At 42.1% G+C, this 72,089-nt stretch overlaps 1 protein-coding gene and 1 long non-coding RNA gene across 3 annotated transcripts; one reads left to right on the top strand and one right to left on the bottom strand.

The window, feature by feature from the left end:
* Positions 1 to 26,299: 26,299 nt before the first annotated feature.
* Positions 26,300 to 31,408, bottom strand: SP8 (Sp8 transcription factor). The gene is given in 3 exon segments (XM_038173606.2): positions 26,300 to 29,474; positions 30,467 to 30,553; positions 30,555 to 31,408. Coding segments are annotated over 3 exon segments (2,040 nt in total). The 5' UTR covers positions 31,002 to 31,408; the 3' UTR covers positions 26,300 to 27,968.
* Positions 31,409 to 39,933: 8,525 nt separating this feature from the next.
* On the top strand, positions 39,934 to 42,684 carry LOC140001598 (uncharacterized). 2 transcript variants are annotated; one of them, XR_011806979.1, is made up of 3 exons: positions 39,934 to 40,278; positions 42,022 to 42,143; positions 42,479 to 42,684. It is a non-coding gene; the product is annotated as an uncharacterized lncRNA (long non-coding RNA). The 2 variants fall into 2 exon arrangements; XR_011806978.1 differs by having other exon boundaries at positions 39,934 to 40,888.
* The last annotated feature ends 29,405 nt before the right edge of the window (positions 42,685 to 72,089 follow it).

Here is a 72,089-nt window from a genome sequence, read left to right as displayed (position 1 = left end):
TAATCATATATGCGAGTAATATCTGGGAAGATATTGGCAATGTAAGTGAGACAGATCTGAAGGGCAGATGATCAAAAATTTTAAATAGCTCCCCAAGTGGGGGAGTGCCTGGCAGAGAGTTTTGCCATATTAAAAATGTTTAAGTGCTAAATGTAGTTATTCCAGACAGAGATGTATGTAATATGACCACCCAGAGCCAGAGAAGAGAATTACATCCATGGACAGAGTACAAGAGATAGGCACAAAGCGAGAGAGAGAGGCCACTAGTGAAGAGGGATGCATTTTTAATAGCTGACTATTAAAATGAAAGCCTATGAAACTCACTTTTTGTCCTCATCTTCACTGGGAATAAGTCCACTGGTGCTGGCAATGGTGCATAACAGTAGAATTGGGATAAGAAGTAACTTTGTTCCTTCTTTTCTCCACTAAAGAATGAGGACAAAAAAAAAACTCACCAAGACCCAGGATGGTGTAAATGTAACAGTGCCTATGGATTAGTCACCAATAACATTTATTGCCCCCTTGCCACAGCCAGGAGGGCACCACTGAACCTCCCCTCCCATGGAAAGCAGCCACCCCTCAGCAGTCACCATGCTCCTCACAGTCACCTTGGACCCTCTTGGAAGCACTGTGCAGGGGGCTGTGCTGGTGGCCACCCACAGCACATGCCCCACAGCCATGCCCAAGGCCCCGGTGAGCTATATCCACTGCTCTGGAGGGGGGTTCAGAGACAAACACTGTGCCAAGGCTGGAGCCTGGATATAATAAATATTCAAAAATAATGAAAAATATTAATAATAAATAACATTAATAAAGAGTAATACAGAATTTGGTTAAATTATTCTAGCCCATGTTTTGTAGATTTCAAAGTTGTTGTCTTTTTATAAGCTAACAGTAATTCACCAGCCTATCTTAATAAACTCTTCCACTAATAATTAAAAGGTAGCAGAAGAAGCCACCACACTGCCACAGAAAGCATATCCAAAAGATAACTGTTGGCAATGGTAGTCCCAAGAATTGCAAGTTATTTTAGCTTCAAAGACAAGATAGTCAGCAGATGTACAAGAAGCTGGCCCAATTTTAGTTTCTCTCTATATGTTGACTTGTATTGGGCCGCATTATTTTCTAATGTAGATGTAACCAGCAGAGCTACGAGGTAACGTGATCTGGAGTGGCTGCTTCAAGAGAAATCTTCATGCTATAAGTGAAGTAGGTTTCAACTTGATTAACAGTAGTATATTATACCCAAAGCCTCCACACTATGTTCCAGGACAGTGTCACATAAAAATTCAAGCATGGGTTTCAATGGTGAGGCACACTGCAGTTACAAAAGCAGTAAGTGTGCCTATCTTGAGCTTCCAAAATCTGACACAGAATCTTCTTTTCCATGAGAGAAGACATTGTTTTCCACAGCATCAGTTAGATTAAACTTATTCCTGGAAAATGGAAAAAGATGCATTAAGAGTGTTCTAAAGTGTAAATCTGACCGCTGTATACTGACTTGTAAGTTAGACATTCAAATAGCATTACTTACAGTGTTTACAAACAGCACAGTACGCTGTGGTTGCTAGAAAGCTGGAGTTAAGGCAATAGGTTGATTTAGTACGTCTCCTGAATGAGCTTCACATAACTCAGGGCATACATGGAGAAGGACTAAATGGCATTGTTGCTTTACTCCGACTGCTATAGGAGGACTGCCACATATACAATATCCCCAATAACCTTAGTCTGTTTAAGCCTACACACTGCCGATTTCCATACTGGTTGGCAATGAGGCAAAATTAGCCATTTGTTTGATAGGTGAAGTCTTCCTAAATGATGTTTGAAAAGGCAAAATAATCCTTTTGCCTCCTACACCTTCAAAAACATAAGCAAGACAAAGAAAGAAAATATAAAAATATCTGCTTTCTGAATTCTCTTTGAAGACATGTTTTAGCAATATCCTTTCAGGCTTCCTTTTTAGACCTGTAGTAGTGTTTTTTGCTAAAATATGTTTTTCTGTCAAAAAGTGTTTTTCTGTCAAAAAGTTCCATTAAACTTTTATCAGAATATGAAAGGAATTGGTGACAATTTAACAGGAAAATAAGGAAACTGCTTAGATTGTAGAAGACATTTAATCCCTGCTTTGCTAGATTTGAAGATGGCAGAGAATAAAAATAAGCATTTTGTTTTGTTTTGTTTTGTTTTTATTTGTTTGTTTGTTTGTTTTCCCGTCCTATCTACTCAGCATTTTGGTGGAAAGGACTGATTTTGTGTTGAACACAGTCTAAAAATGAGATTTGTTCTGAAACTTCATTCCCTATCACAAAACACAGATGTTCTGCCAGCCCACTTTGGGTCCCAGTGTTTCAGAGACTAGACTTGATGTTTCATAAGAGGAGCAGGCCCTCACTGTTGTTCGTTACTGACAAGAGGCAGAATCTGCAGAGAAGCTGTCAGAGAAAAAATATTCGGCACATAGAAACCATGCAAGAGAGCTTCTGTTATGGCAGCCTGTGCAGTACCTTGCTTATTTCTCTCTTTCTCTCTCTCTTTTTTTTTTTTTTTTTTTTTTTTATTATTAAATTCCCCCAAAGTACTACACTTTTTACTGTGTTTGACTCCTCTTGTTGAAAACTTGTTTTTTGACATCAGTTCTTTGACTATAGAAAATCAGAGGAAGCAAGGACTAATCCAAGATCTACTATCAGGAAGAAAAAAAAAAATATATATATATATATTTAGGGATTCCATGAACTTTCCTATTATATTAAGAGTCTGGTGGTGAAAATAGTGGTTTTCAAGTTCAGTTTTTATCACGATGTAAAATGTTCTCTCTGTTGTTGAAATTATCAACTGACCAACCTACAGAGATCTAGAAACAGAGAGTACATCTTCATGGAACCATGCAAGGTACCCCTGCAGGACACTTGACTATGCTCTGTAGGTACAAGCCTGTATTTGTGGTACCCTCACCTCAGAGACTCCAAACTGAAGCTCTGCAGGTCTAGTTACATTTCTACTCCACCCAGGCACAATGTGGGGAAAGTAAAGAGCTCCTCCGATACCTTTTGTTTTACTCAAATGTGTATTACACCAGTCAAAATACAGGTAGGGCATCTGAATATGTTGTGTTAATTGCAGTCTTGAAAAAGAGTAAGGAATTTCACCAAAGTTCAATGCAATTCTTTAAACTCCTTCTTACATCTAAAGAACATAAACTTCTTGTTCTCTTATGATGAATGTTAGGAAAGGTGTCTTAGTTTAATTCTTAAACTTATGTTGCACATCACATCTTTTCAGGCACAAGGAGCAGTAGAAGCAGTATTTCTATTGAGATTAAGTAGAAATTAGAATACTTGGTATATTTTCTTACCTGGTAAGTTTTTACTACCAACAGCATCGTAGCACTTTCTATTGGCAATTTATATTGGGCATTTATAAAGGCCATTTATATTGGCCTTTGTGCCAAGGTATGGCAGAGCCAAATCTGCTACTTCTCTTTAATCTGTTTGAAACTGTACTGCGAGCTGGCAACAGCAAGAAGTTAACCAGTGATCACACCTCTGATTCTAAATAAAATGTGCATGTCCTTATTTCTATCTTTTACCTCCCTTTGATGAAGACTTCCCTTACAATGAAGGAAATGGAGGCCTGGAAGAGAGTTTTCCCCTATGTGGGTGTGGTAGTTCCGCTCGAGTGGGCAGCAGAGCTCCACCACAACCGCTCTTTCATTCCCCTCCTCAAAGAGGAATGAGGAGAAAATACAATGAAAAGGGTTCAAAGGTTGAGATAAGGACAAGGAGATCATGCAGTAATTATTGTAACAGGCAAAACAGACTTGGCATAGGGAGACAGTAAGATTTATTGCTTATTACTAACAAGCTAGAGAAGTGAGAAACAAAGTAAAGAAACCAAAAGCACCTTCCCCCCCCATCCACCCTCTTCCACCTCCTACCCCCGAGCAGCACAGGGGAATGGGGGAATGAGAGTTATGGTCAGTCTACAGCACTTCTCTGCCGCTCCTTCTTGGTCACTCTCGTCCCCAGTGCTGTGGGGTCCCTCCCACGGGATACAGTCCTTGATGAACTGATCCGGCGTGGGCTTCCCACAGGCAGCAGCTCTTCCAGAACTGCTCCAGATATGGGTCCATACTACAGGGTCCATCCCTCAGGAGAAAACAGCTCCAACCTGGGTCCCCTACGGGCAGCAGCTCCTGCTAGGTCATGTGTTCCTGTGTGGTCTCCTCTCCACGGGCTACAGGTCCGGCCCGGAATCTACTCCAGCAGGGGTCTTCCACAAGCCTCCATCGATGCAGGGCCACCTGCTCCACCGTGGTCTCCTCCACGGGCTGCAGCGTGGAACCCTGCTCCACCGTGGTACTCCATGGGCTGCAGGGGGACATCCTGCTTCACCATGGTCCTCACCACAGGCCACAGGAGACTTCTGCTCCAGCACCTGGAGCACCTCTCCCCCTCCTTCTTCACTGACCTTGGCGCCTGCAAGGCTGTTCCTCACTCCTCTCACTTTCCCAGCTGCTGTATTTTTGCTGTATTTTTCAGTGGTTTTTTTTTCTTTTTTGTTTGTTTGTTTGTTTGTTTTCCCTGTCTTAAATATGCTCTCACAGAGGTGCAAAACAACATCGCTTATTGGCTCGGCTCTGGTCAGCAGTGGGTCCCTTACCAAACATGGGGCAGCTTCTAGATCCTTCTCATAGAAACCACCCCTATGGCCCCCTGCTACCAAAACCTTGCCACATAAACCCACTACTGTGGGATATCGGGCCATTTGTCACTCAGTATAAGGCTGAAATTGCTTCCTTTACCGCTGAGCTCAAAGCATGCTGATACCTAATAACAGGAGCTGCACAAGTCATTCTATTAATGGGTGATTATAACCTCTTCGCAAACATGTGTAACAGTTCCTAATCCTGCACTTTTTATTTTTGTGTTCCAGTGCTGTGTTTCCCTTTCACCTACTCTGCTGTGTCCTCCCATTAGGCTCCAATTCATACATTTTTTTCCACAGAGGAGCCTCAGCCTAGTGGCCCTACCAGGCAAAGAACTACTTGTGCAGAACAAACTACAGAATTAGACCTCCAAGAGTGTGAACTTTTACAGCAAGGAAAATATTTTCACTATAGAACAGCCTAGCATAAAGAAAAAAAAAAAAAACATCTGTATCCCATTATGGCCTTTGATAACCATAAAACATGATCTTTTCACAGTAAGTTCATAACCTGTAAAAACAAAGTTCAGAACAAGCATGATTGAACTGAAGTGGAGGCTTTAATTATACACTAAACACCACCCTACCTCATACTGCAGTTTCACTGGTGACTACAAGATAATAAATCTTATAAAAAGATAACGGTGTCACCATGTCTTTGTATGATTTTCAACAGATTGTAGAGGATGGGCATTCAGACCACAAGTGAATCATGTGGTATTTAAATCTTAAGAGTTTCAGAGCCCAAAGGCTGATGTAATTGTATAATTGTGTTCTATCTGAGTGTTTTAAAATTGTTCGGTTCCAGAAGGACATCTCACGTTCCCTTGCATGGAGACATATGAAGTCAACTTTAGCCATCATTTTCCATGCAAACATTGAGCAAATTCTTTTCCTGGAAGTGTTAAGAATGTAGCTTCAGAACTAAAATTAAAGGCTGATTATAGTAGAATAAAACTGGAGAACAGCTAATAAGGGTTATTCAGAACAGTTAGTCACCATTACACCCACACCAGCATTTCAAGGACTTCAGGGCATCTGAGCATAACAGAACTATGCAGGTGTGCCGTAGATTCTTAATCTGACATAACGATTTTAAGGTTTAGACTCAATTTTAAGTCTAAATGGATGTGCTAGTTTTTAGAACCTATGCAGCATGTAAGCATTGTTGATCACATCACATCTGATGGGAGCTTACAGCTCTGTGACATTTCTTTTGTGTATCCATCTCACTCAAATGTCTCCATCATACAAGGCTTGTCCCTTAAAAGCAAAATTGGACAACGTAGCATTCGTCAACAGTTGTGGATAAGGAAAACACAATTCTCCTTAGTCACCCTGTGGAAGAGCAAGTGCTACAATGAGCTGCACTGGAGATTTCATTATGATTTACAGGGAAGTACTGTGAAGTCTTGATGGGTTTACAGTGATTCTGCCCCTACGTGCCAAATACAGATGGAGTTAATAAACACCAGAAAAGTTCCCTATCAACAATTTCATGTTACTTGCAGGAGTAATTCTCAAGGTGGCTCTGAAACACCACATGTAATTTTCACAATTCATTCATGGTGATTACTAGTAGTACTTATTACTAACCTACTGAAGCTGAATGCTGCTGATCTGTTGTGGTGGTTTTACTCAGGTGGGCAGCCAAACTTCACCACAACTGCTCTCTCACTCCCCCTCCTCATAGGGAAAGGGGGAGAATATACAATGAAAAGAGCTCAAGGGTTGAGATAAGGGCAAGGAGATCATTCAACAATTATCATCATGGGCAAAACAGACTCGTTCTAGGGAGCTTAGTATAATTTATTGCCTATTACTAACAAGTGAGAAACAAAGGAAAGAAACTAAAAACACCTTCCTCCACCTCCTGTCCCCAGATGGTGCAGAGGAATGGGAACTGGGGCTGCAGTCAGTCTTTGACGCTTCGTCTCCACCATTCCTTCACAGTCACTCTCTTGCCCCTGCTCCACATGGGGTCCCTCCCACAGGATGCCGTCCTTCCCAAACTGAGCCTGTGGGGGCTGCCCACAAGCAGCAGCATTTCAAGAACTGCTCCCACATAGCACCGTACCATGGGGTCCATCCCCCAGGAGAAAACTGCTCCAGCACGGGTCCCCCATGGGTGGGTGGCAGCTCCCCCCAGACCCTCTACTCCTGTGTGGGCTCCTCTCCACGGGCTGCAGATCCGGCCCAGGGCCTGCTCCCGTGGGGGCTCTCCATGGGCCACAGCCTCCTCCAGGCCACATCCACCTGCTCCACCGGGGGCTCCTCCATGGGCTGCAGGGTGGAGATGTGCTCCATGTGGGACCCATGGGCTGCAGGGGGACAGCCTGCTCCACCAGGGGCCTCTCCACAGGCTGCAGTGGAACTGCTGCTGTGTGCCTGGAGCACCTCCTGCCCTCCTGCTGCACTGACCTCAGGGGCTGCATGGCTGGTTCTCCTTCCTCTTTGCTCTGCCAGCTGCTTTGGGACAGCAATTTCTTTTCCCTTTCTTAAGTCTGCTCTCACAGAGCTGCCAATAACATCACTTATTGCCTCAGCTCTGGCCAGCACTGGGTCCCTTTGGAGCTGTCTCTGAAACTGGCTTTTATCTAACAAGAGATAGTTTTTGGATTCTTCTCACAGGGGCCACTCCTGCAACCCCCAGTTTCCAAAACCTTGCCATGTAAACCCACTACATCTGTAATAAAACAGGATGCAGTTTTCCTTGTTCAGCTTAGAAATGATCATGAACAAGTTGCAGACCAAGACCAGGAAAGCTGTTATTTTGCTTTTCTTCAGTGTGACTCCATTGAGACCCATAGACTTCTACCAGTTTACAGCAGATAAGACACATAAACTATCATCAGCTCGTGCCAGGGCAATTTTACTGACAAATAATTCCAGTTGATTTAAATAGAATGAAATGCTACTTTCAGCCTCTGTATCAAGGAGATGGAGACAGTAAAGGGTGGTTCAGCTTCAGCAACTGACCGAGCTTAGGGTTTTAGAAACCTTCTTTAACCCCGTGGTTTGGTCACATCCTTTTGGCCAGTGTCACATTCTGTCCTTGTCACTGTCACTGGTGAATGTACCAGGACTGTGATGGTGTTATCTATTGCTGCTACCCAGCAAGTTAAATCTATTATCACACTAGATCCATGTGGCAGCCACAGAGACAGCTGCTGTTCAATAGCCACCCTTCCCTGCTATCTCCAAGGAAAGGAGCACCTGTGATTTTTCCCTGCAAAGCCCTCAGAAAAGATAAAGCATGTACAAAAATTCAGAGTTCCTTAGAGATGTGCCAAGAAAAAGGGAGAAAGTAGGACCAAAAGGAATGATTTGATCCAGTGTGGATACTCCAAGTAGAACCACAAACTTATGTCCTTGCCCCAGCAAAAATGTAAAGTGGGTAAAAACTGGTCAAGTTTCTTATGTTACTCCATTATGCACAGCTAGATTGGGTTATTACTTTGACTGCTTGCAAAGAAACACATTAATCTAAGACTCTGCAAGGCAAATGTAGGAACATGGGGCAAATTCTGTGCTTATTTCAGTTTAAAAATAATCTCCTGAATTTATTTGTATTTTTCTTCCAGTTTTTAAATATTTAGGTTTCAAAATTCTGAACTTTATTGTAATCCTTGACTCCTTTATTTCTATTTTGTGTGGTTAACCTTGCTAAGTATCTGATTTGTCTAATACAGCTAGGAATTTTTTCCCAAACTGGTAATTCTTTACTGTCTTTTCACCCCCTACCAATTTCCTTAAATGAAGATAAATTGCAGCCATACTCATAAAACGTACCAAAGCCCAAGGTGTTGTAATGATCTGATGAAACTAAGTGCTCAGGAATTTTTTTAAGCCATTGTAGACCTTGTTGAAGCCTGCTGCCTGCCATTTTAATGCAAGGAGCTATTTTTCTACCCTCTTTTGCCGTAGCATTCTTTGAAGTATTAGAGTTTTTCAGGTTGCATCCACTATGCACTGGCATTGCAGTTGTTCAGATAAGTACTGTGTACAAATCAAATTGTACAAGCTTGTTTTCCAGAATGTGTGGCAGGGAAACTTGGAATTTTGGAGGCTTTGGAGGTATTTTGGCTTTATTTGTTTGAATGAAAATAGATATTAAAATCTTAAAAGCATAGTTAGACTGGTGCATGCCAAGAGCCTTTACAGTTCATCAAAAAAACAGTACATCTGACACAGGGGGATGAACAGTCATGACTTTTCTTAGTACCAGAGAAAATCTAGAAGGTGATTTCAGAACTTAACACCTTGACAGCCAGATAAAGCCTTCGATTGCTAGCATCTGGACAATGATTTATGATCTTCATAGAGCTGTTGAATTAGAGCAAGGTATGCATTAGTGTGTGACCCTAGTGTGATATTTGAAAGACTATTCCTGTGTGGACTGCACTGTTCTAGTCAAGATACTGAATACCTAAAATCACATTGAGTAGCATTTTATTCATAGTTTCAGATGACATATGGGACTATGTGTACTTTGTATACCTAGTTGTATTTTAAAAGAGAGTCTGATTTAAAAGTTCCTGTGGACTTCAATGAGTCAATAAATCACCCCTGAGAGTATGCTGAAACATAAGGGTGGTGTAGAAAGTAATTTTAATACATCTTCTACTGTTAGTCTAATGTTACTCTTTCAGTACTTATTTAGTGTAAAACAATACCAAACCAAACCAAACAAACAAACAAACAAAAATATTCCTTCAATGCTCATCTAAGCTACAAAAACATCAACATGGGATCACCACCACCAGACTCCAATCTTACTCCTTCAGAAGAGGAAAAATATCTCTCAATAGATAACTATTTATATTTTACCCTGCATTTTTGATAATGCTGCTGTAATTTTCCCAAGATAGACTTTGGTTTTCTGGGAGAAAAAGATCTGTAGCCATTCCTCTACTGGATTTTCAGCTCACAAAATCGGGCCCAGGGTCACGGACAGTCAAGCTGGGCTATGATTTACAGGATGAATGAGATTTGACAGAATATGGCAGGGAAAAAAATAAAATAAAATAAAAAGCACCCTTGTAACATAACTGAAGGTATCTGTGTTTTAAACTTGTTTGTTGTGTGTGTTGGTATGACCAAAAACTGAAGAAAGTATGTATATATACTGCTCCCTCAGGAGAAGTATTTAATTTAGCAGTGTTTCTTGAAATGTCTGGGCTTGTCTGAATAGGAAAATTTACCAGCTCAACTATACCACTGTAATTCCCCATGGGGATGGAAGGAGAAAGTGTGTCCAGAAAGACAGTTATAGTTTTGGCAGAAAATTTCCCCAGATAGACAAACCCTTCAGTTTTTGCCTGGAACGGGAAAATTCAGACCTGATATTCATAACACATAATTGATGAAGTTGCAGCACAGTAATGACAGAACTGCTTAACCTAAGGAAAAAGAGCGAGGGAATTTGTTCATTAATTTACGTTATATCCTAACATATGCAGGACTATAATCACCTATTTTGGTATTGTTTTGTGCCCTGTCAATGCTCTGTGTACTTCAGTTTTGTTTGCATTGCACTGATAGTTCAATCAGTCAAACTTACAGTTTGAACTAAACTTATAATTAGTTTATCTCATTAGAATCAACTTCAGAAAGAAGCCTGTGCCGGTGTGTCCTGTTGACAAAGTACTACCAAAAATTTATAAGGTGCAAGAGTCCATGTACTAAGATCCCCAATGGATGCAACTCATCTTGGTGAAGCAGACCTACAAAAGCACATTATCATCATCAGTCAATGGCAGAGGTATCACCTCTAGACACCTTGCAGACTTACAGAAATAGATCCTATCAACCTAATTTGCCAAAATTTGCATATATTGTGTTACCTTTTAAAGACTTTCAAAACCATTGATCTTCTTGGCTGAATGAGTAAACACATAACTTTTTTTTTTTTTAATTATTTTTCTTCAGGTGGTAGGACAAGCTCTTGTGTGTGCCTGCAATGGAAGGACCTATGCTACAATCACTTGCTGACCATTGCCAGCACAGTTATTCTTGTGTTTAGCAGTCGAAAAATAGTAGAAATTCACCAACAGAGAAGACAAAATAAGGAGCATATTTTAATTTAGTAAATTCATAAACACTGCCATAAAACATCAGTAGATTGAGGTCTTCTCTAGAAATAGCTGTCAGGAAGAAAAAGGTAAAAGAAGAAAAAAAAAAAAAAGAGCTGTTGGTATCAAAATGGTGATGTCTGACCTGGTGGTTTTACAGTTTTGTTTTTGTTGTTGTTGTTTTTCTATTACACATGTCCTACATAGGACTAGGAGTCTTTTAACCTGATCAGTATTCTTGCCTTTGGAGAATAAATACACACTTATATTGAGCTGAATGTGAATGTGGGCTGCAGATAATTTTTCAGCTTTTCACTCAAGTGCTTACCTCCTTTTCTCCTACTCCATAAAATATTCACTGAGCAGACTCCCTTGGAGCTAACAGTGACAGATATAATTAATTAGCTGTATAATCTTAAATTGTTGTTCTACTTTTTATGTTAATTTTTGTAAGAGGTAGTTTAAATCATTATACTGAGCTCTTGGTGATGGACCTGATCTGGAAGTTCAGATTAAACAAATTGAAATTTACAAAATATTTTGTTCTGGTTTCAGAATAAAATTTGCTCAGCTCAAATTTAATTTAATATTCAGTCTTTTAACCATTTCCAGTTCCAACTTAAACTACTATAGATCCCTTTTAAAGATTTGTATTGTATTCTTCTCCTGAATTGTCTGTCCTTGGACACCCTAAATATTTTCTTCCCATGCTTCTCTTTCCCATTGTGCAAATATGAATTACTGTTAGTTGCCTGTATCTGTAAAGTACCTTAGGTCCAACTGATAGAAAAGTGCTAATCCAGATAAAATATGATGAGAAATATTTGTCACAAGGCTTACACTTTGGAGAGAAACTTCAGCTTTATGACTAATTAAATGTATTTTTCCTTTCACATTTGTGTGTAACTGGCAATATTGTTGACACAGTTTGTGGTAACATGATTCCATGTAGCTGCACAACCTCAAGGCTAAACTAGGCTTCTTTAAAAGAGAATTGAAAAGGAAAAATGTGGGTTTTTAATCATTTTATCAGCCATTCCTTAAGGTGCAACAACATCAAAGTTTCATGTATTTAAAAAAGATGGTTTTTTGGTTTCTTTCTAGAAGAAATCTCGGTTCACTTCCAGTGAAGTACCCTGCACTGAACTGGAAATAGTAAAAGACTATTGACTCCCTCGGAGATGCATATTGTCCCACAGTGCCAGCTGAATACCAAGAAAACAAGAAATATTAATAAAGCATGTATTCCTGACAAACCGGATAAAGTGTCTGAAAAATAGATTGCATAAGTGCTTAGTTTTCAATCCCTTGTAATGCTGAATCCTTAAGTGCACTAAGAGATTCATCACCATTTCTATAAAGATCATGACTTTATTTATGATTGAGAAAATGGTAGGACTTTTGTTTTTCATTTATTGTCTGACCCTCAGTATTACTGAAGTTACATCTGAATATATATACATATATACATTAGTAAATGGCTTACTACTAATCAGGCTACTTATGACTATATCAGAGGTTTAGGAAATTAAAACTCATTTAAAATAAATAAATAAATTGGCAAAGCATTAAAAATCTTTGAAATTCTTATGGCTAAATAATCTGTGCATCTTGTTAAATAAAGAATAAACTTGACTGAAATACATGGGTAATGGTACGTGAGGTGCTTCTAAACAGCATATGTCAAACATGACCACTTGTGAGTTTAGGGTAGATAGATCTAAAAGCATTTACTGAAGCTTAACTAATTCATACTATGGTATGCAAAGATGAGAATAAACACAGTCCCATCTTATTCGAAAAAATTATTAAACCTGTAGGTGGACAGCCTAAAGCAGACCTTCAGCTTTGTCACATAGGGATAGATTTACAGTATATTAAAATATAATGCATACAATAGAATTAAGATCTCTTGATCCATATTGCTTTAAAATAGAAGAGTGAAGATATTCACATGATATTAAGATTTGAAAATAATAAAGAATACAGAAACTTTTCAAGATGATTTTCCGTATGCCAGAAATTGTTCAGGCAGCCTGAGCCAAACACATTATATCAAAATCTTATATATTTTTTCTTAGATACAAAGAAAAACTACTGAATAATATTTTCCTGAATTTAGCCTGAAGTACATAAGAATTTGAGACAGCCTCTGACAGTGTTTCTCAAGGCTAACATTTGTCTCAGTCATTGAAAATAATCTGAAAAGAGCTTGCTTTTTTCCATTACAGTCATGAAACTGCAGCACTGAGCAGGAACTTTATTTTCATCCAGTATACACTGTTTTATGCAGAGCTCTTCTCCATTAAGAGAATTCATTATGTTATTATTATATAATATTATTGTAATTTAAATATGCTCCGTAGTTATATATTATTTATAAATATGTTACGCAAATATATGTGTAGTGATAAATATAATTAATATTAAGCAATATTATAATATATTATAGATATTATAATATACAGAGATTTGCAAAGTTATTATATAAACATTTTATGTCCTTATTTTTTTACTGTAAAGTTACCCAAGATAATGGGAATGTAAACAAATAAGCTAATGCCATTTTGCACAAAGAGGATGTTCACTGCAATTTTAACTTTCATTTACTCTTCATATACTGTATGATACCAGATCAAAAGAAATCAACTCTTAAGCTCAAAACAGGGCATCTACTGCAGTCATGGACTGAGTGAAACCTGCAAATATGCATAAAGGTTGCAAATATTTGTAACTGTGACCAGTGGAGTTGCAGTGCTCTTTATATAATAATAATAATAATAACAATGATAATAATAATAAACTACAATAATTGTTGAGAAGTGTGAAGCCTTCAAGAAAGTGACAATAAAGCAAGCACTGAAGGCTGGGTAGTGTCAGGGCTCCCAGGCTGATAGTCACAATGGGGCTGAAGCAGCAGGCCACGCCTTACATCAGGGGAAGAACAGAGCAGGCAGATTTTATGCATAAAAATAAGTCCATGGATTCAGGTTGAGAACATTCTCATTATGCAGTGAGCTTGGACAAATCTAAAACCATTCACTAACTCAGAGTTGTAAGGTGACTTTTGACTTCTGCCACAGCCAGTCACAGTATTCCTGAACCAGAAGGCTGGAAGACACCCGAGGAGGTCACCCAAATTGCCTTCAGACCCAAGATGAGGTCAGCCACATCAGTACCATTCATGAAAGACATCAGTTCAAATAGTTCTTTAAGATTTCCAGTGCTGAAAATGCCTAACCGTCAGCAATCTGTTCTTCATTCTCCTTGAAGTTGAAAAGGTTGTGTTTTTTTTTCCTGATATCTAGCCTGAATCATCTTTCTGATCAGTCACCATTTTCTGCAGGGGTCTTTCCAGCTAGCACACATCCTTCAGGAAATCTGTTCTCCAAATCCAGGTAGCAGACTCTAGATAAGGCATTACCAGTGCTGAGTAGAGCAGAAGGGTTATTTGTCACGTCTTGTATCCTATACTCCTGCTTAGTGTATCTCAGGAGGGTGTTTTGCAACAGCATGGTATTGTTGACTTGTGTCAAGATTTCATTCAACTGTAAAATCATATTTTTCTTTCCATAAAAATGTCACCTAGTCAGTTATCAGTTATCAGTTATCTCCCAGCCTGTGCTTGTGCAACTGGTTATTCCCTGCTGAGTTTAGTTTCTACTGAATAAAGCCCTATGTTTTTAAGACAATTTATCCAGTTAGTCAAGATCATTTTGAACTAGAAACCTGTTCTCCAGCATCCAGCCTTTCTCAAAAATGAATCATATTGTCTGCAAATTTAATAGGCATATTTGTTTTTTCCCTCTAGGTCATTAATGAAAATGTCGAATGTTACCACAGCCAGGGTAAACTTGCAAAATTCCATGTATGTATCTGCTTGCAGGAAAGATTCATAGAGAAGCAATTAATAAAAGTTAGGAGGTAGATGCATTTAATTGTTACAATTACCTCTTATAAGTCAGCACACTTTCACATGAATGTAAACAATTCAGAATCAAGCTCTGGTTTTAAAAGTCCAAAGATGATTGCATCTGCTCTCATCTAACAGTCCATTTCACAAGGGACCCATTCCAAAGCCCGTTATAGTTAATGAATGGCTCCTATAAATTTCAGTGAGCCATGAATCAAGTTCAGAAAGAAGGCTAAATGTGATCCTTCACCAACAGTAAAACAAAGTCCTGCAGAAGTCAGCATTTTATTTAATTTTAAATATTTTCATTAATTAAATTAATTAATTAGCAAAACTGTCCCAAATGATTTTTTTCTTAAACCACAGTTTTTCACCTAATAATCAAGGAATAAGTTAAACAAATGTTGATTTTATTATGCAAACATGGAAGAGTAAATGAAAAACCCATTCAACCCTAAATATTCAACTAGTATCTCAGTCCTTTCTGACAGTGGAACTCATCAGAACAGAACCAAAAGTTCAGGATCAGCCTAGTCAATCTCTCACAGAATGTGAAACAGTGACTACAGAGTCTACAGCCTCCAGTAGTCACATAATTTTGCAGTTTTACGGCTAATCACTTGACAGCATATCTCCATATTTTCAGAGATAGTAAAGTCCTTGTAGAGGACTGTTGTGATTATCACTATAATATTTATCATGGAGTTCTGTAAACTATTTCCTGCCTGCACTATATTTTATTTCTTTTATGAAAAAAAAAATATTAAAGAATTACTATTAGAAAAAGTTTTACTGTAGCCACTGTAGCCTTTGATGATGATTACAATAATTGATTACTTTAATTCCAATGACCATTTCTCATCACAGTTAAAACTTTGCAACCTGGAGTCTAAAGAACCTTTCCTTTGTCATACAAATACTTCAGGTGTAACTACTTATTCTTGCCTTCCACAAATTAGAAATAAGTGTTCTTTCAGGCTTTTTTATGTTGTATCCAGTTTTCAATTCTTCCTGTGGATTTTCACTGCTTATTTTTTTTCTGCATCTTCCTTCAGTTACACCGTCACTAATAATATCGCTAAATAGCAAACTAAGAGGCACAATCTGTGTCTTTTGACAAGGCAGGGTTTTTTTTTGTTTGTTTGTTTGTTTGTTTTTAATATGATCATTTAAATTACCACTTGATATCTGCAACATTCATGACTGTCTTTACATACTGGAGGCAAACATCACCAAAATTTCTTGTTCTGACACATTTCTACTGTTTGGACCATCTTTACAGATTCTTCCAAGTTAGTTCCTCTTTATTTCTTGCTGCATTCCAACACCTAATTCTACATCCAACTTTCTGAGTTTAATAACAAGTACCTGTTACTTTCTTTTTGTGTGAACTCATTCACACTAGGATATGAACAAGAGAGCAGTCACTGCTGGGAGTAGTGCAGTAATGCTAGGCAGGAGACTGTGTCCTAAAAGCTTTAGGTGACAATACACACAAGTGCAAACATGACTGGTCTTTTAAGAGGGAAATGGGAGAGAGGATGGAAGGGAGGAATACAAAGACCATTGAGAGGCAGGCTGGAGTCCCATCTCTGAATTTTTGCATTTCTTAAAGATAAGCTTCTCTTTCACCTTTGTTTTTCTTACAGCTAAGCTTATAAATATTTTATTTTACTGTATTTTGTTTGACAGTAAGATTTTTCATTTTCTGAATTTCAGTTACCATGTTTGTCTCGTTTGGGATGCCTTACAAGTTAGGTCTTCTTTTCATCCATCACTTTGCTCTGGGAGGCATTCTTTCTCTCCAGGGTGCAAGATGAGACTGTCAGAAGAGTTTGGCTGCCTGATTGCATAGTGTTAAATACTTTTTCTTATGTATGACAGCTCAGTGTATTGGAGGTCTACCTGGAAATATCTGGTTTACATTATAAAATCTGGAAAAGAAATAAACAATCCAGACAGCTGTTGGGAACCTTTGGCTGGGACAGTGACTTACCCTGCAAGTAGATACTGCTGCTCGCTTGGGACCTCCACCCTCTTGTCCTACTCACTCGTTTCAACTTGTTTCAGATACTTCAGGAAACAAACTGTGAATATGCCTGTATGGAAGGCATTTGTTTTTTTACAGATCCTCAAGTAGACACTTGCTGTGATAGTGGTAGTTTCACCTGAGCTTTGCCAGAGGGAGGTAGTCTAACCTATAGTCCTATAAAAAATAAAATAAAATCTTTTTATCTTACAGTAGGCAGGACAAGTATTGACCTGAGCACCCAACACAAGACCTTCAGTGTTGACTGAAGTCTTCAGGCACTCTCCCCATGATAATAATAGTATATCTACTGTTGTTACAAGGGCTCTTTTTTGTGTGAAAAACATAGGAAAGAGACAGAGAAATTCAGTATGTTATTACAGAGTTCACTTGTGATTTTACCTAGCTGCCTCAGCATCTTTGATTTAATTTTACTTCCAGAATGTAAGTTTTGAAACTTTTGACTGGAAATTACTGCAAAAAAAAAATGTGAAAATATTCTCAGTAAAGTTTACAAATAAAGTAAATTAAGACTTTTAATTTCACAGAAATTAGCAGGCTATTTAATAAATTCATATTTATTGTGAAGGTCATATCTCCCTGTGTAGGTAGGGAAAATGATCTATTTATTTATACTACTTCTTTGTTAAATTTTGAAAATACTCCAGGTATTGTATTTCTTCGAACTGCAGAGGTATTCAGGCACATTCCCACTATTCTTCCACTTTAACATGTACTTAACCATTACAGCTGCTGCATTTTGGCTTTGTGTTTCTTGGAAGGAAGGTCAGACCCTCACCTTACTCACTGGGAAGGAGCTACTTTTAAACAGCCCTGAATCCATCCTAAATATGCTGCTTTCCATGTTCATATTGGCTTGTCATACAGAATATCCCCATGGTACCAGTGTTATACTCCAAGCTTCCCAAGGGAAGGAATGCAACTGGTACTGGAAGCAAAATTTGCAGTATGTGAGGTGCCCTCCTACCTCCTAAAGTTCTGTCTGCTCAGGGAAATTGACTTAACTTGATCAAACAAAAGCTATTCCAGAAAAAATCCCCATGTGGAACTAGGTTGTAATGCAATACTTTTTAGTACAACTGATGTGCAGTTTAGTGACTGCAGTTTGCAGGCCTTTTGTATGAGGTTCTGTGTTGAACATTCTTTTGTTAATAAACTAGTTTATGTTTCTGGGATAAGTGTACTACAATTCTCTTCTGAATATCTTTTCTTAGAATACTGAACCCATTACCTCAGTTCCATATACCAGCTTTGTGTAAAAGGAAAGAGAGTTTTGATCAATGACACTTGTCAAATTAGATGCAACTGCCACCTCAAGCAATCAAGCAGTGTCTAGTCATACCAGGACATATTCCTGTACTAACCAAAAAGTGTACAGATTACTGAGAGATCATGAGATTCTGGTTGCTTCTGTTGTATATGCCTGGTTAAGTTTGTCTTTGTTTGGAAGCTATTTCTTATGGTGAAAAAAATAAGAAATAAAAAATAATCTCACCTGATCAAACTGCCAGTCTGCCTATGTGCAGCTCATGGGATCTCTTGTATCCGTTGGCTGGTTCAAGGGGCAATCAGCTTTCTAAAACTTAAATTGGCAGCTCAGAAGTAGAGATTATTACTGTACCTCAATTAAAGAGAAGGTCGAGTTGACATCACTTTACACATTAGATTATCTATACAGCATGGCAGTTTTTGTAAATGTTCCCATTGCAGAAGAAAGTTTCGTCACAGTTCACATCTCTACGGAGATACAAATCTCTTTGTGGATTGGCATGAATCCAGGGGAAATGAAGCATCATTTGATCTCTGGAGTAAACACTTAGCTCTACCCATGTGCATTTACCATTTAGATAAAGTTTGGGTGCAATGTAACAGAAATTCTGCTCTCTTCTTGACTTGGGCACCTCTTCTCCAAGTAGTCGTAAGACCTACCCTGCACATATCCTCCAAGTAGGGTCCCAGGCAAGAGATGATCTCATGGGAAGTAGAGATACACAGCTGTTGTCTTCCCTGCATGTTATGTGGGGACATAAACCCTGGCACAGGGGAATCCTAGAAGCACATTGACAAGATTAGGCTCATAAGGGACCTGTCAGGATAAGACACCAGACTGGTCAGCTCTACAGAACCCAAGGGTGCGTGAGGAGATGCAAGTCTAGGCACACAGGGGCCTGTCAAGTAAGGTGCCTATCAGTAAGGTGCTTTCTGGCAGCAGCCAAGCACCCATGTTGTGATTCCTGTTTCTTTTCTCTTGACTGGTTCTTATCTTGCATCTTTTGGCAGCAGTGGGAAAAGAAAAAAAAAAAAAAAAAAAAAAAAAACTTGTAAACATTCTCTGCTGGTATTATGCTCTCTGGAAATACAGGTTATGCCTCACAAAGCATTAAAATGCCAACCTAGAGAAACCCCTGCTGGTAAGGGAAGCAGCATAGCAAAAGCAGCGTGGAGATTTAGCTGTAATCAAGATCCCTGCTTCTTCCACCTGTCTTAAGCACCTTACCATGGAGGCACAGCATGAATTTTCAGATCAGCACCTTACCATGGAGGCACAGCATGAATTTTCAGATCAGTCTTCACCTTGGCAAGGTCCCCATAAAATCATTGTTTCAGTGGGAATGAAAAAAATGTCCAGTAAGACCAAACATAAGCTATGTCAGAGAAGTTATTACAGTCAGTTTAGAGGTGGCAGCTAACAACAACAACAAAAACAAAAAGCAAGGGAAGGATACCAGCTTCAGACAAAACATGATTCCTACTAATAGGGGAGGTGTGGCTAAATTATGTGCCAAAAATGCATCTAGTAGATGCAGCTATTGCCTTCCGATACCTTCTGTGCCTGTAGAAACATGATAAATTATATGAAAGTATTTGTTACATAACTTTCTTGAATTAAGCCTGACTTCACAAATGCATTTTTCTCGTCTACCAAATTAAAAAAAATAGTAATAATAATAATAAAATAAATCACATATCTTGCTTTAAATATATTTCAGAAACTAAAATGTGTGGTCAGCCCAAAATCAGGAAGTGCAATTCACCAAGATTTTTACAAAAGAATGAACATTATTTTCTTTCATACTTGGTTCCTTGGTCATTCTCTCGTACTATTTCATCACCATGTACATGATGGGAAGTGCCAATGAGAATATTGTCTTGAGCTTCTGTGGTTTTTGAACTCCTGTTAATTCTGCTATTACATGTAGCATCTTGGTAGCAAGCCAGTAATCACATTATGAAACAAACTTGGTTTTTTGCTTCCAAACTGCAAAATCAAAACAAAACTGAGAAATACTACCTTAAAAAGTCTTAACTAAATACTTAGCCATATTTTAGTATTGATTTTCATCTTTTATTGAAGTTTAATTTAAAGATATTGAAAGCAATTAATCTGTCCTATATAGACAATTTAGTCAGTTTCACCTGCTGTCTGTAACTGTGTAATAAGTAATATGTTACTGGAAATAGGAATTATCTTTGCCTACTCTACAGTGAAAAACAAAATATTGAGGTAAAAGAAAGAATATCTTTAGTTCTGCTTATCTTTATTTCAGCTTGGACGTATTTGTAATGGATGTTGTACATCCACTCTCTGACATGTCATGATGTTGTATAAAATGTACTCTGGAATATTTAACTGCCAAGAGGCTAGAAGGAAGAGATGTGGAAACTTAGCACCTTGGCTAATAATTAGAAGTCCATCATCCTTCTTGCCTGACTCATACAGCCAGAAAAATACTAATGTCTGCCACAGTGAGTGAAAATTAGCAGGGCCTGACATGAACATAAATGCTAGCCAGGTTGTGATTTAATGTCTATAAAATATTATAAATCCTCACAGACCATGTGTTTTGTAACTGGGTACAGAGTAGTAATTCAGAACAGAGGCAAGATCCACATCGTGGTTTTGAAGTCAAGTGCATTTTTTCATTTATGAGTAGAAACAGGTCAGACTGAATTTTTTCTTTTCTGTGTCATTAAGGGAGAAAACAGAAAGGATTAGGCAGAACTACAAACAAATACATTGCACCTACCTTTTCAAGGAGGTCCTTGGCAAGTGGAAACTTTTCAGGATCTAAGTCTTTCAGAATTCACAGAGCTTTGAGAATATTTTTCCTAGCAATAGCTGTTTGCTGTGCTTTCAACTCATTCATTCTTCTAAAAATTCTGTGCTTGGCAAAACAGGACGTAAATTTACCCTGCAAGCTGTTCCCACAGGTGTGGCTCTGTTGACCACATAGAGTAGGTGTGTAGTAGATGTGACCTAGTGTCAAAGTGGGCATTAGGGCAGAAGACTGTTGGAAACCATAGGCTTGGTGCACGAGACTGGTAAGCCACACTGGCTGCTGAGCAAGTGTGTGCTGAGCACACGTTGCTGCATGTGTGAGTGGCACCTGTGCTCTGCAGAGAAGTCCTGCTCTGGAGACCTCTAAAATATGAGACCTGTGTTTTTCCTAATATAGAAAATGTCTGTAAAGGGTTAGCAGTGTGTTTCTGTATTTGGCAAAAGAAACAATTTAAAACTACATCTGGCAAGTGTTTTCGCTGTTCAGCTTTGTTCTTTCGTACGTATATGGTTAAGTAAAACTCCATTCTTATAGTGTTAGTGGTTGAACTATACAAACCAAAGCAAACACACATAGTAGGCACTGATGCCAGTTCTTACTGACATTTTAGGTAACAACTTCTCATCCATTAGGGATTTCCTTCTTGAGATAGCCAGTTGCCCATATAAATTCCTAATCCAGTCTCAGCACTCACAGCTTTTCATCAATTTCACTTTGTAAGTCCTTTATCTATTTGGAGAAACCCAGCAATGATTATGGGCAAAGAGCAGCGGCTTGACTGCTGTCCTCTGCAGAGCACAGGACTCACCGGGATTTTGTGCAATTGGCAAGGTGTGCAGGGACAGGCAACACCAGATGGATTACTTCGGTGGAGAAGAAAAGCCTCATGCATGTTTCCAGGTATTCATATCTGATCTAAAGGTATAAAGATTAAAAATAAAAATAAAAAATATGGAGGCAACTGAGGGGTTAAAACCATGCAAGGACTGTTTGAGAAAGGACAGCAGTGCAGAGGGGAAAGTCCCTGCACTTTTGAGCATTAAAACTTCCTCCCAGAAGTTGTTCAAAATCTGACCGTCGGTTCCTTGAGACTGGAGGCAGGAAAGAAAGCGGCATAAGCACTTTGACACCTCGCTTAGCACTCCTGGCGTCATTTTCTTCGCCAGCCACCTTTCCTTTGCAAGCACACCTTTGCTCAGCGTGCCCATTCCGCTGCACTCTTCCCCCCTGGGGAAAACCTCAGGAGCGTCTGGGGGAAAATCTGCCTTCTCCTGGGGAAATCTCAGGGGATGGCACCACCGGGAGCCTTGGGGGGATGCGGGGGGGCCCCCCTCCCGGCTCCCGCTCAGCCCTTTCCCCATCAGCTGCCAGCGGAGCTGGAGGAATATTGCACTGCGCGAAGTGTTCAAATAAGACAAAACAAAAGGAAAAAAAAAAAATTCGAAGAAGATAGCAGAGCTCGGGAGCAGCGTTAATTAAGTGTTAATTCGGATCCCACGACGCGAAGGAGCTCAGGGACAGGGAGAGAAGGGCCGGACCCCCGGGAGCCCCGCCGAGTGCCGTCGGGGGGCGCGGGGCAAGGACGGGAGGGGAGGAGCGCTCCTTGTCGAGGGGAGGGAGGGAAGGAGGGAGGAAAGAATGGAAGGAGGGAAGGAAGGAGCTGGCCGAGATCTAGAGCGAAACACGACTTCTAAAGACACTTGTGGCTGGTCGCTTAGCCTGCCGGATTGCGGGGGTGCCGTTTTTCGGAGCTGGGGATGACGGCCCGTCGGCGGTCCCCAGGGCAGCCCAGCGAACACGCACAGCCCGAAGGTGTCGGCGTGGAAAAAGGTTCGGTGCCAGCTCCGGTGATGCCGAGGCACAGCGATGCCGCTCCTCTCCTCCTCCTCCTCCCTCCTGCGCCCCCCTGGCAAATCTCCGGCGGCTTTGGCGGTCCCACGGCATTTGCCGGCTCGACGGCAGCCCCGAGGCCGTGTCCCGAGTCCCGGGGAGCCGCTGCTCCCGCCGACCGGAGCGGAAGGTGCTCGGCCCCCCCCGCGGGCAGACCCGGGGACAGCGGGGCCGGCACACACCGGGGGGCGCTGCGAGCCCACGGCAGGGCCGGGAGAGCCCCTCTGTGCCTGAGTCCGTGTGTCCGTGAGTGTGCCCCAGACAGGCGGGCAACCGGGGAAGAGGGACAGAAAAAAGGGAGGGGACGTGTGGCGGGCAGCTCCTTCCCGAACGAAGGAGCCAGGAGGTGATGCGGAGGAAGGCCAGGAAAGATGCAACACCTCCTCCCTGCCCCAGTGTTGCCAGAAAAAAAAAAAAAATAAAAGAGGCTTCTTGCCCTCTCCCTAACCGGCGAGGAAGTTTCTCTCTCTCTCTTGCTACGGGAGTAGTTGCAGCATGACAAGCCCACAACACCCCCTTTTCCTGCCCCGACCCGAAGAGACTCTTGACTCTTGACCTGCAAATGCTCCATGGCTGTTTTTTGCACTTTGTAGACTGAAAACCAAAAATCTCCCAATGCCAAGGTCGGTCCCCACGAGAAGTGTCCATCAGCCACCCTCTCATGGGGAGCTACAGCAGTACAAGTACACCTTTGCCACTCCAGGAGTAAGGCAGATTCATAATTTGTTTCGAAATCCACAAGTGTAAAGTGGAGTTACTCTATTTAGAGTGCTCCAATAAAGCTTCTATGCAGTATTCCTTCCCGTTATCCTCTATTTCCCTAATCCCTTTCTAAAAAAAAAAAAAAAAAAATGTGAATAATTCCAAGCAGCAGTTAGAAAACCACAGAACTGGAAATGCCATAGTTGTCCTAAATGGTGCGTTTTTTCTCAATGCACACTATCCAGAGGCGTAACAATTTCCCCATACACTTTTGCACACGACGGCCAGCTAGCTTGAAAAGATGTCACACAAGCAATAGTCGAAAACTTGGGTTTCTGTATTTTAAACAGATGTGTGATTTCCTCCAAAGAAACTTCGAGGATTTTAAAAAATACCTTTAGTATAATAAGGTGCAATGGGGCAAGCTCAGAAAACAGACCTTGATCTATGCTGAGAAACACAAGGCTATTCTGATACAGCAAAAGTTCTGTCCTTTTATCCTATCTGCCGAAAGCATGAGCAAGCACACACCTCATTTGTTCACACCTTTTCCTTGCTCTTTCTTCCCAAAGCTAAAGCAGAGGTCACTTCACAGAATGTAACTGAAGTGTGGCAGGTTTGGGTTAGTGCATATTTATAACCATTTGTACTGAAAGATTTGTTGTACTGCATCAAGTATTCCTGCTCCTCCGCCCCTATAGCTGTAAAGGTGTTGACGGTCGGATTAGCCGTCACATCCACAAATAAACCATTTGGGATTTCACTTCTTACTTTCTACTTCTGCATTCCTAGACCGGAAGCAGATGAGAAGCCAACACCCCTGGATCACAGTTTAGCCTTGATAGGCACAGGCCACGGGTGGTGGGAAAGGCACTAAGGCAGAAGCGAAGTGGTGGTTTAAATCATTTCAGCTGTACACATCTCCCATCACCGGTCTATTGAAAATTTAAACTGGAAAATGACAATGAAAAGCCGGAATAATAGGAAAAGCGGGACACGAAATTCGATAGACATTGCTGTGAGCTTGAAGGGGAGAGACTTAAAAGGTCAGAGAGCAAATGGGAATGGCCACAATCATCCGAAGGCAGTTGGAAGGTAAGTTGATGGACACCGGTTTGACCTGTGGGTCAGCAAACTAGTTTAACTCTACCTTGATCTGCACAATGCGAGACAAGTTCCCGGCTCCTATCAAACAACTCAATGCCCTTATCTGGAAGGGTTTAGTAAAAGTAAATCAACTACTAAAAGGAGCTATTCAGCCTTCAAGTGCTGGGTTTTGCTGCTAAAAGAAACAAAAAATATATGTGTCCTCGCACGGCCCAGAACCAAAAAGGCAGCTCTTTCCCGAGAGAAGGATGAGTTTTGTCATCAGCTCTGTCCCACTGCCATCCAGCCTTGAGACAGAGCAAGCAGTGCCCTACACACACCTGCAGGTTCCTGGCTGGTGGTCATTTGGTATCCTTCTCTTTTCAAGGGCATATTGGAGAAGCAGTACTAGATGTTACCTACCACTACATTTCCCTTTCCTTGTCATTTGGTGCTCATCCCATTCCATCAGGACTAAAACCTCCAGGTAACACAAACACCATCTCCTGCTCCCACTGCAGAAATCTGGTGCTGCTACATGGCTCCACTTCCATGGCATTAAAATAATAATAATAATTTTTATTATTAAGGAATAGAAAAATATATATAAGCAGAGCAAACTGTTGCTTTCTTTCTGCAGAAAACTTTGCAGGTCTCCGATGGCTGCAATTGTAATGCCACAAATTCAGAAAGCAGCTCAGAGAAACAACTGGAGCAACTTCTGTTCCCGGTGTGTTTTCAAAGCCCCTTCTAGCCCTTACACCACGCACAGAACCGAAACCCATCTGGAGTTGACTCCTCTGCATTTTTTCGCTCCGCATTTTAACGCCTGCTCCTCAGGCTGTCTCCAGGAATGCGCTTTCCGTGTCTGCACATAAATCCCTCTCCTATGCAAATCCCATACCTTAGTCCCGATTTCTCGGTGCCCCGACAGAGTCTTTCGCCTCCCTGTGTAATGCAGGAGGCCGGGGTTCCCAACAGGAACAACACCTCCCCCCGAAAAGGTGTCCACGGAGTGGTCCCAGCACTTCTTGCCCAAACGCCAAGGAACCTCTCTAACCGCTTTTCTACCGAGCACAAGGTTCTAGGATTTTCTTTTTTTTTTTTTTTTCATAACCCTCCTGCAATTACTACAGGGCCAGCGGCTAAACGGGAGCGTTGGCCCAGCCGGTGGGCAACCCGCTGCGACCCTGGGGAGCCCTCGGCCCCCTGGTCCTGGGGGAAAAGCGCCCCCAGCTCAAGCAGGGACTTTTCGCGCACACCCGCCAAGTTTCCCACCCCCGAGACCTGCAGAAGTCCCCGCTTGGCACTGCAATTTCCATCGCCCAGCCGCAAATCGGTCGTCTCAAAATAAAAAGCCGCAGCCCGCTTTTTATTTTGTCCTCTGAAGAAATAATTATCTTCAGGATTTCCACCTTCAATCACATTTCGCAAGGGAGCTGTGGCTCGCTGGGAGAAATAAAGGCAAACGAGGAGGTACGCACAGAGCTGTCCTTCGCAGTCATCTCAGCGAGAGGCACCGCATCGTTAGTTTGATTTAAAAAATTAAATAAAATAAAATAAACAGAACCCAAAGAGTATTAACGCCTTTCCTTTAGTTTCCTCTACCAGTGCATCAAGAAAACATCCCGCAAGGTGCCAGCGAGTTGGTTGGAATACCTCAAAGTCGCTTGCATTGGGTGCTATGGTTTACAAACGGGGTTGAATTCGTTGTATTTTCCCTCTTAGATGAAACTCTAGAGAACTCCTCGAGTCACAGGAGTTCAAAGTAAATCATTGCCTGCAGCGGTGGAATTAAAAAGAAGAAGAAAAACAATTAGCTGACCTAAGGTAGAATGTTTTATCTGGAGTTTATTAATACCATTTAAAATATTACAGATAAAAATCAATTACATTTCATGCATTTAAAATGCAAATCTAAAATGTTCCAGCGAAGGGCTTTCCATTTCAATGTGAAATATCCAAATTATTTCAACATTACAATGAGACAATTAGTTTGCAGCAGTGCAAACCGCTAATGTAGTGTCAAGAGTGTTTATTACCATTTATCAATATTATTTTCAGGAAATACACATAGGCCAACGTTAGTTCAGTTTCACTTGGACAGTTTATTTAATACATGGGTCGTGGCAAACCCACTTTATGAAATATAGGAGAACTCTCACTGTAACTATACCTGAACTGCCAGCAAATGCAAATAAGTACATGCTCCATTAAATTAAATGTCATTCAACATTTATCAAATATTGTTTGCTTAATTACAGTTGTATGCCTACCTAAATTAATATTCAAGCAAAACCTATATCCTGAAGTGCGATTTGATGTACACTTCAGGAAACGAGTCCAGAAAAAAATGCAGTTAACTAGGACTGCAACAATAACGCTTTCTTGTGACAGGAAAAGAAATAAAAATTAAAAAATTAAAATTAAAAAAAAAAAAAGCTCAAGTGTACTTCAATATATTTTCAAATATTTACTGGAAGTAATTTACAAGAAAAATACTATACAAAATCGTCTCCTGGACAACTGCTGCTCACACCGATATATTGGTGGAGCTATAATTAATTGTTAGCTAATCTAGAACGATTCCCCAGTTGTACAAACCTATAGGTTCGGATGTAATTTACAAATATTTTATTCTCCTATCCCCCTCCCCCGGCCTCCCTCTTTTTGGCATTCGGACCACAGCTTCGCTTGAAACCAACGGTGCTTCTTCATTTGTTTGGAGTTTAAAAAATATATGCCTTTGAACATAATTAATTTCAGCGTATTTCGCGATTCCTACTCAAATGAGAATTAGAACAAATGCGCTGGCAAACGGAATAAAAATGTGGACTCGGGGAGGTAAAAGACGTGTTTAAAAAATAAAATAAAATAAAATAAAAATAAAGCGGGGGTGGGGGTGGCGAGGAGAGGAAGGGGGACGAATATACTCCGGTCTCCGGGAGCAGGGGGGATTTCGTGGGTAAGGGGATGGGGGAGCCCCGACGGCGCTGCGGGCGCTACCGTGGGAGCCCACCGGGGGCAGCCCGGGCCCCGGGGCGCCGCTGGTTTGTTGGCGCTGGAGGGAGGGATGGAGGGACGGAGGGACGGAAGGACAGAGGGATAAACGGAGGGAAGGAAAGAAGGAGGGGTGAAGGGAAGGAAGGAAGGAAGGAAGGAAGGACGGATGGAGGGATGGAAGGAAGGATGGAGGGGGGTCGCGGGCCGTTTTCCAGCAGGAAAATGAGAGAGAACGTGGGTTTTTCTGTTGGGTTGGGGTTTCTGTTGGTGGTGTTGGTTTTGTTTTTTCCTTTTTTCGACGCAGCCCGAGCGGGGTCGCTCGGGTCGCTGCCGTTCCCGGAGCCCACCCGGCTGCGGGGGCTGAGGCTACTTACGTGTCCGCGTCCCCGGCGCGGGGCTGCACGCCCGGGGGGGTGCCGGGCCGGGCCGAGCCGTGCCAGACCGAGACGTGCGGGGCCGCGGCGGTTCCGCGCCTCCCCCCGTCACTCGAGGCCGTTGCGGTGGCCGGGCTCGGGGGGCGGCAGCAGCTCTGGGGAGTGGCAGGGCGGGCTGCCGGCCGCGCTGTGCTCGCTGTCGGTGTCGCTGCCCTTCTTGCCGCCGGGGCCGGGGCCGGGACCGCCGGGGCCGGGACCGCCGGCGCCGCCGGGGCCGCTGTGGGTCTTGACGTGCTTGCTGAGGTGGTCGCTGCGCATGAAGCGCTTGTTGCAGACGGGGCAGGCGAAGCGCTTCTCGCCCGTGTGGGTCCGCAGGTGCCGCTGCAGCTCGTCGGAGCGGGTGAAGCGCTTGCCGCAGAAGAGCCAGTTGCAGACGAAGGGCCGCTCGCCCGTGTGCCAGCGCAGGTGGGCCTTCAGGTGCGACGTCTTGCCGTACACCTTGCCGCAGCCGGGGATGTGGCAGCTGTGCAACCCCTTGCGGCGCAGGCTGGCCCCCGCCGGCCCCAGACGCTCGGCCTCCTGGCAGTTGGGGCAGTCGCAGGTGGCCCGGCCCGAGTAGCGGCGGGCGGAGGAGCGCGGCGAGGCGGCCAGCGGCGCGGCGGGGCCGCCGGCCAGCATGGAGCCCCCGGCGCCGGCCAGCGGCGAGGGGGCCGAGTCCGGATAGGAGCCGGGCAGCACTGGCTTAAATCCGTCCATGAGGTGCTGCCCGGCGGGGCTGAGGAGGTGCGAGGAGGCGCCGCTGCTGAAGGCCGAGTGGCCCAGGCCCGAGTAATCCGAGTTGTAGCCGCCCAGCGGCGAGTGGAGCGACGTCTGCAGCCCGCCGGCCGCCGGGTGCAGCGAGCCGGGCAGCGCGGCCGCCCCGTTGGGGCTCTGCACGTCGAGCCAGCCGGCGCCCACGTCCCACCAGCTGGAGGCGCCCGCCGAGCCCACCTCGCCTGCGCCCAGCCCCGGGTGCGAGGGCTTGAACCACGACTCGTAGGGGTGCGCCATGCCCACCCGCGGGTAGATGCCCTGCAGCCCCTCCACCGACGTGTGCACCTTGGAGATGAAGACGGGCTGGTGCGCCTCCTGCCCCGCCGCCCCGCCGCCGCCGCCGCCTCCTCCGCCGCCTCCCCCGCCGCCCCCGCCGCCGCCGGGCGCCTGGAAGACGGCGTAGTCGTTGGCGAAGGGCGAGCCGGCGGCCGCCGCACCGCTGGAGGTGAGCGAGAAGGCGCTTGAGCCCGGCGAGCCGCCGCAGCTGAACGAGTCCGAGACGAGCGCGGCCGCCGCCGCCGCCGCCGCTGCCGCCGCCGCCGCCGCCGAGGAGCCGTTCCGAGCCGCGCCCGGCACGCCGAAGCCCGGCAGGCCGGAGCCCACGGCTCCGCAGCTGCCCGCCGCCGCCGCCGAGGAGGAGGAGGAGGCCGAGGAAGAGGAGGAGCGTTTCCACGGGTGGAAGCCTTTGCCGAAGGACGCCGCGCTGTCCGAGAGGGCGGACGGCGACGGGCTGGGGCTGCCGATCTTGTTGCAGGTCGCGGCGAGCATGGCCAGCGGCGTGGAGCCTACCCGCGGTTCCTCCTGCGGGCACAGAGGGGAGAGGGGCGCCCCGACGCCGTCAGGGACGGAGCGGCCCCACTGCCGCCCGCCGCCCCCCGCCGCCCCGCTCTGCCGCCCGGCCTCGGGCACGGGGCTGCCGGCACCGCGGCTCTGCCTCCGAGCGCCCTCCCGGCCTCTCCTCGCCTCCCAAGAAAGAGGGAAAGAGCCAAAGGGGAGGGAAAGGAGAGGAGGAAAAAAGTTGCTCCTGTTACCCAGGCTTAAAAGACGCCCCCGGCACAGCGGCAGCTACGTCTCCGCCGGTCCCTTTCGCCGGGACCCGGCCGGTCCCCGCTCCGCGGGCAATAGTTAAAGAGAGAAGTGCAGGCTTAGCAAAGTGCTCCCTTCCAAAAACGGAAAGAAAGAAAGAAAAAAAAAAAAAACACAAAGGCTTCCTCAAAGAGCCTCGCTCGCGTACCGAAGGTAATTAAATACAGACATCAATTTCGCGTATGCACACATGGATGGATGCACAAGTTCAACGTACCTGCTGCACGCGGCGGGCTGTGCTATTTTAAAGGGAAATAAAAAGCCACAAATCTGTTGCAAATTAGAAATTGCACCGGAAAAAAAAAATCGACAGTGCTTTTTTTTTTTTTTTTTTTTTTTTTTCCTTCCCGCAGTCACATGGAAAGAAGAAAGGCCACTTCTCCGGGGGCACAGGAGCAGCACAGCCCAGGCGCTGTAGGTTGTCTCTACAAATGCCCTTCAAAACCTTTTCCTGCTCGCTGAAAAGTGACTCTGCCCCCTTTTCCCCCGCTCGCTCTTTCTTTTCTCCTAAACTCGCTTGTACTTAAGTTAAAAAAAAAAAAAAAAAAAAAAAAAAAGAGAAAGAAAAAAAGGGAAAAAAAAAAAAAAAAGGCTCAATAGAGGAGACTGATAGCCCCGGTCAAGACAGGGGTTATTTTGACCCCCTCCAATCGCCACTAAAAAGAAACTAATTAAACCAGCAAGAGAAAAAAAACCCTTAGACTCACCCCTAGAAGTGAAGTTGCCATCACACAAAAGTGCCCTCCTCTCAGAGGATCTTTTTTATATTGATAAATCGGAGGCAGTGTTTTTTTTAGAGGTGTGCAATACAATGATCAGTTCCGCCCATTCCACCACAATTGTAGCTCCCTCGCCGCCTTTGAAGTGCCGCTGAGCCGCCGCCAGCCAATCCCCGGCCCCGCCGCGCCGCTCGCCGACGTGACCGCGTGAGGTCAGCGGCGCCGTCGAGCACGGCACGGCTCGGATAGGCACGGCTCGGATAGGCACGGCTCGGATAGGCACGGCTCGGCACGGCACGGGTTGGACCCGGCACGGCTCGGTTCCGGCACGGCTCGGCACGGCACGGGTTGGACCCGGCACGGCTCGGTCCCGGCACGGCGCAGCCCCGTCGCGGGGTGGGGGCCGGCCGCTTCCCGTGCCGTGCCTCCCGGTCCTTCCCGTCCCGGTGCCGTTCTCACCCGGTCCCGGCCTCCCCTCCGCACCCCTCCGGGCTGGCCGAGTCCTGTTGCCTTTCCCCGTCATCTTCTCAGCGACGTTGTCACCGTTTCGCCTCGTCCTCCCGCCCCGTTCCCGGTGCCTCCCCGAGCAATTTATTCCCCGAGGCCGGCCCCGGGGAATAACCCCCGCCTCGCTGCCCACCGGTCCCCATAAGGCAGGTGCTCTCACCCCTCGGATTTGGGCTGCCAAGGGCCGTTCTCCCTTCCCCTCGCCCCGTTTCCGTGCGGTGGGGATATTGACTGTACATCATATCTATTGATCAAGGGGGTAAGGGACATTATCATACTTCGAAGCAAGAGGGGAGTAAATTAATGAACTGCTTTCTTTCTCTGAAGGCTGACGGTTACCATAAATGTCGCGTTTCTCTCCGCGAGCTGCTCTGAATGATTTTAGCCTGTTGAGAAGGCGTGACAGGCCAGCCCAGAAGGAGGAAGGGGTGGGGGAAGGAGGGAACTCCGTTTAACAAATAAAAAAGAATTAACTTCATTGCTTTGGTCTCCTTCTATAATGATATTCATTTTACAGACCTAATGCACACTTGTTTAAATTTCGGGTTTAATTTAATCAATACTATCACCCGCAAAGAGGGGAAGAACATTTCCCAGAGATACTCCCTTGTATGAATGCTTATTAACTTTTTATCTCCACTTCCTTTATCTGCTGGAGGTGGGGAGTAACTATTAAGACATAGATCAGAAAGCGTAAGAGCAAAACAAGCGTCGCGAGCCTTCTATTTTAGAGGAACAGAAAATCGCATTTTGTGGTGTGCCAGGTTGCGTAAAAAGATCGACACGCATTCCTTTCAGCCCCAGAAAGTCCCAGAGACCTTGCCATCCACCAGGCAAGGAGAAGGCGGCAGTGATATATCTTTTTAGAAGAGCCTTGCCGGGTGGGTCTTCCTTTCGGATCCGTATTTTGTCTGCACACGTCTGGCCAGAGGAAACGTGTCCTTTCTTGATTCTTTTTTTCGCGTTTGCTTGTTTCGATGCTCGCCCTGGCTCTTTTCATTTGGGGCTAAAGATTGATAATTTTCAGCGCGCTTTTCCTTTAAAACCACCGTGTTGGAAATGGTGAAAAACCCGTTGTAAAAATAGTAGTATGTGTCCTTACAAGGGAGCTCAACAGAGAGGGAGGAAAAGAGCAAATACATCAGAACTGAACAGAAAGCACAAAAGTACTGTCAGTGGCATCCTCCTGCTACTCTGATAGTTTCACTGAAACTGGAAAACCAGCAGCTCCTGAACTTTGCGAGCGGTGAGCTGATCTTTTCTAAATTCACCACGGAAACATCTGTAACCTTCCCCCTTTGTATACATTGCCTGCTGGGCAAAGGATTTAAGGAAGCTTACAATTTTGTTTGCATTTGTGTTATTGACCACTGCACTTAAGGGTGCAGTACTTCAACATAATATGCAGGTTTGGGGGAGGAGGGGGGTGAGAGCCAACAAGGAGAGGTTTTCCCGAAATTAATTAAAACTTTTTTTTTCCCCCCATTTGAAGTTTAATGTACGGGAGTAGATAAATGTTCGTGCTGTTTCTTGAAAACCTGTGGGATCCACTCTCAATAAAGCTAAAATCTATTAGCATTCTGTATGCATCTGCAGCATAAATTTCATTTGAATTTCAAATTTAATAAACCAGGAGGTTTTTAATCATCCCTGGTTTTATTTGTTTGATATTAACATGCTTATTGACCGGGTCTGTTGACCAGTTTGATCATTACAGGACAGCAAAAAGTTAATTAAAACGACCACAGCTCCTTAATCATATCATCTGTCTCATCCATGTCGCTCCCTTTATTACAGGCTATGATGGATAGTCTCCCAGATTAATTTCTCTGTTTCTTCGATTTGGACAACAGCTTTTGGGACCTAATTTACATCCTGGGAACAACTTGCTCAAGTCTACCTAACATCTTGTGTCTACAATATACATTAGCAATCTCCGAACTTGAGCCACGACGACAGCTTTCGCTAACCTTTATGGGGTGGGTGGTTGGGTAGATGGGGGGGGGGGGGGACTTTCCCCGGAGAAATCCCCTGCCCTCCACGCCGCGGCCGGCAAGCAGAGAGATGGATAGAACCCCCTTCCAGGGGTCGTCGTCTGCCCGCACGCAGCTCTCGAGGGCTGGGGGAGAGGTTGCTCTTGGGGGAAACCGAGGTCTCGGTGGCTGTTTGAAAAGGCACAGCCGGAAAGATTAAACTGACCGCTGCCCACGCCGTATGTTGAATGCCAACAGCGGCGAGGGAGCGTATTTGGTGCCCTGGCGTTGCGGTGTGCTTTCTGCGGGTCTGTGCCGCCCTTGCGCCGGTTTAGGCGCGCCCCCGTTACAGCCTGGAGCACCTAAAGCCTTCGCCATTCCACCGCCGTCCTCCAAGCGCCCAGCCGGGACGAAGCCTTGGCTGGTGCATGCCGAGCGGCCCCCAGCCCTGCTCCCGTGGGAAAAGCCCCCTAGGCGAGGGTCTTTCCCCGCCCTCCCCCGGCTCCGTGCCCTGGAAGCCGCCCGCACCCCCCGGGAGCCCCGCTGCGCTGCGCCCGCCTCCCCCGGGGACATGGGGGCCGGCGGGGTCCCCTGCACCTGCAAGCTGTCACCTGGGGGATTCACTCGGGGTGACAACAAACTCTCCAGGAGCTCAGGGCTCGGCTTGGACGGGGAGAGGAAAAAGGGGAACACCCCGTAAATGAAATAAACCAGCCACCAGGCAGCCCGTGCGCTGCCGGGCGGCCAGCGAGCAATGGTGATGCTGGGTGTCGCGATTTAGCATCTATTCCCATCGCCGCGTTGCTGTGCTTTACCTGGGACGTTTGTCCCACTGCCCGACTGGGGCATTTCGTTCATCGCGACGGCAGACCGGGCACCCGGTGCAGGCGGGTGTGAGCGGGTGCCGCATCCATCGCCCCGTCGCTTTCCGACGTGAATTTCTCCAGCCATGCAGCAGTGCCGGGGACAGATACCCGCAAACCCCTCCCGGTTCCCCATCCCTCATGTCCCAACCCTGCCACGGAACAGAGATGCGAGGCCTGGCTGCTCCACCCGGCAAAGCCCGGGGCTCCTCGCCGAGCCCCCTTTTGGCGAGGGCACACGCCAACCTGCCCGCTGGCAGCCGCCGGAGGGGGTTCACCTCGAGAGGCGTTCGGGCGCTTACTTATTTATTCGTCTGGGCCTGTGTCAACGCGAGTAAAAAAATAAATAAACGTGAGGCAAGCTGGCCGTGCTTCTGAAACGTCCCCGTAATTAGATTAAGCCCGGGGAGCCGCCGTGCACATGTCGGTGTGTGCGCTCCCGGGGAGGAAGAGGCACCTTCGCACCCGCCCTATTTACACTGCCGGGGTGCGCCTAGATGCGATCCGCATCTCCTCCTTCTCCCCCCCGCGGTATTATTATTATTTTTTTCTTCATCTCCCACCCCCCCTCCCCACGCCTCCACCCGCCCCCAGCCCCGCTATTTTCTCGCCGTGCTCGGTTCCTAGGCGGTCATGTAAGTACCGGGAGGCGCCGGAGGGATGAGCGAGCCCCCGGGCTGGGCGCAGGGCGCAGCGCGGGTGCGGAGCCCCGCTTCGGTCCTTCGGTCCTTCGTCGAATAGATTTGTTTAAGCTGCTTTTTTTTTTTTTTTTTTTCCTCTTATATATCACTTTCTCCCGGGCACCGCTTCCAGTTAAAAACTACTAAATTCTTCTCCTCGGCGATATTGATTTCTTTTCATTCTGCTCCGTTAGGAGAGGAGGTAATGCTTCCAGATTACCCCGCGTCTCCTCCAGACGGTTGACAATTGCAATCGCAGTTTCGGGAAGATAAATGTTACTTTGGGAATTGTGTTTAATTACAAATAATCTAGGAGCTGCTCTGGGTCCGATGGTTTAACCACACGTGTTCAAATCATTGTAGAAGCTTTACAAACGGGTGACAAGATACAGTAAACGTTTGAAAAATCGGTGTGCAAGGCAGGACGTTCCCAGCAGACAGGCTGCCTGAAGCCGGGTCATGTCCCGACATATACGCTGCTTATATATAAACGTATATATCTACCTAAATATACATGTTTTCCTGTGTATGTGTGCGTATGCATACGTGTGGTTTGTCCAGACACTTGTATATACAAATCCTACAGCACCCAAAATCACAGCCTGCAGAGAACACAGAGGAAAATGAAAGCTTTCCACGGATGTATGTATTTATTTATTTACATGTTCTGCCAACAGCAGAGAAGTGACAACCTGGGAAAAATTACAAAGAAAATATAAACAACACGTCTTTTCTTGCTGCCGTTTACGAAGTGCAAGAATCCCTGGCGCTCCGAGCAAGACGTACCTTCGGAGTAAGCAGCCAGGAAGGTTTTGTCCGTGCCGGTTCACGCACTCAGTGTGCATCGCAGCCTTCTCTTGTTGTGCAGCTCTCCTGCGATTTGACTCGAGAGACCCTAATATTGATATATTTACTGTTCCTTTTACAATGTAGCTGCCACCTTTCCCTGTCGTTATTTGCCTATATGGCAGAGCAATTAGGTCGCCCCCCCGCTCCCCCCACCCCCGTTCCCCACCCCAGCAGCCTTATTAACTTGATGGGAGAGGGAGGGGAGGCAGGAGAGCAGCGGGAAGGAAGCAAGGTGGCGAGCAGGTTATTCCCTTAACCTGACCTGGCTGTAGGAGCGAGATGAGCAACACTGAACAGATGTCCCCATTTAAGCCATTCTTTTCCCACATGCCTGCTGGATGCTGCCACGGCGCAGGAAGCTTGCTGCAGACCTGGCCCATTCCCGGCCATTATGGCCAAGTTATTCTGGACCAGTGAGCACGAACAAAATGGGCTTCAGATCGCGTGCTTTAGAATAATTCGACTCCGAGCCCTGGCAAAGCCCCCTCCCCCCATTTTTTTAAGTGCTGGTGTGTGTGTGTGGGGGGGGGGGGGGGGAAACGTGTTTCGGCTCTGATCGCAGGAGAAGAACTTCTCAAAAGATCGTTAGCCCCTTCCCCCTCCCTCTCTTCGGCAAATATGGTATAATTTACAGAGCAACTTAATAATCCGAGGGGCACCGCAAAAGCCCTTTGCGTTGTAAACCGCTTCTAATTACCTGCCAGAGCAATTAGCTGACTATCACGAAGAAATTAGATCGCTCAATGTAGCATAAATAATGCGAATAATTTTGTAAGGAGAATGGAAAGCGAGACCTGGTGTTTCTTTATAAGGAAATAACACCTCGTACTGTACGAACCCTACATGAACACATATTAATGTCTAGGCATGCACGGAAATGAATCCGAACATGAACTCTCTGGCTTAGATTCAGCACTTTCTTCATTTACATATGCGGGGTGAAAGTCGGCTTCCAGGCGTTTAGATACAGAGCTCTTCCAGATCACAGTAATTAACACATAGCGACTTCAATAGGAAAACCTGTTTTCCAGATGATTTTTACAATGCGGCTTTATGTCTCATTTGGCAGTTTAAATAGCTGGAGTTGTTTTCTGGCTGCATCTCCACTATCATCTGTTGAGCATATTTTGCCTAGAATACTGACCAAAACTTACAAGCAGATTTTTTTTTTTTTTTAATATGTCTATGCCTAGAGATTTCGGGCGTTTTCTTTTCTCACATGGGCTAGTTCTTCGAGAAGATTTTACGGGATAACCTTAAAAGTTGACGCTATCTAACAACCACATTTATTTTTTCCTTCCTGTATTTCTCCTCGAAGGACAGAGAGCCTTTGCACGATTCTCGTTGGTTGAATATTTTATCTCAAGAGGAAAATGTTGTTTTCCAAAATACATTTTACAGGTAATAGACAGTCTTCAGGGATTGCAATGTACGTTTTTAAGCACCTAAGAATTAGGGTTTTAAATTACAATCTTTGCGAAGTGTTTCTGCGCGGTGCTGGATCTACAGCTTCAGATTTCGGGAAGGAGTGTGTGTCTGCAAGCTGCAGGCACGTCGTGCCATGAAAGTGCCCTTGCAGATGAATTCAGCGCCAGCGGATTGCGATTTTCTGCCGTGGTTCCCCTTCCACCCCCCGGACTGAGGCAGCTGCTGGGCAGAAACCTAGACGTGAAGGTGCCAGACCGCAGTGCAAGTCAGCCCAGCCCAAACCACAGCTCGGAGGCACTGTGGGACTCGGCATAACTCGTGAGGAGTGCGCCGGGTTATGGATAAACAAAACTAATTAGGCTGATCTTTGATAAATAGAAGAATCTGCAGAACCCACGAGTCGTTTCCATGCATCTTCCAAGGGGGGGGGAAATCTCAGCTTGTGATCAACTCTTCCATAACTTTTCAGTGCTTTCTTTGCTCCTGTTCCTGCGCTAGCACAGCAGAAATGAAACCAGAAAGGGCTCGTCTAACACCCCGTCCCCGAGCAGACTCCGCAAAAGTTGCGGTGACTTTCCAATTGGGTTTCTGTGTCTCTCCAGGTCTGAACGGGACCGCTCAGCTGTTCCGCAGCCCCGCGTAGCTCACACGGAATTGTACAGCATGTTTAACGATTCTTGCTCACCGCCTAATTAGAGACGGCTTTGAAGCTCCATTACCGGCAGCAAAATTATTGCGGTCAGTTTAGGCCAAATTCTGCAGTCCTTAATGGAGCGAAACTCCCATTGAAGTCAATGGGATAGAAGTCAATGGGCGTCGTGCTCTATTAAGGAACACAGAATGCGTCCCTTTGTGATTTAGAGATTAAAAATCGCTATCGAGAAGAGGGACGTTTAAGACGGTCACGCTCTCCAGGCGGGATCTGATCCGCGATACGGGAAGGGCCCGATCCGGCTCCATCCACCCCGCAGGCTGAACCCCGAGGCTCCCCGGCAGGATGAGTGCCGCGGGGGCATCGCTCACCAGCCCGATAAAGGGGCTTTAGGGGGGACTGAAGGAGGCAAAACTTCAGCCTCGGGCGGGCTTCTGTCTCCCGCTGGGGGTACGGGACTGTCATCACTGTGGGTCCCCAGCCCCGGGTGCCCTGTCCCTCTCGTTCCCTGAGCGGCGATGTCCCTGGTCCCTAATCTCACAGCTTTTTTTTTTTTTTTTTTTCCTGAGCGGGTACCAAGGTGGGCGTGAGGATGCAGTAGCTGAGCCCCTCGCATCCCGCATGCAAGCACATCATTTGGCTACCTATGCCGGGGCTGGGAAGTCTTGTTTGTAACCGTGACCACCCACTGATCTCAACGTGATTCGGCAGTCAAATCGGGAGCGCGGGTTTAAGTTGCTGCTTTTGCCTGACTCTTGAACTCCGAAATGGGTTTTGATTGAGCATTATAAAATATTTCCTTACTACAGGTGCGAAATAGCACTGAAAGTGCGTGAGGAAAAGTCCGTTTTACAGAACTGAAGGAAACGTTGCAGGTTGCTTAGATAGGACTTTAGTTCAATATTCTTCCACTTGAGGGGGAGAACTGGGGGATGGGAAGGGAAGGAGAAGAGATTAACCTGAAATATAGCGATCTTCCTTTCTTCTTTTTCCTGTTCTAGTGGAACGTAAAAGCCTTTGGGAAAACTTCGCAGCCTTTTTCCCTGAGCGCGGAGGGGCACCCACAGCTGATCCTCTAGGAAAATGTGCACAATTACCGCTCGTTTTCTTTCTCCTGGAACAACTAATTGTACAAATGGAAGGTCAGGCATGTGCTTTTCCTATGTTTATCAACCACAACAATGAGCCCCTTCTATTTTTTCCCCCAGTGCATTATATTGCAATAAAGTGCTGCCGTAGTGCCACCTCTTTGGGTAAACAACTTCAAAGGCGATTTTGCAGAGCCGAACGGTGCATATATATTCTCAAAGCTCCCAATGCTCGGGGAGAAGCTGAAAGCGAGGTGCGGGAGGTGGGGGAGCCCGCAGCCCCACCGCAGCCGCAGAGGCACACGTTTTCCCCGCTGCCCCCGGCCGGCTCAGCCCCGGCGGAGGGCCCGATCCTGCCGCCCGCAGCCCGGCGTTTCTTTGTCCCTCGTAGCTTTTGTCGCTTTGTACGGGGCGGGACGGATCCTGCCCCTCTCCTCCGGGGATCCAGACCACCTTGGCATGTTCCCCCCCGCTTGCCTTCGCAGCGTAAACTCGGTAGTCCCCGAAAGAAAGCCTTCCAACACCTCCTAATCCGTGGCAGGTTTTTCTTTTCATCTTACAAGGAGACCTCTGCTCACGTCTTCAGGAAAAAAACACAGGACATTTTTATTTATTTATTTATTTTTCATGCCAGCTCAGTGCGGAAAGTTCATTGAACTTAGCCCCTCTGGTATAGAAGTACAATATTCAACATTTCCATCAACAGGTTAACTTCATTTCACCTGTTACGTGGAAACAGGTATCCATTGGGATTGTGCCTAGGGGGAACATACCTGGTGCTGATAAAGTGGCTTTTTCCCGTCCTATTCGCTACTCTGTGGGCATCTTTCTGGGATATTTACTGATATCTGATGTTCTCCTTAACCAAAATCTACTCACTGATCACAGTCCCAATGGATGTATTGTTCCACTAATTTGTCCTTGCTGAACAGAAACGTCTCTGCACTCCTTACACCTGTGAACTGAAGGAGGAGAATAACTCTATAGATCTGTTGGGAGCTGGAAGGAAATTTCAGGAGCCATGAAGTGAGCAGGAGAACATCTTGATTTCTTGTGTGAAACTGTCTAATATGTTGTGCCTGTTCAGGTAACTGAGTTCATTTTTATTTATTTTTTTAATCGTGCTGGCTTGTGATGCCCATAACATTTCTCAGAGGAGTCTGTCTCCACCGAGATCCAAAACATGGGGCTGTTTCTTTTCCTTTGGATAGGGATCACCACCCTATTCCTTGCAGTATCTGTCAAGAGGGTGCCAGGGTATACCCAACAACTGTGGACAAACAGGTAAGCTCTGAATGACTTTGGATCCAGCATTTCTGTCATAACTAAGTGGAAAAAAACATAATCGGTCCAGCAGTGAAGGGGAAGAGGTCTCTGATGGACACAAGGCACAGTGCGGCCTCTGGAAATGGCAGAAGCCGTCAGAGCGGTGCAAAGCCCGGGAGCTTGGCTCCCAAACGAACACACAGGCTGACATTTTAGATCCGGCAGGCTCCGAGCATTTAGGCCTGCACAAGGAGAGGCCAATGCCATTGCTCCCGGTATGTTTAGCTAATTGTCTAACAACTGCGCTGCACAAGAGCTACAAGATAAAAGGCCGCAGCGACCCTCAGCACGGCGGATGCGGCTGGCAGTAAAACTTGTCGCTCCTCTGAAAGGCCGCTCATTGTGCTGATGGAAAATCGTTCTTCAGACACGGAGCAAAGTCTCAGCCCGGCTTCACTGACGCTGCCTGTTTTACAGAAAGGGCAAATAAAAAGGTGAAATAACTTTTCCACAGTGGGAGACGGGGTTGTCACTGGGTGGGGAAAAAAATAACACTTAGATAGACGCTCAGGCCAAGGTGGAGGTGGCGCAGCGTGTGGAGAAGCAGCACCCTCACACCTGCCCGGCCCGGGCCGTCTGTGGGGCGGCAGCCGTGATCCTGCCACCCCTCAGGGTGGCTGAGCCCCTCAGCCGCCCCCCGGCGCCCTGCCCGCTCCCGGAGCTCCCTCACACGCCCTCCCCACCGGCCGGCCGCGACCCTCCCTCTCAATCACGCTCGCCCCCCGCGCTGACAGGCGGGGAGGGCGCAGCACAAAAGGCCGAGGCGAGCTCGGCCCTCCCCGGCCGGCCCCCCTCCGCCCCCCGCCGCCCGCTCCCGCCCCGCTCCGCCCTCTCGGCGGGAGCGGCGCCCTCACAGGCGGCCGGGGAGCGGGGAGCGGGGCGGGGAGCGGGGCGGGGGAGGCCGGGCCGCCGACGCCAGCCCCGGCCGAGCGGGGTCCCACTGCCGGGGGGCGGTTGGGGCGGGCCGGGTGAAGGCCCCGGCCCGCCCCGCGCACACGCGGCCCTCCCCGGGTCCCCCCCCGGGGCCGAGGCTTCTTCCAGGAGGTGCGGAAAGCCCCAAAGGCTGGAAAAGGCCGGGAGCCCCGCGTGGGGCTGGGGGCTCGCCCCGCTCCGCGGGCTCCCGGCTGCACCAGGGCTTCTCAGGGGCTGTCTGCATAAAGCCCAGTCCCAGAGCTGCACACACAGACCGGGCCCACCTTCCGTACCTCCTTCTTCCCCAGGCCGCCTTGGTGCGCTGCTGTCTGCAGAGCACGAGAGTTTTTAACATCGTCATTGTCAACACGCAAATCTTACTTTTCTTTCCCTTCGTCCCTCTTCCTTTCTTCTTCACTTCTTCCCTTCTTTCTTTCCTTTTCCATGCAAGCGAAGCCTACGCTGACAGATAGTAGCAAAATTATTTCATATGCTTCCCCATGCTCGGATCTGAGTATGTAGGCTTCAGTATGATGATCGTCAATTAAAGGAATCTGCAGTTTTAATGACTGCTAAATGTTTGTAATTGGGACATAATTCGTCTGTATGCTGACTCGGTATTTTTTCAAATACCGCCATTCAAAATTGACTTCTCTATTTTATGGAATGAACTATTTCTTCCTTCGACGTTCTTGGCTAATGAAAAATTGAATGGTGCTGTAAAGAAGTACCCTTTAAATATCACCTTGTATCACACTATATTAAAAGTAGATAAAAGAGATATTGAATAGCTAAATGGATTTTCTGAAGTGGTTAAAGTCCATTCATTGGTAAATTAGAAATCTGTTTACATTGAAAAAACTTGCCCTCTAGGCAGAAAGTTTAAATTTATTTCTTTATATAGAAGGCAGTCAAGATTTCTTATACAATAGTGATAGGTACTAATGAGATATCACACAGAACTCGAGGATGGCATCAAATACGAATTTAGGAACCTGGTATGTTCTGCAGTAATGACACATTTCACTCTGTGGGGGAAACTGACGTTAAGTCTATGCTACTTTTTTTTTTTTTTTTTTTTTTTTTTTTGTGGAATTACTGTTTCCACAGAATCATTCAACAGATAACATCATGTTCGCAGTTATTAATGTATTCATCTACTTTCTGCTATGCTAGGGATACCGCCTGCAACTGTTAAAGAAGCAGCTGGCTTTTTTATACAAATAAACTGGGCTCTGAGACTGTCAATCTTCTTTGTTTGACAGAGAGGAGTTCCCGCCTGCACTGAAAGAATAGCTCAACATCTGTCATCCCATTCTCTGCGATGGCCCAAAATCAGGAAGACTACAGCTGTCCTGTTCCTTTCAGATACTTCTGGGATAGAGAGGTAGGAGGACTGAGTGTTTGGTCAGCGTGTTCATCATGCATTAAGCAAGTCTCTACAAGCTCTTGCATGTAATTGTATTGTTTTCCCACTGCTTGAATAGCAGAATTTGCAGTTTAAATGGTCTTTGGAAATTCAATCCTCCTATGTGCTTTTTTTTTTCTTTCTTTTTTCTTTAATGTCTAATTAGTTCATTCTGAACTTGTGTTTGTTAATAGAATGCATTTTAATTGTATTTAAAGTGGTTAGCAATAATTTATACAAAGTTGTATGGCGTATGGACATGTAAATCACAAATTTATACATGAGTGTAAAGCAGAAAATATTTATTCTTACAGGTTGGGAGTTATGCTACAACTGCTGAGTGCTGGATGAAGATGAAAACAAGGGATGTAAATAAATGTATTCCTTATAAGCTCAAAAATGACATCTATTAAGATATGTCTGTATGGACAAGAAGAGAGAAGGAAAGGAAGGGGGAGGAGGGGAAGAAGCTGGGAAGAAAATGCTACCACAAAAAAATTAAAAATATTTCAACTCTTATCCTCACCGGTCCATTGGTTTAATATCTAGCAAATTAGTCAAAAGCAAAAAAAAAAAATATAAAAGAATTTTAAGTAATTTATTGAGTGAATTCTCTTCCAATAACAGACTAGTAGTCAATAGTAGATTGTATGTTACTTTTCTTATAACAATTAAGAACTACTGCACTAATACTCAGAGTCCCAACCAGTAGCAATTGCTTTAGGTATGCAGCTCTCTCACCTGCAATTTAAACTTCACAGTCCCAAGATTTGGGGAAAGCATCACAAAGTGCAGAATGCTCGGAGGGCTTTAGGCACTGTGAGACCCAGCTCTGCTGTCCAGGGTAATCTACAAACTGATGTTAGGCCTTCAGGCTCCCTGTCACACCTATGGTGATGGTTAGCCTGTGGTTACGGGTGATTTTGAGTTGGCTTGCATCCATGGCTGCTGCTGAAAGAACAGCTCAGCTGCACAGTCATGCTGTTACCTCCTACTTAGATTCAAGTGTGTTACTTAACGTTTATCTGCTGATCATAGGCACAGAAGAATGACAGCAAAAAAGGAAGCAGTTTCTCAACAAATTTGTTTTTGATCCATTTAGGATTTTCTAATTAAAAATAAACGAGTTACATTTTCTGCAGATGCACCAGTCTAACTCCAAGGAATTTACTGTTAGAAAGTCCTAGAACAATGAGAACTACTGGGCCATGGCTATATGCCATATAAGATTGTGTTTGTGGAAGACTTTAAAGTGGCATCACCAACTGCAAAAATTATGTCCAAGCTTTCATAAAAAGATCAAATAAAAAAATTGTTATTGGTGCTGGCTATTTATGGATAGGAAAAGAATCTTACGTCAACAGGCACTATTGTAGAATTCAGAAAACAAAACAAAAGCAAAAACAGAAATAGGAAATCTACACTGAAGAAGAGAGTCATGCATGATGAGCTCCTCCTTTCCCCCTCAGTCTGTCTGGATATGGAACTGAAACAGAAGGCTGGTTCCTCTCTTTACACACACCAACCAAACTTTTCTCTATGCCGTGTGGAGTGACATACTTGTCTTCATCTAGCCCCCAGTTCTTGGAGCCAGCAATTGATTTGGTGGTTTTTGGTTAGGTGTACAGGTTTCTGCACTTCTAGCTCCATAGTGTTGGAATCTGATATCCAAAAGTAAGTTTTTAGTCAAAAGGACAGTAGCTTAAAGGAAGGACAGTTGCTAGACAACCTAAAGATGGGACATCTTTCTACTTGTGTCTGCTGGGGGAACCAACAAGTAGGTGAGTTAGCTGTTGGCTATCTCATTGCTCAGAAAAGACAGCCCTGTTAACATCATAAATTAAGTCAACTCTAGCCTGTAAATTTCATTTTCCAGTGGAAATATCCCAGTAAGTTTTCTCCACATCACTGTGTGTAGAATTTTTCCTGGACATTAGAACAGAAGGCAAACAAACCATTGCCAGTTTTTCACAGCCTTTTCATGAGATGATACAAATTAAATATTTTGCATTTTCCTTCTGGTTTATGAGTTTGGGGAGTGCAGTCATGTTAAGCCTTTTTTATTTTATTATTTTTTTTTTTTGTGAGACTGCACAGCAAAATTTTGTTTTGTTGTTATGCCTTTTTATTGAGAGATGAGCTTTTTGCAAGAGTATTTTTTTCTCAGATCTGAAGCTCGGGACAAACATCAAATATTGTGACACTCACAATAAAATTGCAAGAGTTATCAATATTGTAACCAGCCCTGGGGTATTATGACTGAGTAACACCCCCAAATCTTTCCAGGGAGGCAGATCCTGAAAGTTAATAAGCTTAGGAAGAGTTTAATGAGTACAAAGAAACTGAAGTAACTCAGAGCATCTGTCTTTGTCCTATGAAAAGGAATCACACTTAAATTCCTTATTAATTATGACATGTAGTTTGTGCTTTGGATTGGCAACCTTCAAAGGTGTGTTTTCATGATTAAGTGAAATTAAGTGAAGTAGACAGAGACAAATTTGCAGCCTTTAATGACCTGACTAAGATTATATTGTCAGACAGCTTCCAGGAAAACTTACCACTATCAATTACATTAGGATCCTTTAAAACAACATTCAAATTTGCATTATCACTTAGAAATTATAAAAAATAATGCAACAAGGCAAACAGGGCTGTTAACATAGTTACCCTGATCTACATACAAGTAAACAACTTTGGAATGACTATTACTGAGACAGCGGTCTTACATCAATCTCCAGCTTGGATCACAGTTGGATCACTGGTTTCTTAGTCTTTTGCATCCATGCCATCCCACAGCTAGACAACTACCTTATGGAAATTGTTCCAGTAGATGACCTTTTGCTGTCCCAGTGATCCCAATTAAGATGTATCATACCAAAGACTGCATAATTCACCAACAGAATTGTTTCAGTCTTATTCCAGTCCCTTTTGATCTGTACTAAAATACAGACAGGAGTCTACTTCAGGCTGTGAATCACTCTTTCCAGCTCCCTCAAGCAGTTTTGCTGCTTGGGTGAGCTCCCTCTGTCTGAGGTGAAGGAGTTGTGATTGCCCCTGATTTCTAGACTGCATTTCTAGATTTTTTGCACAACATAATTTAGCTAATGGTTAAACTGTGGTCTGAACAGGGTGAAAATATATCTATTAAGAAAAGAGGAGCCCTTGAACCCAAAGATTATTTGTGGGTCTAGACCTTTTAAGGAAAAGAAAAAAAAAAAGTAGTTGAATGAATGCCAACTGTATTGTTAGTCCTCAACTTCACAGAAAGCATTTTTACATGAAGCAGTGAACAGGCAGGGACCACCTTTAGGGACGTGTGTCATGGGTGGTTGCACAGGTCACCAAAACGCAGGGTCACTACTCACACAATGCGAGAATGTTGCGGTGTCATGCCTGTGCTGCTGATTCAGCTCCTTATCAGCCCCTTGCTTGGAGCTTTGATAGCTGATGTGACAAACCATAAATAATGGAAGGTCAAACTGAGCAATGTTGTTCACTCTGACCTTCTAATACTTCTGGCTTATTAGATCCGTCATTAGAGTTTCAACAGGCTGCTAAGAAGCGGAGTACAGTGGCTATAGCTGCCAAATCCTAGCCTAGTCTGTGGGTAAGTATTAAATGCATCCTAGTGCAAAGCTTGTATGTTCCTTACAACAAAATCAGGCTACCAAATAAGGTGAAAATCACCAAGTAGACAAACATAAAACAAAGCCAGATGTAAAGCGATCTCTCTCTCCCTTTCTCTGTCTCTCACAACACACACACAAAGCTTGTAGCTATCAAAGTATAAATCATTTTGTCTTTGATTGTGATAAAGATATGAGTAGTAATGTAAAAACAAACAAACAAACAAGCAAACAACAAAACTAAAAACAAAGCAACAAGACAATGAGAACAGTCATAATTTGTCCAGGAATAAATATATTGTTGTTGTCCACCCCCACCCCATATTCTGGTGTTAAGAGAGTTCAGGAGTTTCTATTCTATGTCTCTCTTCTTGGGCTTCTTATAATGTCAATAAATTTTCCATTAAATTGGGAAATTTTACATACTAGGGATCTGCCAAATCTTAAACCTTTTCAAAAGTTTAAAGAAAAAAAATACTTCAGAACTTACAATTCCATCAGTTTCAAAAGGCTATTATTTTTTAAGAATTTTACAATTCTTTTGTTGAATAGGGCTAGATGGACTTTAAAACATGAAAGGTAGGAGGAAGACACTGCTAGCACACACTCTCTTCAAGATTTATCTCAAAATTTCACAGCTGCAAAAGAAACAGCTGTAAAATCTACTAGCAGGATGTTGCGTGCACTTCATATGGAGCTCAGCAGCTACCATTGTTGTTGCCCCTATTTAATCTTGATTTGTAGAAGGTGGTGTTGTGAACCAGTCACGTCAAAGAGTCACCCTGATGACAGTGTGGATCTGCACAGGAGAAATTGTGTTTACTCAGGAAGTTAAAGAAAGGCAGCTAAAAAATCTGTATACTAAAAATCTACACTCTAAAAAGTTGCAGGGCCATGCATTCAACTGAGAGGTTAGTAAATGGCACACTGAAGTTTCCTTGGTAGCCTTAATTATCCCCCTTAATATTATGAATCAATCTTAAATTCACAGTCACTCTCAGCTTTTTCTACAGCATTTCTACTTTGTTCAGGGCACTGGCATGGGGTTTGTTAGGGAATGAACCACTGTGGTTTCACATGAGAAGCTGGAATGTTATGAAAAAATTAGAAGCTGTCATAAGTGAAACCAGAATATATATAGAGAAAAAGCAAGTTCCCTGGGTGAGGACAGCTGAATGTTATGGTGGATGGAAGGATTCTCCCAGAGTCATAATGCTAGATGTGACCTCTTGTCTATCTGGATTTTGTTCCTGTTGTAGTCTCAGGCTCCTCATGTGGTTAAAGCAGATGTTTCATAGGTGGCCACTTGATGTGTATTCTGTATTTTGGGTGCACAACTTACTGAGGACTGATTCACAGAAGTGCTGAGTATCACAGATGCTGCTGAAATCAATGGGACTTGTGCTTCAGATATATGAAGTACCATAAAAATGCTAAGCATCTTGGAAATCTGTCTCTAAGCAGATCATACTGAGGGCCCAAAATTAGTGGACATGTTCATCAATCTTGACCATAATGGCTCAGCACTTCAGTTCCCCATCTGTAAAGTGGGTCTAATAGTACAGTCTCACTTTGCAGGTTTAAAGATAAATTAATTAGTGTTTGGGAAGCACTCAGAAACCCTAGCAGAGAATGCTGTAGAAACACCCATAAAGATATTAATAATTCAGTATTCTACACAGGGCTTGAATGATGTGCAGTAAGGAAGGCATGGAGCCACATATTGAGTGATAAGAATAAAAAGAATATTGAACAGCTGCTCACTCAGGGAGCATCGTCCATCCTATGCACTGAATGATGTATGTGTCTGTGCAGTTAAAGACTTATTATCATGCATATGTGCAATGAGCTCAAATTAAAGTTGCAAAGGCAAGCTTAACTCTGATTGTTCAAAAGTTTAGAGGGCTTAGATCTACAACAAGAACATACTTTCAACACAAATATTTTGTGTGATCATCTCTGTGTTTCCGTGTTCCCTTCCTGAAGATGTAAAAGGGTTCTGTGCCAGTGAACCCAGTGACCAATTACACATCATAGCCCTGTGGCCCAGTTCACCCTGGGAACAAATGTATTGATTTCCAGGGGTGAATTTGGTTCAAACCATCTTCTTTGTCTCATTGCATAGTTTCGTAGTGGCTGCTGGGTAGAAGTGAGACATTAAATGTGTTCCAGGGACAGAGTAACAGGCTTGTCTTTTGGCTCTATTTTGTGTCAGGGTATTTGGTGGTTAATGTAGCATTTGGAGAATCACGTAAACTTCCATCCCAGAAATGAAGTTATTGCCAAAGCAAAAATTCCTATATTTACATATAAATATCCCCATTCAGCATGACTGAATACCTTTCTCATTTATAATGAAATGGCAACAACCACAACAATCAAATTCTAAAACACAGATGTTAGATTAAACTGACTGTACATATCTTTGGATGCAAACCCAATCTTTCGGAAATTCTACCTGATCCAAATGTGTAATCTGTATTAAACCTAATCTAAATTATGACTAGATTTCTTGATCCTGATTTTTATTGTGAGATCTTCACAATATTTATTTATTGTGAGATCTTCACAATAAAAATAAGACTGCTGGATCCTTCTGTCTCATGTAAGAGTGTAGGTCTGTTTTTAGTGTCATCTATCTTTAGATCAAAGACCAAAAGCTTGGATTTTCATAGTGACCTAGAGCAGTCAATGAACACTGTGGTCTTCTATTATCTGTGAACAGACCACAATCTGGTCATTTCAAACCTGTCACCTACTTAACACTTCAAGTGCTGGAAAGAATTGGAATGAAAATTTTATTTTTTGACTGGTCATTTAATATAGCTAAATATATCTGCTTTCCCTTTTCTTTAGTCTCACTTTATCTCAGATTTCATAACAGAAGTGATGGGTTACAAACTAGTTGTAGTCCTGTTCCTGGTTAGATTTTCATGTTAAGCTAATTTAAAGCTCATTTCAGAGAAAACAGTACAGGAGAGAATTTAAAATATTATTGCATTGATTTAAGTAAACTCTTAATTGTATTTACATTTCTAAATGCTTTTCTGAACACAGTGACTTTTCTAAGGAGAATGCCTCACTGTTTATTTACATAACTCTCCTTTTTACTTTTTTTTTCTTTTTTTTTTTTTTTTCAGAAACATAACTTATTATCTACTCCAAGATTAAAAGCATTCTAAACCAGATAAGCTGCAAGAAATAGCTATCTGGTTGATTTTCAGAAAGTCTACAATACTCCAGATAATGTATTCAATGAATTATTTATTTCTTAAAGAGATACAATAAATCTTTACCTAGTGTATTTGATGATTTTCATAGTAGGAATAATAAGTAACATGATTTGAGTGTGATTGGAACCAGGTACCAGGAGGGGGGGAAGGGAGGTCAATTTAGACTATTTACCAAGTGTATTGGAACAGAATACATCTGTAAACAGACTGGACATTGCTATTTACTTAAATTTTTCAGGTGAAGAGAAAACGTGTATTTTCATCAAAATTAAAGAGCAAGAATGTCTTTAAATACTTATGATTTGAAGGAGCAGCTTAGGTGCAAAAGCACAATAGTGATGTTCAGTGCCATTGTTCTCCATTACATTGGAGTGAATCCAAAGTAATTCCATTGATTTCAGTGGACTTTCATTGGGCTAACTGAGAATAGAATCTGACTCCATGTTAGCTGGGGGTGGGGGAGTGACAAGAATATAAATAACCCAAGATAAGTATTTGAAATACAAATACTCTGCAAGATGGTCCTCTCTCCCTTTTAGTTCTCAGAGTTTGAAAAATATATCAAAACAGTTGTCTTTTTGTGTCTTTTTTTTGGGGGGGGGGGGGGAGTGGAAGAGGGAAAGCTGCTATATTTTGTTAATATTATGCACTAAGACATCTATCAGAAGATCTCAAGAATACTTCAGAAATACTCTGTCTCACAGCACACCTTGAATCAGGCAAAAGTTTTAAGTACACCTAACTTTCTTTGACAGTTAGTAAGGGGAGTTGGTGACTCATTGGTAATACTGCTGCACGTGCTGTGGATACGAAAGATGAATAAACAGTTAGGAACATGAACACCAAGCCTTTTTATGTTGCTGTGTTCCAAGTTTCTCAAAGGCATCTCACAGAACATTTATGTACAATACAAGCATTTCAGAATTTACAATTTCATTTAGTTTCTTTTCTGCATTCTCACTCTGTCCCATGTAGACACTGCCATTTTCTGTGCATTAGCATTTATTGACGGGATGGAGACTCTAGTCGAAGCAGAGCTTCAATTTTTAATATAATACGTTCCTCTTCTTGCCTGCTTCTGCATTAAGATGTATTTGGTGTGGATTACCTGCAGTATGATCTTGCTCTAGCTAGAATCAGCAGCAAAAGCACAAACTGGTACCAGCTATCTCTATATTTATACTTCTGTATGCATCATCCATTCTCTTCTGAGGCTTCAGGGATATAGTCAGACCTACAATCTTTAAATCACCTTGAGGTCTGGTTCTTCCAGATCACTGGTGCTATGCAAATGTACATTATCAATATTTTAGTCATCAAAATACCTGATCTTCAGAATATGCTGTTAAATAGCAAACAGATTGACTTAAGTAATTTCAGTGTATACACTTCCCTACTTAAATATATCTCCTGTAGAAAGCTATTCCAAACATCTGTTTGCAAAAAATGACTTAGTAATTTGCATCTGTTGACTGGATTGCAGATTCTGTTTTCATTTTCAGGAACAGTTTGCCTTAATATTCCTGTTAGTCAATGACTTTTGACTGGTAATAAGACACAGTGCTAGCATACCTAAGTAGATGAATTCTTGTTTCACTTTTTTTCTTTAAAGCAATTTTATCTTTCTCCTCTCCCTTGCATTAGAGTTTTGTGCAACCACCTAGTTAATACTTAGACTGCTGCTGCTCAAAAAGCTTTTCTCTAACAGCACAAATGAATTCAGCATAAATGTAATTCTAAACTTTGGTTGACATAGCTCAATAAATCAAAACCTTTATTTACCAATCATACACTAAGTTCATTAAGTATGTAAGAGTATAACTGGTAATAGCATTAGCATGGTAGAAAAAATAGCATACCTATCTTTTGGAAATTCCCCTAAAATATCGCTAAATTGACACTGATGCCATGAAATGAGCTTATTTTAGGGCTGAATATGTCCTTATCATATGTAGATTTACACTGCATTTCTTTTACCGGTCATGATGGGGAGGGATAGTTCTGCATTACGAATATCTCTGGCAGCACGGTTGCTTGTTTCTCTCTGCAAAAAAGACCATTCTGGAAGCAAATAGTCCCCACTTGTTCCCTCTGTTTGGAGTAAAGAACTGGTGGCTGTGGAGACTCTGTGTTTAGTTGGGGGAAGTAGCTAGCACAGGTGAGGAGGAACCCTGTGCCTCCTTCCTTGTACACCCATGTCCACACCAGAGGAAAGTGTTCTCTTGTGGGTAAGCACTGATCATAGCCGTGTTCAAGATACACAACTAATTCATCTGAAGAGTGCTGTGGTTCCATAACCAAGTCCCTACTAAACTGCAGTGAATCAGCAGCCACTGCTGGGGTGGCTCAACTACAAACCAAGGAATGGGCTGGTGATAGTATCCCCCCCCCCCCCCCCTTTTCATCCTAACCACAAAGAATGGAAGAAGCTCCTGTTCAGCTTCATGCTGCCACCGGTGGCTGGATGCTATGAGGACTCGGCCCAGCTGAGCATGGAGGGAAGGGCAAAAGGGTGAGCGTAAGCTGCCACTCACCTACCTGTGGTTAGTAGATGGCCTCTTTATGGAAGCATTTAGAAGAAGATAGCACAAAATAAACTAGGGGTTTTAGATCTATAATCTCAGCCAAATCAATTGGAAAACTTAGGCAAAACCAAAGGTCACAAAATCTGTCCCAAAATAACCCTTATCTTTGACAAGGAAACATGTTCCTATAGCCTTACAGCTATTTCATCTGGTATTTATAGTAGATCCCTAGATTTGTCAGGGGACATTGAATGTATTTTGAATATTATAAAGGAAGTGGAAAAGCCCTCTCTTTTTTTCAGCATGGCTTATAGAGGTGCTACACAGCATAACTGTGAGTCTGTTACCTGTGTTAAGCTGACTCTACAGAGAGTCATGCTGAAATACACTTTCCAAGTTTTCTTGCTTATTGCTTGCTGTTTTGGCTTAATTCTTTTCTACATTGATTTGTCAAATATGTTAAAAGTTAGGGACCAGGAATCTTACCTTGTTCAATACATAGAAAATCTAACAGCATTAGTTCCACCCTAGTTTGGTGGCCAACACTGTTTTCTCATGGCATCATGGAAATGTTTTCCAGCTTAATATCAGGTGATTAAACTTGGCAATATCTGTTAAATCAGCCTTCAAGCTTCATGCTGTTCTTTTTAAATTAAAACTTTTACATATTTATTCCTGGCTTTACTGTACTGTGACGGGCTGCTAAATTGCCAGTAAAATATTAATTTAGTATTAAATGAAAGAAACTCTTTCTGAGTCATCTTCACATGTATTTTTCTCTTAGATGAAATTATGTTCCTTGATATTAGAGAGGTACCTGAGGTTTGGCTATCATTAATAAATAGTGTCTACACATCAGCATTGCTATAGGAATGTTGCATCTCATTAAGATATTAACTTTTTAAAGGGATGATGGAAAATTGGAGCAGGTTCAGAAGAAATCTACAGAAATGACTGGAAGCCCTTCTTACACTGACAGCCTGAAGGAACTTAATCTACTTAGTTTATTTAAAAGGTAAAGAAGAAACGTAACTGTGGTCTATAGCCCTCTGCGTAGTGAAATATTAGCTAAGGCAAGAAAACTTTTTTTTTTTTTTAAAAAAAAAAAGAAGAAAAAAAAAAGAAAAAAGCCACATATAACTAGATTAAATGGCAGCAGCCAAAGTCAGCAGTTTTCAAACTGGAAACTTTTGAGCAGGGAGAGCAATTAACCAGTGGAAAAGATTGCCAAAGGATGCAATCAATTTTATATATGTTAAATCATAACTGCATGTTTTTCTGAAGGTACACTGCAATTCTACCACAAGCTGTGGCTTGAGGCAGAAATTGTTGGGAGAACTCCTGTAGTGTGTGCTATGTGGGAAGGCAGAGTACATGATCGTAACTGTCTGGCTGAAAATGTGTGATTCATGTTCAAGTGCACGCACGAGGCATTCTTTCAGCAGTATCTCTAAATTTATACTAAGTGCTGTCCAGGTCATTACAATCCCTTAAAAGAGAATAACAAGTCTCCAGTTATTCACAGACTGCTTTTTTTTTTTTTTTTTTTTCTTCTGTGTATCAAATGCTGAATCAAATTACCACTACTTTTTCTTGGTGGGAGGGGTAAATTTTAATCATAACTCATGGAGCAACTGTGAAGGAAAAAAAAAAAAGAAGCCTGTATAACATCAGTTTTCTCAATGCCTTCCAGCAACTACAGGAACATGACTTGCTTGATGCATTTAGGACAGCTTCAGTTGAGAAAAGGAAAGTATGGAAGTCCTCAGTAAGACAGCATTGTCCTTTTTCCCAGATCCTTCTTTAATTCAGCCTGAAGTTTAAGCTCTTAGCCACAACTCACCCCACAACGTGTGACCTAGACATGTGATGTATTGCCAGAACTACAGTTTTTCATCTTATACAAGGCTTGTTTCAATCCCAAACCAATAAAAATAAAGGTTTTCAATTTCCTAGAGAGGTACATAGAGAGGTACTGAAGTCTGAAAGCAAAAATCTGAGCAACTGCCAGGTCAAGTCAAACAGTTAACTAAACAAACAGTATTCTATTCTTGGAGGATATGACTATGCTGAAGATTGTATTTTGGAGGTGTGGCTGGATTGCCTACAGTACCACAAACAACTCTGTTACCTCTGTCTCATTTCAGTCTCCAGTGTAGACATACCTTGAGAAATGAGTGGTGGAAATGATAAAGCAACTTTTGTGCAAACTGTTTGACCTTTTGCAATAAACTCCAGTACTGATAACCAAGTTATAAACTGATTTATTATTATTATTATTTATATATGGTTGTACTACATCAGGTCAGTCTCAAACTAAGTTTAAAAAAATACTTTTTCCACATTTATAGCACTAATTAACTTTTTTTTTTTTTTTTTTTTTTTTAGGTAAAGAAAACAGATTTCTCTGCTGCTACCTCATGGTTAGAGTCCTTTGGTGTGTTAACTTTTCCTATTTGCTAATGAGTAGCTCAGAAAACTTCCTGGGCACCTCATGGTTTTGCATCAGAGCTGCTGTGTGAAGTGCCCCGGGCTTCCCAAGCCCCACTGAGCTACATTCCATTTTGTGGCAGAGACCTGTTGAAATATCCTTCTTAGTGACACAGAAGTATTTGATCCATTGTCATCAATCACCAGCAGTAACTGTCACTTCATAGGTGTATCACCAGTTCAATAACAACAAATTGTTATTTGGTATTCTGGCCTGTGAGTTAGCACCAGTATGGCCAATGATTTAATATGGTTTGAGGAGTCTGAGTTGTGATTCAGTCTGCTTATATCCTGCTTGAATCAGGACAGGTACTTGAAAACCTGTGCATGTCACAGACATCAATCCTGTCAACCTGTTTCAAGTGCTGCCTTACTGTCTAGGCTTCCTCTGTCTTTGCTGAAAAGCAGGATCTTTTTTGCTTTCCTTCTTACCCAAGGAGTTTCACATTCTTGCTTGCAGATGAGCTAGCTTGCACAAATGGAAATTGTCTAAGACTATATTTTAGCCTGAAGGTTATGATCCTCTCTTAGAGGTTTTGGAAACCTTACCTACCCCACCTTCACATGTGCAGTTTAAGAATGTTTACTCTTAGATGATGTGATTATGTTCACCCCATCCCTGGTTTCTCTTTCTATCTCTGCTCTTAGCCCGTGCTTGAGCTGGATGGAGTCATTCTTTGTCTCTGGTTTGCTTCCTGTCCTTTCCCTGTTTTATTTGTACATTTGTACAGCACCTGGCATGACCAGACACCGAAACACAAACAATAATATGTTCTTAGAGAGAGAACAGGAACAACATTTCTCACCAATTGAATGCCATCAGCCTCTGGGATCTCAGAGGGATTAGAGCAGCTAGGTTTCATGTATTACCAGGATTGTGCAATCAGTCAATCAAACGTAAAGAGGTCTTAATTAACTTATAGCTGCATTTTGTCTTCTGTGGAAAATTTTGCCTTAATGGTGAGATGTACATTTCTAGAAGTCCCAGACCATGTTTATCCAGCCTGGGTGATAAAGCTAGGACTAGGACAAGAGAATTTTAGAGACTGGAAAATATTCAGGGTGTTACTGCTCTGCCAGCTGATTTTGCAGAGAGCAATTGCTTCTAAAACTACTACATCAGTCAACACCAGTTCAGTTTAGCTGGTGCTGTTGCATATATTTTGCTACTGGTATTGCCAATAGGGCTTTTCACTGTTACCAATGCAGTCTTGGGAAAGTGGAGAATTTATTTTGTTCTCATTAAGATTAGTTAGGTTTTGTGGAAAAGAAAACACGGAAAAAAAAAAAAAGACAAAACCAAATGATGGTGCCTAAATCGTTCCCATACTTGTAGTTCATACCTAAAATCAAGATTTTTATGAATTCATAATAACAATTTTTTAAGTTACTTGTGACTCAGCTTTGTTCTGTCATTGTCATTAGTGGCTACAAGCAAAAATAGCTTGTAAATGAACGTAGGGGGAAAGAACTTGTTTGTAGAGCTGTGTTAGAACAGATTGCCTAGGAAAGGCACTGAATCTATATTTATCTTAATTTTTGTCTCCATTGTCATTCACCTGGGCCAGTAACCTCCAGGCACCCAGACTGGAGATCTCTTTTTTTTTTTTTTTTTTTTTTTTTCTGTGGTGCCTTTGAGGCAGGCAGACCCACCCTAGGGGGAAACAAGCTTCTAGCTATAGAGAAGAAAAGCACCCAAAGGCCTCTATAGAAACCGCTGAAGTTGAGAAACAAAGCATTTCTCCATCTTTGCCAATCCCTTGGTTTCTAAGTATTGCAGAAAGGCTAAAGAAGCGTGTAATGTTGTCAAATATCTGATGCATAATGAGCTAACTTAAGGACATACTGTCAGGCCTTTCTTTGAATTCTTGTCTTTTGTTGTCTTGTTTCCCAACCAGAAGGTTACTTGAAGCTCTCAATATGTTAATTAGTGTGTTGTTAATTATTTTATTAAAAAAAAAACTTTGTCTTGGTGCATTTTATCTAAGGAACGTGTAAACCTTTTACATATTTCCATATCTTCAGCATATTTTATGCAAATATTTGTTAAAAATGAAAATTCTAATTTCAAACGAAGAAAATTCATGACATGCATCTTGTGTTGCAGTTTAATCACTGTATACCCAGGAAAGTATTGACAGTTGTCCCGTGGAAGCTATTAAAGTTCCTGTCCAAGGTTAAATGAAATTGCAGTTTATCAGAGCAGCATTGAGAAAATAAGGGAATCTGTTCATGGCTCTTGATTAATGCCAAGCATGATCAACACAAGGGGGTTCATTAAGCTATACATCATGTGGGTAATTTAACATGTCATTGTGCCTGCTGTCTGCTTTAACTCTCTGCATAACCCAGTGTTCTGAACTTGCATCAGCCCTACACCTGAAGTTTTGTCTCCCAGACTTTGTCACACTTGGGTTGGCTCAACATTTTCATTTATACCAATCTTTTTTTTTTTTATGACTGTTCCGCCTGTTGTTTTTTTTTTTTTTTTTTTTAAAGAACATTTACAATTTCTACAGCTGCACAGTTTTCTGTCTTTTTAAATACACTTGTAATCTGGTGATGTTTATGCAAGAGATGCAAGGAATGTGTCCTTCACTGTCCAGATTTTCCAAGATTTTTTTTTTTTCTACCTTCTAGGCAGTTGGTTTTGTACAGTTAGAATGCAAGGAGTCAGGTCCCAGTCTGGGGACAGAGCAGCAACCTCAATTCCAAGTGAAGGACTGCATCTCCTTACAAGATCAAACCTGACAGCCTTCCACATTACTGTTACTCTGAAGGACAAAATAGAGGAGGCTTTCTACAAACAGCTAGTAAAAATCTCTTGATTACACGCCCTTGTCTTCCCTGGGGGATTTCAACCACCCAAACATGTGGTGTGAAGGCAGCATAGCAGTGTGCAAGCAATCCAGGAAACTTCTTGGCTTCTAAAGGGAATTTTCTAGCACAAATGTCAGCCAAGGTAATCCTGTACTTGACCTGCTGCTCACAGGCAGGGGAGATGCAGAAAATGGTGGGGAGCTGAGAGTATAGGTTGCAATGTGTTTTGGCTTAGCCCTGGTGGGCAGCTGAGTACCACACAGGTGCTCACTCGCTCTCTCCATGTGGGATGGGGGAGAAAATCAGAAAGGTAAAAGTGCAAGAACTCATGGGTTGAGAGGAGGACAGTTTACTAGGTGAAGCAAAGCCACATGTGCAGGCAAAACAGATCAGGGGATCCATTTGCTGCTTCCCATTGGCAGGCAGGTGCTCAGCCATAGTCAGATTGGGAAGCAGAGTAAGGTTTCTGGTCTTAATACAGTAGTTTTCAGCTTGTTTAAGTAAATGCTAGTTCGAGTGTCCTAGGAAGCTCTCAGGAGGAGGAATCAATTTGAGGATTGAGAAAACATAAAATTCATAAAGTTCAATGGGATCGTGCACTTGTGGCAGAATTACTTCATGTATTAATACAGGCTGCAAAGCCATTGCCTGAAAACCAACATGTCTGAAAAGGTCTGGAAGTCCACCATGGACACCAGGTTGAGTATGAGCCAAAAGTGCAGTCTCATTGCAAATGTGACAAATCCTGTGCTGGGCCACATTGCAAGGAACGAGGCCAGCAGATCTACTGAGGAGGTTGTACTGGAAATATCTGTAACCTTGGGTTCTTTGGTTCTAAAGGAATGTGTAGACACTGGAGAGGAGCCAGCAGATGATTATGAAGGTCAGGAACCTAGACTATTTTCCTTTCAAAAAGAGGCTGAAGAAGCTGGTCTTGTTTAATCTGGAAAAAAAAAATATGCAGAAAAGATAAATAGAAATGATGGAGTTAAGTTCAGTTTTGGCATTTGTTAGGAAACAGGCAATGGTCTAATACCCCACTATGAAAACTGTAGGAAAAAACCCCACTATGCTGAAACTGTAGGAAAATCCAGCATCTGGATGCATGTCCAAGCTATTTCCAAGACCATGGTGGGATGAAAATGCCTGTGAATGCCCTGTCTCTCTCCCCCCATTTTCTTCCCGTATCCATCCTTCAGTCCATCTTCCCCAATCTCTGTGGGAGGGAATTCTGGACACATGGTTTGGAAGGCAGCTACAGCATCTGTGTGCAGTGCCATATGTTGAATCCAAACAAGTTGAAGGATGTTGCACTTATTTTTCCAAGTGTAAGAAAGATGTCAAATAAAAGAGTCATAAGAACAAGTGATTTACAGGAGGAACATCTGCAAATGCAAGTAGCACAATTCATATTATTTAATATGTTTTATTTGAGCAATTGAAATGATTTTCTATTCTCCGCCTACTGGCTTGTCCTCTTGTAGTTCTTTTGGATCAGATTAAGTTGTTGTATCTAGAAAAGAATGTCTGTGAAGGAGATTTCAAAGCATTCTCATTTAATAAGAATTTTATCTTAGCTATGCATTTCTTCTGCAGAAATTGGATTTGCTGCCTATATCTGAAAAAAAAAAAAACCAAAAAAAAAAAACTAATTTCTTCCAATGGAGGGACTGAGAATTAAATTTAAGACAGATTTTACAATCTAAAGTCAGATTGTAAATGTGTACAGTGGTTATAGTAGGTAACATTTTTACTTTTTTTTTCTTTATATATTTTTTTTTATTTAATATAACAGTAGTTATTGTAGCACTGTTTCTACTTAGTTGTGCGTTAGTTACAATCTTGCTTTCTGTCACAGTGTGAATAGCTTTTTCCCTTGCGATTTAAAATAGCTTTCAAATATTCACAATTTCATACTGGAATACTTCTTAAAGATACTGTATTGTCTTCTGCTACCATTAATTAACAGGGGTTTATTTACAAGGCAATAATTAATTATACTTCTGGGATGCTCAAGAGTCTAACATAAATCAAAGCAGACTTGATAAGAAGCGATGAAAGTCTCACGTAATTAAGCAGGGCACTAGAGACCAATTGTTTATAGAATGATTTTGCTGGGGCTAATTGACACTAATTATTTAATCTGATTTTCTTCTTCCCAGTAATGCTACTACCAACTCACTGTTTTCAGCTGATGACACAAGCATATTTGACTTTATCAAGGTGTTCTCACTGTATCAATACAAGACTTTCACCTATTATCTTCACTAGAGTTTTTATTTTTTTTTTCTTTTTTTTCTTTTGTAGCAGCACAAGAGAGAAGGATGGAAAATTAAAATTGTGATCATTAGGCTTTGGTAATAATTTCCTAACTATACAGAGCATTGAAGTGTAAAAATTAAGCAGTTAGTTCATGATAAAAAATAATTCTGCAGTAGAAACAGCATTAGGACTAGGGCAAACATGAAACATATCTGCATATTCAGCTAATAATTTATCTCACTTGGTAGAACCCTCCAGCTACTACAAAAATTTTAGTACAAATTTATTTCTAGGTAACATTAGTAACATTTCCCTCATGCTTAACTGTCTCCTGTTTCATAAGTATCAACATTTGATAAAAGAAGCTGTTAGTGGAATTCTTTCTTTCCTTCCTTCCTTCCTTCCTTCCTTCCTTCCTTCCTTCCTTCCTTCCTTCCTTCCTTCCTTCCTTCCTTCCTTCCTTCCTTCCTTCCTTCCTTCCTTCCTTCCTTCCTTCCTTCCTTCCTTCCTTCCTTCCTTCCTTCCTTCCTTCCTTCCTTCCTTCCTTCCTTCCTTCCTTCCTTCCTTCCTTCCTTCCTTCCTTCCTTCCTTCCTTCCTTTCTTTCTTTCTTTCTTTCTTTCTTTCTTTCTTTCTTTCTTTCTTTCTTTCTTTCTTTCTTTCTTTCTTTCTTTCTTTCTTTCTTTCTTTTTGCAAAGAGTCAGATTCAAGGCCCAGATATGCTACCATATGTCTTCTGCTATTTTACTGGGTCATGACTCACATTCTGGACCAGAGCATCAGCATACAACATAAAGTATAGCATAATCATAGTCATGCATTTCTGTCATGTGCTGTGTCTGCATAGAAATAGTAGAAAGACAGAAAGAAGTAAGTTAAACATGCTAATCCTAACACACCATTACGTTATTTCAATAAATGTTATTTATTTTATACATGTAGACATAGCGTTACTTGGTCAGTAACATACTTAGAAGATATTTGTATGTATTTTTAGCCTGCTTTCGCAAAGTAAGGAGGTTAATGTGAAACATCTATGGGCATGCCCAGACAGTCTTCCTTCACTAAAATTTTAACTTCCTGAGCAATTTGGAACAGATAACAATAGAGAGCCCAATTGCATGAATTTCCAGTGAAGTTCATGTCAATAGGTGTTTATATGGAAAAAAACAAAAACAAAAACAAAAAACACACAAGTATTAGAATGCCTATGGAGATACTTACTCTTCAGTGTAAATTCATATCATCAAACAACAGGGAATCCATGATCTAAGGCTAGTTACACAGATGATGTTTCTTATATAGTGTTGAAGTAATTGTAACCAAGTTTATGGCCCATGGTTTGCAAACATTTGAATTCAAGTGGATGAGTTTGTTCCCCTTGGTGTTTAAAGTTAAATACTAGTGAGTGTTTTTAGCATGTAGTTGTTTAATATTCCAAGCCAGAAGGGACAGTATTTCATAGTGTATTTTTTTAAATAATTGAATCATTTTCAAAATTACAAGTATGATCTGTCCCTCAGTCCTTCTCAGTTCCTACATATCTTCTCAGATTGAGAATTAGCTTTGTATTCTAACACAAGTAATTTAGATTATGATATTCAGATTATTAATTCTGATTATGATTGCTATTGTTATTATTTGGACAGCATAGAGAATGTCCTCTCTCCAAGGCCACTGGTTTTTGTTTCAAATTATTCTCCAGTCACTATTTCTCACCACAGGAAGAGTTTCAGCAAGTAATACTGGGTCAAGATTTGCAAATTAATCCACCCAATACTTCACAAAGTGAACAACTTGATGAATACAGATTGTCTAGGGATATTTGAACACTGCTTACTGGTGGTAGTCACTGCAGAAAATGGTGGTTTATCCAATGCATTGATACTAGAACTAGTATATCACCTTGTTATCTCCTGACTAAGACAGTATAAAAATCTATTACTAATTATTTTTTACTAAACTCCTACACATACAAAGTTTTTATTTATGATCAGTGTTTTCCCATCTTAGGGTCTATACATATGAACTTATAACCCACAGAACCTCTGGTCCATGTTACTGCTGTGATTTTTATATAAACTTTTAAAATGCCTCAGGACACTTGGATAAAAGCTGATGTAGTGTATAAAGCTGTGTGCATGCAAATATTAGCATTAACAGCAAATTATTAATAGTAACTTTTAATAATAAACCATACACTAATAAGTAATTTATGATGCTGGCTGTTTTCTTCTTACATCTTATAACAAGAAATATGTTAAAATGATTTTTAATAGAAATTTCACATATAAATAATGTTCTGCATGAAAGAGAAATGCTGGTAAGTAAACAAAACGCAAAAAAGAGAAACTTCACTTGTCTGAGGTGACAGCTAAATGTCTGTGTGTCTCTATGTCTCTCTATATACACATCCACAACTTTTGTGAATTTCTTCCTCATAGTAAGCTGCAAGAAGGCAACAGAAGTCATTATTTTCTGTCTCCTTGTTTTTTATCTCGATGCAGGCTTTAAACAAACTTAAATCATTTTCAATTGAGTTTGCTTGTATGCACTTTGTAGGGAAGATTTAATCAGTCTGTTATAAATTTATTTTTAACAGGCAAGGTAAAAGATGGTTTAGTGTTAGAATCTAATTATCTGTATATAAATGGATCTTGTATAGAGACACAATAGAATAGTATGGTTTTGAGGATATCTCAGAATTATGCTTCAAAACTGAGAGAAGGATATTGCATTTTAAATAATGACTTTCTAAATGGAGAAACTGAAGCTGTGAGGAAAACAAATATGAAGATGTAAAATATAATATGAAAATATGAATTCGTAAGCATTTTAAGCTGAAAGTGAAGGAAGAGTTTAAGGCTAAAATATGGAAAATAAAAAAAGGTGCCAGAAAGAGAGTACTTAAATCTATAATTTGTTAATTTGGCTATGAGTATCATATAAGTTATGGACTTTTTAGATAGCTTTCCAAAAACATCAAGCAACTTCATATTTAGGCATTTAAAAGAAATTTCATGACTTTTCAAAAGTACTGTACCATGTTATTTGCTCAGATTTTCAGTATATTCCTGTATGGAATTCAAGGTATGAGTTTTAATCTGAAGACCCCTATCTGGCTGGGGCACTGTGGACAGATCTCCCCTTCCTTAAAGTACACTGCCTCAGCGGCAGACAATGAAGGAGGCTCCGCAGGGATAGCTCACAGCTTGCTTTGTGTCTGAACCTAGGTGTGCGAGTGTCTCTGGCAGTCTTGCAAAATTTCTCCCAAGAGCAACCTGGCAAATTTGATCCACACAAAGGCAACTTGTAGGTTTAGAGGTTCATAGAATAGGGATAATATTCATCAGTGGCTGTTGGGTGTGTAACAGCACAGCGGAAATGATAGTCATGGAGCATTTATTGGTTTGTTCTTGTAACTGCAAGATCAAGTTCAGAGGTTTTCAACTTACATAAGAAGTTTTCCAGGCCAGAAACTCATCTGTTCTCACTGCCACCAAGGAAAGCTGTAGGTTACAACAGTTATCTCATTGGTTATGACAGACATCACTACATTGTCTTTGATAAGCCGCTATGGCTTTTGTGAACTTTTATGTTCTCTTGTCCACTCACCTTGGGAATTATGCCTCACTGTGTTAACTCATAAATACGTATTTTTTGTCACAAGTTTTGTCACAACTGTGCACAGAGGCACAAACGTGCTGCTTAAAGGTGAAGGGAACATTGTTGAGTTTACTGATGTTTTAAAAGAACACAAACCATTCCCATCTTCACAGGTTTATCCACAAACAAACAAACATATAAATATCCCCACAAACACCAGCCTTCAATATAAATGATTCACTAACTCCAGTGTCTGAATTGATTGAGAATTTTTTGTCAGCAATATTCTGCTTCTTATAGCCACAGAGTTTGTTTGGCTCATAGTTCAAATACACCATCCGTAGTGCATATATAATGAAATACATACTGTGAGTTTTTCAGTACAATCTGATTTGGAATGAAGTTGTCAAACCTTTGCTCGTGTTCTTGTCAATAGGAATTTGTATCCTGTGCAGGTTTATAAAGAACAGCCCATTGCTGTGTGCAGCAATGCCACAATTCTACCTCAGGATCAAAGATATAAGAGAGTAATTTCTTTTTCCTCTGTTACATTGAGCCTGATAAGTGATGTGAAGCAAAGCAGAATCAATTGTAACTGATCAGTTGGGTTTTTAAATAATTGGCATTCAGTCCATTCTCTTGACAAAATAACAACTCGTATTTGGTGTTTGGCATTTCACAACCATTTTTGTTTTGTTTTGTTTTGCTTGTTTGTTTGCTTTCCAAGCTCATGTTATGGTTGCTGTGATGGCAGAAATGCTGCAGCCATTGGAGTATATGAAAAAACTCCCACTCCTGTACTGGTGCTACAGATGAAACCCAAACATGTAGAGACAGTGTGGTACAGCATCTGGGCACGTGCTTCTGTTCAATGTAGAGCAGCAGTCAGCCTCAACTTCAGATGTTGTAGGTTTTGCTCCTTTGATTTCCTCCTACTAATTCTAGCACTGCAATGAAGCCAGCATCACACAGAGCACATGTTGTCAAGTGAACCTCAGATGCTGAGATTTTGTAACTTTTACTTAGACAAAAATCTTTTTTGAGTTTTGTTTGGGAGTGTAAGAGCTGCAGCATCAGGCTCAGTATGAATGCACGTGTCAGAAATACTGCCAGTGACGCACCTGTTTACCTCACATCACCTTTGTACAATTCTTCAGAGCACACTAAAGGGCTAACTGACACCACTGGCAACAGCAACAACTTTATAATTGTATAATATACTCTGTTAGTGGAAAAATATGGACCAAGTTTCACTGGGTGTACACACATGCTTTGCAAAGAGCAGGGGAAACTTTGATGGCCTTTTGCACCCTATAAACCTCACCTCAGGCTTCTGGGGATACATTTGAACATGGATGTGACTATCCCATTTTTGGCACTTCTGTTCCTGTTATTGCTATTGAGACATTCACCCAGCATTGAATCAGGAAGAATTGCTGGTACCTCGTTTCAAACTGCATCTCTTGTTAGGTGCTCTCAACTCCAACAACAAGATGAATTGTGGTCTTCCAAATCTGGATTCTGAATTCTTTGGCTGCTGGTGCTATAGCCTTTCTGTAGATGTCTCTGTGTGGTTACCCCTAGGTTTATGTGACAGCTAAAATGCTCTGCATAAGCTCTTTCTAGGATCTATTCCTTCGTTTCCCCCTATACTGATTTCCCAATTCAGAAAGAGTTAGGAAATCTTTACAACACAGAAGTGGTATGACAGAAAAATGTGAAAGTCTGTGAGGTGATCATGTTTATATGTGTCCAATCAGTTGCTGGCAGGATGCTGTATGGGGACTCCTTCTACAGTTACCTCTCAGAGAAGAAAAAGGTCACTGAGAACCTGAAATTTGCTCCTGAAGTTCAGGAGTACACAGTGCTATTTTAAAGTTAAATGCTTGCTGGCTGCCTATTTACCCAAAGGTATGGAAAAACATACCTGAGGCATTTAGTGTTGGTAAGAAAATATTCCAGATCCTTAGTTGCAGAAAGTGGTTCTCAATTGACTTTCTGATATTGTGCCTGAATTTATGTTGTTTGGCACTTACTGTACATGTCAATTTTTTATTGTGTAAATATGACAGAAGCATATTGATCACCTATCCTAAGCGCTTAATCACAAACTCAATTATACTGCTAACCGTAAACCAGCTAACAGAAACTTACTGCCTCAAAATGTTACTAACTATGGATCAGACTTGAATAAAGAAAGTAATCATTCATGCTGTTTTTCTTGGGTGTGATAGAAGCCTCCGCTTCCTGGAACCAAAATGTTTTCACACTTTGCTATTAAGTTTCATTGTAGTTTTGCCTACTTTTATGTAAAGTATACTGATTTATTAGAAAGCTCATTCCACAGTAAACTGATAATTGGATGCTGTTGAAAGAATGAGTTTCATTGATCTAGTCAATGACCACAGGCATTACTGAAGCAAACCTCTTAACAGTGTTGAGGAGTATTTTGGCCACAATCAATTTTTGTGAATCTTCCCTTATAAGTTTTTTGATGTTGTTGTTTTGTTTTGTTTTATTTGGCACTATCTGCATTGATTTAAACCTGGTGCAGATTTAATGTGTAGAATTTATCTTGACAGAAAGTTTCATTGCTTTTCAGTCAATGCAAACTTCTCTTTCTTTATTATAGATCAGAAATCTGCTGTGACAATCTGTGTAAATAACATATGGGTACCTGTTGCATCAGTATGCATGTGCCATCGATGGAAAGAGGATCATACTTGGAGAGTTGGACTGCAAATAAATGAGATACTGCACTTGCTGGCATTGGGTGGAATGCTTTTTAATACCTGGTGGGAGGAAGATGCCAAATATAAATACTCACTTCTTGTTGCTTAAAATTGTTTTAATTTATTGGGTAGATAAAACAGCATAGGACAGTTTAAAGAGAATTAATTATGTATACATCAATAAAGCTAGTTAAGGCCACAATTTTACTGAGGAACATAGCTTCATACCTGTGACTAGTCTCACTACAGGTAAAATCTGAAGTCCTATAACTCTGCTTTTGTTAAACAACATGAGTTTCAAACTATGTACATTCTTTAGGTGATTTCAAGAACAGAGCCTGCTTCCTCCCCCCCTTCCCAGCCTGTATGTGGCTCAATACAAACGCAGCCATTTTAGCATTTAACTCATTTAACTCCCATGACTCACTGACAGAATGAACCAAAAGGCAAGAGCTGACCCATAGAAAGACATGAACGCTGGAAAAGACTCTCATTTTCAAAGATGTTTGACAGATGATATTTTAAGGTAGATCATCAGGATATTTAAAACGTAGCTAATGCTTAGAAATCTGAGCAGAGAGTTGGTGTTTACTTTCAATCTAAAATATCATTAATCCCAGCATTTCTTGTAAAAGAATGAAAATCTGTGTGTTTCAGATGAGATGCTTCAATTAACACCACCTCCAGGGAAGTTTACCCCACAGCAAATCAGAAGCACATGATTTGCAGATGAGCTCTTAGGCTTTTATTTAAATCATAATTGAAATGCTGTTGGTGATGAACTAGATGTATTATCTGAAAACCTTGATTTTACTTACGTTGCATTAGGCTATAAGCAGGTAGCAAAATAAATAAGTGGTGAGTACACCTCTAGTCATGCTAATAGAGAACAGGTTCTAATTTTTTAATCAAAAGCACACTATCTGGTTTGAGTTTGTTTCACTTCTGGTGGTAGCTTCTCATTCTCGGCTGGTGTAGAAGTACATTGTTTACAAATAGTTGCACTTGCATGAAATTTATTCCTGGAAAAAAAATCAATTGTCTTGAGGGAATTATAAACATTCATTCTTATGAAATGCAAATTCAGAAATAACTTTGATTAGACAGTTAGCACTGGATCTTTTTATTTTTAATATACCAGGTAGAGGAAATATTTGCAGGGTAGACGTTCCATGATTTAGTTAAAGGCACTAATAGCTAAAGACAGCTGCATTCAGCAACATGTAAAGTTTAAACACCTTTCCAAGTAGTGTGAATTACAGACATTTCTGAAGGGAATTGCTGTCATCTAGTTCCTGCTGATTTGTGGACTAACTGAAGATGAATGTCAGTCTGGCAAGTTGTTTGTTTTGTTTTTAAAAACATAATAACTTTTATAAAGAATCTGCAGCCCTTTAAACAGAGACATGAACTTTGCAATGAAGGTTGGAATGACTTTGGCTGATGCTGAAAATCTTTTTGAGAAGACATATTATATAGCTGGGAATTTTTCGGAAGGGAAATGGAAGCCTCCCTACAGATTAACAGTGCTTTGCATCACCAGGATCACTTTGAACCTGTCTGGACCCTTTCTGTGATTCACCTGTCTGAGATGGAAGCAGTTAGATCTGCAGAACTGCTAGCCCTGACCATACTGGCACAAAAGGAGACACATTTGATTCTCTGTGCTTGCCAGTAGTGATATGTATATGATTTTAAGTTCTTCTGTGTAAAGGACAACTGAAAGTGAGCAGAAGGAACCAGTACTCTACCTTTCTTATATTCCAAAAGCAGAATTATTAAAAAGGTCATTGAATGGTTGTTCTAGGTATCAATAGAAAAGAGACAATTAAAGAAGGGACAAGTGCTCATTCAGTGGGGCTGGACTTTACAAGAGATTTGATAGTGGAAGAGTTAATTTCCCTGGTGACCTAAGTGAGATAGCATAGTTTTATCTTTTTCAGAAAATTAAGGGTAAATTGTCTGGTTCACTAACTCTCACTGACTACATTTAGATAAGCATTTTGTGCATTTATTAAGTTGTTTATTTGTTATAATAATACTAGTGATTTAATAAAGATAAGAATTTAGATGGAAGTCAACAAACTTCCCATTATGCAGCTGGCTCATTTCAAGCAGTGAGAATAAATTAAATGATAAAATGCACTCTCTTGTTTGATTAAGAGACCAAAATTAGTCATTGTGGAAGAGAAATGTTTCAGATTGTAAGAAGCAGCTTTCATTCTCTTTGCAAAGAGATAGATGTACATATGCAGTGAATGGTCTAACATTTAGTTACATGATTGTGTTATTTTTAAATAAAGACAGGACTGAAAAGGGCACACGTTTTATAAACAATATCATAAATGGTGTGTAATGAAAGAAGTACAGTCCACTTTTGGGAAAGAATATTACTTAGAATAGCTGCAGCGCTATATAGGGTAACAATTTGTCTTACTGCAGCAAGGTATCTGGAATTTCACACAGTAGAAATGGGAGATTTTCCACTCTGCTGTTGAATTCCATGTAGAATAAATATCTGTTCATTACCCATCTTTATGCACACACAGCGAACTCTGAAGCCTGACTGTCAGAGAGGAAGAGATTAGTCTGAGTCTGTTAAACACTGAATACTCCTAAATGCTTTTATTTTCTTGTATCTTAAAAGCTCAATCTGCGCTTGTATATGCAAACTGCAATGTGGTGTATCATCAAAAGAAAAGCTACTGCATTTGTGCATGCATGTGTGGTAATTGATTTTTTCCAAGGTAGTTGTCTGGGTGCAGCATTACATATTTTGAGGGCAGGATCAAGTAATAAAATAGTGTTGATGAATAAGCTGGTGCAATATGGTAGTGATAATGGGAGCACAAGTGACAATCAGATTTTGAATGCAGACATTGTAAATCAGTGTCCTTTCTGGTAAATCAAGATAAACTTTAGCAGTAGAAAGGTTTGGGAAAACAATTGTGTCAGAAACCAAAAAGGCATAGGTACTGGCTGATTAGAATTTTTCTTTTCTCTTAAACCAAACTGAGTGATAGCTACTAAGAGTGAAACCCTGGACACTGGCTTTCTTACGGTCTTGCCAGAGGTCCTATTACCTACCACTTCTCTGGCTGAATTACCCACTGTGTGATATCCACTTAATCACATTAATAACCTTAGTAACAAGTAGTGAAAATATTCCATTAAGACTTGCCAGTTTTGCCCTGTTAGGAATATGCAAACATTTGGACTGAGCAGATGATGTATGAGAAGAGGCTAAAACAGCTGGGTTTCATCAGCCTGGAGAAGAGATGGTAAAGAAAAATCAATTTTCTGTCTTTAATTCCTACAGCTAGTTAATGAGAAGATAAAGCCAGACTCTTATTGGAGGGGCATAGCGAAAGAACAAGAGGCAATGAACACAAGTTAAAATAAGGTAAATATCTATGAATAACGATGAGTCTTCATAAGGAATTTGATTTAGCACTGGAACAGGTTGCCCAAAAACACTGTGGAATCTCCATCCTTGGAGATATTAAAAACCCAGATTGACAAGACCCCAGGAAACCTGGTCTAGCCTTGAAATTAGCCCCGCTTTGAGCAGTGATTGGACCCCATAACATTTCAGGGTCCCTTCTAATCATAGAATTGTAGAATGGTTTGGGTTGGAAGAGACAGTAAAGATCATCTAACTCCGACTCCCTGCCATAGTCAGGGATATCACCCACTAGATCAGATTGGCCAAGGTCCTATCCAACCTGTCCTTGAACACCTCCAGGGATGGGGCATCCACAACCTCTCTGGGCAACCTTACAGTAAAGAATTTCCTCCTAATGTCTAATCTGAATCTGTCCTCTTTTAGCTTAAGACTTGTTCTGTCATTATCTACCTGAGTAAATAGTCCCTCTCCAGCCTTTTGATAAGACCCTTTTAAGTACTGAAAGGCCACAATAAGGTATCTCCAAAGCCATCTCTCTCTCAACCTTTCTTCAAAGGAGAGGTGCTCCAGCCCCTTGATTATCTTTCTTGTGCTGGGGGACCCAAACTTGGATGCAGTACTCCAGATGAGGGCCTCAAATATAAACTATACATAAACGCCAACGTATAACATAAACTATACCATGATTTTATTAAAATAAAATAAAATAAAATAAAATAAAATAAAATAAAATAAAATAAAATAAAATAAAATAAAATAAAATAAATAACATAAAGGTGAGTTTAGAGCTTTTTGCATGGCCAGTCAAGCACCCCCCTCAAAGGAGAAACATTCATACCTACACTACTATTTGGGTCAGGAATTAATTTTTCATCATTTTTCATTTGGCTTTGCAGAGCATCAGTAGTAGTGGGATACTTATCCCATGACTAGGGCTCTTCAGAGTTATAACAATACAAATACCAGAAAAGAAATGTGGCCCCATCAGATCAGAAAAGTGAGGATAAAGGTTAGCACATATCTAAGCCATTGGGTATCTGAAAATAAGAACTGAGAGTCTATCAAGTCATACCCTTAAATGTAGAGGGAGGTAGCCTGACAATTCAATGATATTGCTTCTCTAGAGACTCGAATAATCACGTGAGGAGTCTGTGACTGTCAGGGAATGAGAACAAATGTGCTGACTGGACTGTGACAAGCAGTTTGGATGTCTTGTGATGTGATTTGACATCTTCTTTGTCGTTTTGGTAGTGTAGATGGCTTTGATCAAAGGATATAACCCTCCCATGCCTCTTTAAAAGCAGCGTGGCTTGTCTCAACTAAAATTTGGTCACTCTTGGAGTAAGGAAATGCTTACTGTGAAAACAAAAGTACAGACAAGTATTATCCATCTCACTACCGAAACAGTATCCTTGCCGGAGGAAGAGTGACAGATGGTTTACCATGCGTAGCCCCGTAATTCACAACCTGCTTTATGCGGACCTCCTGGCTATTGCTTTCTTCTCTCCCTCATTTCCATTTCCATTCCCACTCCCACCATCCCTTGGGCCCTTGCCACCACCCTCCCACTCTCTCCCCATTCCTACGTTGTTGCCTCACTCCCACAGCACTGCGGCTGCTCCCATTCTGCACTTTCCTTGTTGGCACAAGCTGAACTGTAGGTCCAGGGGGATGTGAGCCAGCAGCATGTGGTGAGGAGAACCAGGCAAGGCACTGCAGTGCTGCTGGGGTTTCTCCAGGTTCTCAGTAGTCTCATGCATCTCAGCTACCAGAAAGTACTCTTTTAGCATGTTATGGTTTGATGTAAAGACAATTTCCACCTGAAAACATTATTTTGTTTAAACAATGAGGGAGAGAGCGGGTGTAAAATGTTCATTTGCATAAGACACTGCAGGGAAAGTTTCACCCAGCTCCTTAGCTATGATTTGTTTTTATTGTTGAAATGCAAAGCTCACTCACTGTATATGTGCCATCAGAGTATTTGTATACACTCCAGGGGAGGAAATCAAGTTTGGAAAAATGTAGAATCTTCCTGAATCTAAGTCCAAATATAAAAGTTCAGTAAAACTTGCTGAATTCTTGCCAGCATTTAGTTGCAGTGGAGGTCAGAAGTACTGGAGATGAAGCACCAGCAAAATGAATCATGCATTGCTCCTGGTGTGACAGGAAGAAGGAAGTACATGGGAGGTTTTTCCCATGAAAACTTCTTCTTAAAGCTTCCCACCTAAATGATTTAGACCAAAGAGGTCATGCAAAGTTCAAACACAGTCTTGTCCAAACTGGATTTCTTGCGATCCAATCACATTTAAATGTATGTAATTCCCCCTTCTGAATGCTTTTCACCTGTTTTCCTTGATTACTTCAGTAACTGTTACCCATTGTGATTGCTACTTACAGTTGCTTATGAATGCCATGTAGCCCAGATACGTCAGCATGTGTGTTTATGGAAAGCAATGTCACCACATTTGAATGGATGCTGGCACCAGCTCAGAAATTTTGCCACTAGTTCAGTGAGAAATGTGAAATTATGAGGGAATCATGGCCCACTGCCATTTGCAAGCTGTAAAGACAGGGAGTGTTGCAAAAAGACATGTGTCGCGTGCAGAGGCTCAGACTGTAAAATAGGTTTGGGAGAAAGTCCAGCCCCACTTTTACTTTCTGCTCCCATTGTGGCACACACTGGGCAGAAAGCTTTGGTCTTTTGAAAGCCTCCTGATTGCCTTTCTCCTTAAATAGCCCTGTATAGCAATAGAAACTGAGTGGTTCTGTTACACAGGCCAGGAGATTTTTGCAAGTGTTCCATAAAGTTTTAACTTCATGAACTTAAGAAATGTTGTATTTAAGACTTCAAAGTCTCAGGTCACTCTTAAGATTGGGTATTAAGAATCAAAATTAAAACTCTGCTTTGAACCAAATCGACCCCCCACTAGTCATTGATTTGAATAAAAGCAGATGCTGGCAAAAACTTACTCAATGCATATTGAGCTTTATGTACATTCTAGTCAAATGTTCTACCAGTAAGTAACCTAGAAACATTAGCAGCTATGCAAATGAAACATGTCGGTAATGATTTAATGACAAATGCAGAGTTATAGTACAAGCTGGTAGTGAGGAGGGGAAATGAGCTTTCTCCCATGGTTTATATTGCTTTAGTTGCCAGGTTGTAGCATTCTTTTGACTTTCAGATGAGGGCTACAGATCAGGGGGAACCATTGACAAAGAGTGAT

This window comes from Anas platyrhynchos, chromosome 2 (assembly GCF_047663525.1).
Source record: "Anas platyrhynchos isolate ZD024472 breed Pekin duck chromosome 2, IASCAAS_PekinDuck_T2T, whole genome shotgun sequence".
NCBI classification, from domain to species: domain Eukaryota; kingdom Metazoa; phylum Chordata; class Aves; order Anseriformes; family Anatidae; genus Anas; species Anas platyrhynchos.
This window is presented reverse-complemented; position numbering and strand designations above follow the sequence as displayed.